The sequence below is a fragment of the Anoplopoma fimbria genome, chromosome 19, assembly GCF_027596085.1.
Source record: "Anoplopoma fimbria isolate UVic2021 breed Golden Eagle Sablefish chromosome 19, Afim_UVic_2022, whole genome shotgun sequence".
Taxonomy (NCBI): domain Eukaryota; kingdom Metazoa; phylum Chordata; class Actinopteri; order Perciformes; family Anoplopomatidae; genus Anoplopoma; species Anoplopoma fimbria.
In genome coordinates this window covers 22,076,764-22,148,852 of record NC_072467.1, presented here as the reverse complement: position 1 = coordinate 22,148,852, position 72,089 = coordinate 22,076,764, and the positions used below count along the sequence as shown (strand labels likewise).

Below are 72,089 nucleotides of genomic sequence, written 5' to 3'. Positions count from 1 at the left end.
CCCAATGGTGTAGCCCAGGTATTCCGCCTCCTGCAGACCGAGCTGGCACTTCTTTGGGTTAGCCGTTAGCCCCGCCTCCCGTAAGGCCTGCAACACTGCGTTCACCTGCTTCACATGAGTGTCCCACTCACTCCCATGGATGACTATATCGTCAATATAGGCGGCCGCGTACCCCCGATGGGGACGGAGTACCCGGTCCATCAACCTCTGGAAGGTGGGCGGGGCCCCGTGCAATCCGAAGGGTAGCTTCCTGTAGTGGAACAGCCCGTCAGGAGTGGCAAAAGCGGTTTTCTCCCGCGCCTCGGGAGCTAAGGGTACCTGCCAATAACCCTTTGTCAGGTCGAGCGTGCTGATATACCGGGCTGTCCCTAGCCGTTCTATGAGTTCATCTATTCGGGGCATGGGGTAGGCGTCAAATTTAGATATCTCATTTAGCTTCCTAAAGTCGTTGCAGAAGCGTATGGTGCCATCGGGTTTCGGCACCAACACTATGGGGCTGCACCACTCACTGTTTGACACCTCAATGACTCCCGCTTCCAACATAGTCTTTACCTCGGTCCTGACGGCCTCTCTCCTGGCCTCCGGTATGCGGTAGGGTCTCAATTTCACCTTTTTCCCGGGCTCAGTGATGATGTGGTGCTGTACCAGATTGGTGTGGCCCGGTTCACTGGAGAACACATCCTGGTTCTGGTCGACCAACTCCATGAGCTCCTGCCTCTGTGCTGGGCTCAGCTGTTCCCCTAGGGGCACCTTGGCAGGCCCGGTTTCACTGGTAGCCTTTGGAGGAATAGAGCAGAGTACATCCCGGGCATTCCATTTCTTTAACAGGTTTACATGGTAAATTTGAGTCGGCCTCCTTCGTCCCGGCTGTCGGACTCTATAATTCACCTCCCCTACCTTTTCAAGTACTTCGTATGGCCCGTTCCACCGGGCCAGAAACTTACATTCTGTTGTGGGGACAAGTACCAGCACTTTATCTCCGGGCTGGAAGTCTCGCTGTTGGGCCCCTCTGTTGTAGACCCGTGCTTGGGCAACCTGGGCCTCCTGCATGTGTTCCCGCACCAGGGGCCACAGGGTGGCCATCCGGTCCCTCATGTCTCCCACGTGTTCCACCATGGTTCGATGGGGCGACGGTTGCTGTTCCCAGGCTTCCTTCGCTATGTCCAGCAGCCCCCGGGGTCGTCTCCCATAGAGGAGTTCAAATGGAGAGTGGCCGGTCGACGATTGGGGCACTTCTCTGATCGAGAACATGAGATAGGGAAGCAGCTGGTCCCAATTCCGTCCGTCCGCCTCCATCACCTTCTTCAGCATCTGCTTCAGGGTCCGGTTGAACCTTTCCACTAGTCCATCGGTCTGTGGGTGATATACTGAGGTGCGCAACTGTTTTATTTGCATTAATTTGCAGAGGTCTTTCATGATTCGTGACATGAACGGGGTTCCCTGGTCTGTCAAGATCTCCTCGGGAATGCCCACCCGGGAGAACATCAGGACCAACTCACGTGCAATTCCTTTTGAGGCCATGGTGCGCAGTGGAATGGCTTCAGGGTACCTAGTGGCATAATCCAGTATCACCAGGATGTACTGGTGCCCCCGGCTGCTCTTGGGTAGTGGTCCCACCAGGTCCATGGCAATCCTGCTGAAAGGAACTGAAATAATGGGTAGGGGAATTAATGGGCCACGGAAATGTGGTTTTGGTGCCACCTGTTGGCACTCCGGGCAACTGCGGCAGTAATCTTCCACTGCCCTCTTTACCCCCGGCCAGTGGAATCTTGCCTTGATCCGGTCCAGGGTCTTCTCCACCCCTAGATGAGCCCCAAGAAGGTGGGAGTGTGCCAGCTGCAGGACTGATTGAACAAAGGGACGGGGCACCAACAACAACTCCACACATTCATCATTCCTCTTTACGACCTGATACAACAACTTGTTCTTGATGGCAAAATGAGGGTATGTGATCAGACCTACCCCCTCGATGGCCTTCCCGTCCACCACGGTCACCTGCTGGAGAGCACTCGTCAGGTTGGGATCCTCCAGTTGGGCTGTTCCGAACCGTCCCGATAATGAGGCAGGCTCTGGCGTTGCCTCATGGTCCATCGGGAACAGATTGTCCATACTCGCCTCCCCTGCCTCCTGTCCTGTGTCCCCTGCGTCACTTCCCGATAGAGGTTCAGTTGACCCCTGTGGGTCCACCTCGTGTAGGCCACACATCTGGACCTCCCTTTATCGGCCCTCGCCCTTCTCCGGTGTCCTCTTTCCTTTAGGTTCCCCCGCTCTCCCCCCTCTCCGGCCAAACTGGCCCACAGTTGGCTGAACAGTGGGGAGTCCCTCCCAATAAGAACCGGCACTGGCAGGTTTGGGACGACTCCCACTGGTCCTGTGTATTGCCCCTTTGTGGTCTGTAGGTGAAGGAGGGTAGTGGGGTAGTTCTTAGTCTCCCGTGTATGCATGTTACTGCCACAGTGTCCCTCAAGCTCGGGGACCGGGCGAAGTCCGGTCGGATCAGGGTCACCATACTCCCGGAATCCAACATAGCTGTCGTGTCCCTTCCGTTGGCCTTCACCGGAGTGACTGGGGAAGGACCACTTTCCTCCCCCAGCAAACCGTCAGCAATCTGCAGGGACGCCCGGTTGTTAACTCACCAGCTGATGCCGACGGCATCGAGACATCACGACTCGGACAGGTCCATGAGATGTGTCCCGGCTCGCCACACTCGTAGCACTTTCTGCTGTCTGGGTTCAGGAAGGGCCGACGTCTCGGGGGGCTGGCTCTTGGCGTCTCCCTGGCCGGGATCCTGCCGTGGTCCTTCCGTCCTTATCCGCTCCCGGTCCTGCTCCTTTGGGCGAGGGTTGGGTTCCCCCCTCAGTGGACGTCCACTGCGTAGGACTTCCACAGCCGCCTGGTGACCTTCCACCAACTCCACCAACTGATCTGCGCTCTGCGGGTTAGCTTGGCTGGCTAACTTTTTAGCCTCGTATGGGAGGGACCGCAAGAATTTGTCCATGACCACCTTCTCTGTGGCCGTAAGCGTCAGTGGGGCAGCCGTCAGCCAGCCTTTGGCCAACCTAATTAGATCGTGCATTTGTGAGCGCGGCGACGCCGTTGCATCATAAGTCCAATCATGAAACCTCTGTGACCTACTTATCAACGTGTATCCATACCGGCGTAGTATTTCCTTCTTCAGCCCTTCGTAGTTAGACGCCTGATCGTCCGTCAGGTCCTGATACGCCTTCTGTGCTGTGCCTGACAGGAACGGTGCGAGTAGGCTGGCCCATTGTGCTGGATCCCACTTCTCCCGAACCGCCGTCCTCTCGAAGGTATTGAGGTATGCCTCTATATCATCAGTCTCTGTCTGCTTTAAAAGAAACCTGCTGGGGGCAGGACGGGAAGCTGTCGCGCCTGCAGCCACGCCGCCATGTCCGGCTGCTAGCGCTCCCACCAGCTCCCGGGTCGTAGCCTGATGCGCCATGCTCACTTCCACTAGCTGTTTCATCAACGCTTCCATTGTTGTCCCTGTGTTGGTCTATCTATTTGACTTGGTTTTGGCTACACGCACGCATTCTCCACCACGTGTAGCGGGCCAGTGGGTGTGGGGTTTCCACGCCACCAAGTCAAATGATACACACACACCGAGAGCAGTTCAATAAGGTGCTTTATTCAAGATAGACGAAATAAATGTCACCAGGGTGGGGAAAAGGGTAATCCAGAGTCCGTAGTCCGTAGTCCGTAGTCCAGGGGTCGTCACCGGGAGGGTTCTCACACAAAGCGGTCGGTACACAAATAATCTTCCAATGTTCAGGTTTCCTGCACTCGTTGGCCACACACAGTTCGCAGAGGCTCACGCAGAGGCACTCCATAGTCGGTCCCCTCCATGTGGTTGCATGCTCCCTTTTATCCCCAAGCACTCCTGCCTAATGCACCTCAGGCTTGCATCGTTAAGGGAGGCAGTCCCTGTAAAGCTTGGGGGTGGAGCCAGCATGCTGCCACATACCTCCCCTCAATCACCACCCCTCCCTGGCGTCTGCCACATCCGCAAATAGGTATCAGCTGCTGGACTACTGTTTTGGTTTATCTCTTTTTGAGGCTCTTTTGATCAAGATGAATCTAACTCTACATAATCGCTTTACATAAGATGACCAAGGCTTTGGTCCAAATCCATACTACATACAAGTTCTAAAAAGTATCTACACTTGGTAATATACTGTTTTAGCAGTTAACATACATGCGTATCAGCACCATTTTATACTAAAAGGAAATAAATTGTGTGACATCGGATACCAATCAAACTTTCAGAATTTAAATTGGGAGTAACTTAACAATGCGACTTCAAAAGGTTTTTACCTCTGACATAATGCTCTTTTTGTGTATTTTTGCAACTGACTGAACATCATCCAAAAAAAAAAAGGGTTACGGTTTTATTTTTAGGAAAAAAGTCATAGCATGTCGAAAAAAAGTCATAGTATAGTTTGTTTAAAAGAGGAGAATAAGTCATAGTAAAGCATGTCGAAAAAGTGATTAAAGAAGTCATAGTATAGTATGTCAAAAAGGTGAAAAAAAAGTAATTGTATAGCACATTTAAAAAAAGGAAAAAAGTCAGTATAGCATTTAAAAAGAAAGTCACAGTATAGCATGTCATAAAAGTGTTCCTGTGCTCAGGAAACATGTGGTTATGTGGGGGTTAGGCAAGGTAGATGTTTTTTCTTTTTCAAATTGTAAAAGAGCTTTAAAAACATTCCAACTTCAGGGGAATCAAAAGTTTAAAAGATTGAATAAAAGAGCATGTATACAGTGGGTGATTGGGTGATTCAGTGGATGGGTGATGTCAGGGTAAAGTGATGTTTAACATTTAAGTATCATCTGCATAATTATGATAGAGAAATTAAAAAAAAACATTCCAGCACAGTAACCAAACCCTGTCCAAACTTATTGGGTTAGTATTTATTGTGCTCGTCCACCATAGTATAATACAGAGAACTACCAGAGATGTTTAAATAACATTTACAGACTTTGTAATCTTCCAATTAGACATTTAGTTTTATTTTCCTCCCTCACCAGCAACACAAACCTCTGAGGTTTGTGCGGAAGTGGGTAAAGCTTTCAGTTAAAGGTTTGTGCTTTGTTTTGCACTGTGGTTATGTTACAGGATTTCACTTTGCAAAGAAACTGTCTGAAACTAATAGAAACTATAATTGGATGTTGAGAAACTTTTTAAAGCCCCGAAAAACATGCCTTCTATTCTTAAGTATTTCTCTACAGCAATTACACCTAAAAATGCATCATCAGCTAATAAGTAATATTAGATATACATTTTCAATAATTTAACACTCACTTTACAACAATAATTAAGTGCTTTGTCTGGTCACTGTCAATCAGATCAAACCCAAACAATCCAGACAACCCACCAAGGGCCATCAGATTCTTATTGAAATGTTGCTAAATCCTAATAGGTGCACCCAAATACATGACGTCACCTTTTTCTAAAAAAACTCTGCCCACATCAAACCAACAAAAAGACCTCAGAGGAAAAAACAGATACAGACTTTTCATTAGAAAATATGTTTTCAGGACCTTTACATCTGATTGTCTGGTTCTTCATACAGCTTGAGAACTTGAAGGCTGTCCATCCCGACTATGGAAACCAGGTTCAGACCCGGTATATAAATAAAGTGTTACATTTTCACTGTGGGACATAATCATAATAAAGTCATAGTATAGTATGTCATAAGACGCTATGAAAAGTCATAGTATAGAATGTCATAAAAAAAGGTCATAGTATGGTAAAAATAATCATACAAAATAGTAGTAAAAACAATAGAAAACACATAAAAAATCATCAAAAGTTATAGTATAGTACTCTTTATCTACCTGTTTTTTTATGTGACAGTTAAAAAACACTTCAAATAATTAATGAACAGAATGTACGGCATTTTTAATTGAATCTGCAAACTCTTTGAGACATTTTCTTTAAACAGCAAGAGGCTTGTATTGCATCGTCTTTGCCATAGCCACAGCCAACCCCTTGTGTGTTGCGGTTGCTATTTCCTCATTGGAGACAAAAAGGGTTACCTATACTTAGAGTGACATTTGAGGCGACAGTGAGTTGAGTTCTTGCACACCTTCCTGCAACTATAAGCACTCCGGACTGCAGTTGAGTTGACAGCGATGAATCCTGCCGGTTACCCGATCCAGAGTGTTCCATTGCAGGGGAGGAATGATGGGTTCCCTGGACAGCCTGGAGGACATTCAGTGGTTCAGTACACCACTGTGGACATCACCTCGGAGCCCCCCAAGGACCACATCATCTGGTCACTATGCTGCTTTGTGTATTTGAACCCCTGCTGCCTCGGACTGGCGGCTCTCATCTTCTCTATCAAGGTGACTTTTATTCATGGAGAATTTTCTACTATTGCCTATCAAAAAATATTGAAAAAGAAGAATAGTTTTTCAATTTCAATCTCAAGCAGAAAGAGTTAGTGGAAAATAAAGGTTTTACGATATTCATGCAGACAAGGCACAGGCATCACTAAGATCATGACAAGAATCATCCAGAGCAAGTGCAGTTAAGGGACAAAGAATGTTCATCTCTAGGATTTTAAGTTTTCTAAGCTTGAAAATGCCTCAAATAGTGAAACAATTAATTACAAATAAGTAATTAAGAAAAAAATAAAAATAAAAGAAGATAAAAAAAATGAGATAAAAGAGCAAAGACAAGACTTTAAATGATTTACAAATGTGCTGGACATACTTAAATACAAAGAATAAGATATAAAATAATTATGCAATGAAATCTATATAAGGGAAATGGGAGAAACCATCTCATTTGCAGATTGAAAATACAGCAAATGTTATGAGACTTTGCTTTGGGTCACTGTCGGCAGTTCACGATCCCTTGAGGTGAAGCATAAGTATGAATCCATTTCTAAAAACGAAACGATGTGCTTTGTTCCTTCCAGTCCAGAGACCGGAAGGTGGCTGGAGATATGGATGGTGCCCGACACTACGGCTCCACTGCCCGCTGCCTCAACATCTGGGCCACAGTCCTGAATTGCATCATTGTCCTCATTGTAATCATCATAGTCACCGTCATAACCGTATCAGCTAATCAGGCGTTCAATTACCATACAAATTACCGATATACAGATAACAATTTCAGATATTAAAGTTGCCTGCTGTTGTGGCTTACTGATGCTTGTGGTTCTTTGCTTTACACTTACGGCACAATTTCTAACCTTTTATACCCTTTTCACTTATATCTTCAAGCAAAACAGATTTTTTTCTATCTGTGTTACAAAAGTCTTAAACTCACCCACGTTTCTTTGATGAGAATTTGAAGCACATATTGATGCCAGCCTATGTTATTAGATTCTGATTTTCTGTCGGCAAAGCATTTGTCTTAGCAATGGTTCTAAAAAGAGAACTTTTTCATCTGTAAATAAAGATGTCTGTTTTACAACACTCTGAAATGTGCTTGTGAGATTTTTCAGGTAAATAAACAGATTGTGGTTGCATACATACCGGCATGATTTTCCCTTATTTCGACAAATGATGGTGACAGAAATGACATGAAACGGTGTGTATATAGTTGACATCTTTGAACAAGATCTACAGAAATAAAAAATGTTTATCACCACTGTACCAATAAAATAACATTTTGAAAAATTTTACATTTTCTTGTGTAAAAGTGTGTGCTTCATTTCTTTAGGTTGTAAACTGCTTATCATCCTCCGTTATTTATTGCAATGAATGCTGGATATTTGCGTATTTCATAATGCGTTATTTTGTGGCCTCAGACTTTATTGACCAAACATCATAATTGTTTGACAAAAAGGTTAAAAAAAGGAAATGTTTTAAAAAGGTAAATTATTTACAGCCAAATGTGTTTTGAAACTTAAAAAGGGTCAAAGGTCAAAGATTATCAGTGGAAAAGTTTTCAACAGGTAAACATTTACAGTGAAAGGTTTTAATGGTAAAAGTTGTAAATGTTTTACAGTGAAGCAGTATTATTTGTCAAATCACCTCATAGATTATTTTACATTTTTGCCCAGTTGCTTCAGGATTTTGTGCTCTTTGTCTTTGATGGCACCATCATACAGGTACTTGACTTTTTCTGGTGCCACTGAAAACAAAAAAAAAGAAGCAGCTGGAGTCAAAGACCATAAGCGATTGTCAGTGTCCACTTCTGGTATAGTGACTACTGTATTCTTGAATGAGACAAATATTACGTAAGATGCAAAGAAAAACCTCTACTTTAATGAAAACTTCATCAAACAGCTGCTAACTGCATTGGAGGAAATTATTCTTTGTGGAAAGTTTAAAAATGGAAGAAGATAGACACAAAAGGGGTTACAGCTGATGAGTCCTACCAGATGGCTGTGCTCAGCCATGATGTGATACTTCCTGTTGAAAACTTCAGCTGTTTCCCACATTGCTGAAAGGTGAAGAGATGCTGCACACAACAGATCAAAGATAGCAGCAGATCTTTTTATTCAACAGTGGTGGAAAGTACATTAACTTAAGCATCAAGAACAGTTTGGAGGTGCTTGTATTTAACTTGATTATTTACATTCACAATTTCAAATTTTAATATATTTTCTAACCGGGGAAAACTATTTTAAATCAATTAAAAGAAAACTACAACCATCTTTATTCAGCAGTAGTTTTAGTTGAGACAGTAAACCAGAACACACTGCAGTTTTTTTTTACTAGAGATGCACTGATTGCAACTTTCTAAGCAAATTCCAATTTTTGATATTTTAAAAAGAATGACCTGACAATTCTATTAATTTCTCATAACTGTAGCACGCACAAACATTTTTGTGAGTTTTATTTTTTTTTTTTACAGAAAAATGAAATTCAATTGTTTGTTAATGAACCTATTAAAAATGTAAAATTTTCCCCAAAACTGCACCTAGTTACAGGGTTACATTTAAGCTGATGGAATAATGGTGCTATAACTGTAATACAAATATAAATGGTGTGATATAATAATAACACATGTGTTATTAGATAGAGCTTTTGTTTTAATTTTCATGATCTATTTCAACTAAAATCTTTATTTTTTTGTAGGAAAGAATCTAAATACAAGACAAGTGATATGTATTGTATCTCACTCTCAACTCATTAAACATCAGACTAGATGGTCACTTGCAAGAGTTTCTGCCCTCTTGTGGCTGAATGAAGTTATTAACAGGTGGGCTTCACTCAATCTACAATATCTGGCCTTTCTTCAACAAAGTAAATCTCAAAAAAAGGGAACATATATATATATATCTTTGAGAGAAGTATATTGACATCACTCTACATGTAAAGACACTTTTTTCATATCAATACATGCAAGAACAACTGCAAAACACACATGTATTTAGTTTGAGAAGTCCATTTCTTAAATACTATTACATACTATTTATAAACATACATACGTCACCAGACAGGCCATTTTGTGGTATTTTACGGTAAAGGATGCAGAGTGCAACTATGTAATGTTGGCGTGATTGCAAACATGCAATGACTTTATTGGATGCTCTCTGAGTTCTCACTAGGTTTGCAGCAGCAGATGCACATATCCAAAATATACAGCTCGCATTTTGGATCGCACTTTGTACTCAAAAAAAGCATACTTCTCATTTTATTTTATTCCCTTTCGGCCATACATTTGGTACATTCACATACATATTTAAAAAAAAAAAAAGTCCGAGCATTTAATGAATATAAGAATACATTAATAGTTCGAATTTATATATGAATGATAATTATGTATAGGCTGCTGCATGCAGGCCTAACCATAAATGCAGTATATGCATACCTGTAATATATGATCCTTATTTTTCTTGCCTGTATTTCTCCAATTCTTTGTTTGTTGCTGGTTTCTTAAACATTCATCTAACATTCTTTAAGTGGAATATGCGTCATATGCGGATACATATACATCTTCAACTCCTTCAGTGTGAAAACAAGCATCGTAATATAAATTGCTATAAACGTTACTTCTAGATCTTCTTATAGATACTGAAAGAAAAACAACTCACATAATTGCATGATGCAATAAGAGGTTCAAAAAGCGTCTGGTTGACGGATATTTCCACGCAGCAGAGTGGCGCAGCGGAAGCGTGCTGGGCCCATAACCCAGAGGTCGATGGATCGAAACCATCCTCTGCTAGGATTTTTTTTTTTTTCTCCTCATATATTTTGCTTTCTTTCAAATTGTGAACATATACATAGATAAAGGGCGTAATTGCAGGTTAAATCGATTAGGAACAAGTGTGTCTCACTATAGAGGCAACTATCCCCGTCAATGCATTTGGTGAGATGAGGCGGAAGCTGTTTCTACTTAAATGACTTGGTGTGCAGATGTCACAGTGTTGTAGAAAGCATGCAATCCGAACTTGGATTTTTTTTAATGATTGTAAAGTGTTTTATTCACTGCCGCAGTTTTCCTTGTTCATTCTGGTCGGAATCTATATAGACTATCTGCAGGTATGAGTCCTAAAACCCGGAAATTAGTTTCCCCTTAGGTTAAGATAAGATAAAATAAGATAATCCTTTATTAGTCCCGCAGCGGGGAAATTTGCAGGCTTACAACAGCGTAGAGTAAAGTGCACACAAGAGACATAGTAGAAGAAGACAAGCTAAAAAATTAATAATAAAAAATGAAAAATAAAAATAAAATAAAACAAGTATTATAAATAAGCAATAAAAAAAAACAGTAGAAAAAACAACAATAACTGAAATATTATATTTACAGACAGAGACAACAACTATTTCAACTATTTTTAACTTTTTTAACTATTATTGCACAGTGTAATGTGTAATGTATTGCACAGGTTTTTATTGTCATGTGGTCATGTGGTCTGCTGGGAGCAGAGCTGGTTGTGCAGCCTGACAGCAGCAGGAAGGAAGGACCTGCGGTACCTCTCCTTCACACACCGGGGGTGAAGCAGCCGGTGGCTGAAGGAGCTGCACAGAGCTGCCAGGGTGTCCTGCATGGGGTGAGAGGTGTTGTTCATCAGGGATGACAGCTTGGCCATCACCCTCCTGTCTCCCACCACCTCCACCGTATCCAGTGGACACCCCAGCACACTGCTGGCCTTCCTGACAAGCTTGTTGAGTCTCTTCTTGTCTGCTGCTGAGATGCTGCTGCTCCAGCAGACCACTGCATAAAAGATGGCTGATGCCACCACGGAGTTGAAAAAGGTCTTCAGGAGTGCTCCCTGCACTCCAAAGGACCTCAGTCTCCTCAGCAGATACAGTCTGCTCTGACCCTTTTTATAAAGTGCATTTGAATGATTAGTCCAGTCCAGTTTATTGTTCAAGTGAATTTGTTTTAAGAGAAACTGTGTTCAAAGTAACCATCTTTGAATCATCAACTTGCAAATCTTGAGGGGAAATATCTCTGGATAATCTAATTTAAAACATTTGAAGGATATACGGGAACCCCATTAAGGAGAAGAACCACATGCTCACCAAGAAGTTTGCCAGTTTTGGATGCATTAAGTAAGTAAGTTTTTTTTTAAGAGTAGTTTTTGAGGATTAAGTCAGATTTTTGAGAATAGATAAAGTTAGAATAAATCAGAATTCTAAATTGAAAGTCAGAATTCTGTCTTTAAACTCAGTATTCATACTAATTCTGACTTTAAACTCAGAATTTGGACTTTATTCATAGAATTCAGATTTCATTCTCAGAATTAATTTGGGCGTCTCCAACCATACAGCATCAATGCTCAGTGTTTTAAAATGTTTAATGTGTTTTTAATCACAAACTGCGAAAACTCCTCACTGATTTTAAATCACGAACCCTTCACAACCAGGATGTTTATGTCAACAATAATGCTTTCTCTTTGTTTACATTAAATAATGCATCGAGTAAAGCCAGAGAAGCAGATTTATTTCCATTTCTTACCAGAGTCAACCCTCTGCACTGACCGAGGAAATACGTACGAATATGAGTAATGCCTGTTGTTCCTTTTTACAAGGCAATAAGACCTATTTTCCGCAGTGGGGATGCTCAGTGGCCATCAATGGTAAACTGTGGTTGCACTTGGAAACTCCAATGTAACTAACTAAATTAATTTGAAATGCTTAAAAATATAATAGTCTGCTGAGCCAATCCTGTCTTGTAAAAAGAAAGAGAAACTAAATAAAACTGACTGTACACTCTCAATTCAAATTGTGTCATCTCTTTAAAATCAATATTTTAGAGCTTTTTCTTTTCTTTGACCACTGAGAAGCTGCTTTGTGCTGAAACTTGGGATGCCACCAATAATTATCAATTATTCTAGTGAATCTGATTATGATGATGACATTTTTTGGATTGTTCAATCAGCAGTAATTTTTTCAATAAGATGTCAACAAATGATTATTTCTTAGAGCCTAATGTGACACTCTTAACTTGCATGTTTGGCCTGACCTGCAGTTCCCAAAGTTAATCAAAAGAGACCCAGAGATTACCTGTGGTTAACCGTCATATACTACAATGACAAGGAGCAAATCCTCACATTTGAGAAGCTGGACCACCTGTTTGCCATTTTCATTTGAAAAATGACAGTAGCTATCCAAAAAGTTAACCATCTGATCGTTTAGTATTTACCGTATTTTCCGCACTATAGGGCGCACTGGATTATAAGGCGCACTGTCAATGAATGGTCTATTTTCGATCTTTTTTCATATATAAGGCGCACCGGACTATAAGGCGCATTAAGCGAAACAAAACAGTCAGTCAGTCAAACTTCCTCCACTTCCGTACCATTGATTCATTAATGTTGAATTCTCTCGCAGCTGCTCTATTCCCATGTTCTACTGCGTGACTGATAGCCTTGAGTTTGAAGTCCGTGTCGTAAGCGTGTCTCTTGACAGGAGCCATGTTGGGTCCTTATACACACACACTGTAATATTATGGTGAAGCACAGTATGTATTACTCCTGACGCTCCTGACTACGGTAGCCGTAATGCTGCTGCGGTGCGGCTTTGTAGTTTACCAAAGTCGTACTAAAACATTTTGACAGAGCGCCGTGTACCACACAAAACCGCTTGGAGGTCAGTAAACACAACCAGAATTAATCCATATATAAGGCGCTCCGGATTATAAGGCGCACTGTCGTTTTTTGAGAAAATTAAAGGCTTTTAAGTGCGCCTTATAGTGCGGAAAATACGGTAGCTTAAAATACAAACTAGACTGGATTACTTTTTTTGTAGCTGTGGACATAAAAACCGAATGTATTTGTCATATGTTTTACAAGTGGGTTGTAGAACGTGACCTTCAAGGCCTCTGGCTGACAGAACTTCATATAACCTTCACCTAAACACCTTCAAGGCCTTGGAACTGCACTATTCTGCCTTCACTGTCCTCTGCTACCTCCACCCAACTCAACCACCTGTCCCACACCACTAGGACCATTAAGAAAGCTGAGGTTGTCGGTACTTTGGTGGAAGAGACTTTTGCACTGCTCCCATGTCTCTGTTCGCTGTCTCTTTTTCTGTCTCTTCTCTCTCATACCGCTTTCTGTGTCTCTCTATCTCTATTTCAGTCTCTCTTGGGCCTGACCACATAATGACAGACCTGCTGTATATTAAAGGACCCTGCCCATGCGTCCTCGCCCGGTCACCTCCCTCTTCATGGGCCTTTATAAGTCATCTCATAAAGGAGGGGGCAACTACTTTCCAGGACCGTGCAAAAGCTTCTGGAAGGCTCGCCAGTTTGCAAACCTACCTATTCACCCCCAGAAGAGGATCTTCAGTCTAAACGCTAACCATGGACAACCATTCGTACAACTTCCCCTCGGACTGCACCCCGCTCACCAACTGTAAGTCGGCCCGTAAGCCGGCTGGATCCACCGTGGTGAACATGGACAACTCTGGAAAGAATCCTCCTCGGGACTATCTGGTCTGGTCACTGTGCAACACCTTGTACGTTAACTTCTGCTGCCTGGGATTCATGGCTCTCGTCTACTCCATCAAGGTGAGATCTTGTGCTTTTTTTTTGTTTATTGTTTGTGTCACACATAACTTGTAAGTTTCATTTTTCAAGACCATTTTGATGAATCAAGCAAGAAAGTAACTGATGTGTTAAAAGGAAGAGGATAGAATGACTGAAGCAATGACTGAAGGATTCTCTCTAGTGATGGGTTTTTCAGCCAAATCCAACAACACAAGGGTCAAGCTATTGTTCACTGTCCTGTAAAAATAGATTTATATGCCTCTTTGATATTAACTTAACTTAAAAAGTATTTCTAAATATTTTGCATTGCTAAATTCAGAGTCATACCATGAAAACAAGCAAAAATGTATCATGTGTTGCACCATGTAAACGCAAATGTTTCATACATTGTAGAGAGCTGTTATTGTTCGAGGTCAGATGGGAGACAGTAGAGAGTTGGTATACCCGTTACCACAGGAATGGGCTGTGGAGAAACAAGAATGTAAACCAAAACAAAAGCTTTTCCCACTTAAAGACAACTCAAAGACCCATGAAAATGCCATGTGCAAAAGCAGGATTGGACAAACTATACGACTACCTGAATAAAAAAGGTTTCTGAAAAACTCACCACAAAAGGGTGTGAATACCCTTTATTTAAGTCTTTAAAAAAAAAAATCTTTCATCTGTCTGTATAGGGCGCAACTCTGAATCACAGGCCCCGTATTGGCTCAGCACTCAAATTAAAGACAGTGACTGGCTGCTCGTCTGGGGAGTTAAAAATGGCGTAATTGGCATCTTCTTAATGGGCAAGTACTCATGGGAAATTAGAGAGCGCTCTGGAAAGACTCCGTTCCGAAATATACGGATACACTTAGAGGCAGCTCAAGGATTTCATATCACTCCACCCTTGCTCAGCCTTGAACCTGCGCTTGATGTGGAAAAACTGGGAATTATGGGACAAGCTGCGATGAACTGGCTGTAAACAAAGTCACGCCTGAACATTATGATACACATGTTCCTGCTTCCTCTCATGAATTACAGACCGTAAAGTAAAAGCTTTTGTGCTTCCAACAGTCTTGAAGCTATCATGAAAGATTAATTTTTAAGACTGACTTCTGTGTGTGTGTGTGTGTGTGTGTGTGTGTGTGTGTGCCTCTATGTAGGCCAGGGACCAGAAGACTCAAGGAAACCTGCAGCTGGCCCAGGAGTGTTCAGACAAGGCCAAGTGGTACAACATCCTGGCAGCCGGCTGGAACATGCTGATTCCACTTCTGGCTGTCGTCCTGCTCGTCCTCCTGCTCGTCCACCTGGGCACTTCAGAGGGCTCCTTCGACTTCTTCGGAGAGGACGGCTTCCAAAGCTTCATGAAACTGTTCAGCTGGTAGATAAAGGGAGTGAAATAACAATTATAATTATATTTGGTTGGATTAAGCAGATGAGGGCTGACATAATCGCTCCTAACAGTTTTTTGAGCCAATCTAAGCCAAGCGATAAAGGAAATCTACCTGAAAATCAGGACATGTGTGATGGGCCTGAATCTGCTTCGCATAAATTAATCCTAAATGGTGGGATAAAAAAAGTAAGACTCTGTTTGTGAATAACAAGAATGTCATCTTTGGGATGCACCAGTATTAATGCTGGTATCAAAAATCCCGGCATATAAAAGAATAAAACAGGACATTCAACTAGTATCAAAGAGTTACACCTATAAAGAAATATGGATAAAAGATAAAAGTAATGGTTTGGTGATCTAAAACTAATGGTACACGTTTATGTTGTTAAGTGAAAGCGACACAACGGTTTGATACTTTGATACTCCAGAACTAATCAGTATTTTTATTGTGAGTGCTGTTGGATATTAATATTGGTGCATTCCTAATAGTAATATCAGTGTTAAAAGGAATTCAGCCAGTCAGACACGGTCAGTAGAAATGGATTGATCAAAGACCGAACAGCCTGAAATGGAAAAGAGGGGATCAAACAGAGTGAAAAGGCTAAGAGATTAAACAAGCAGCTACTCTGGGTCATTTCGTTATTATTTATTGTATTTATGTTGAAAGGAAATTGTGATGACAGCTGAAATTATATTTAGTCAGGGTAGAAAGAGCAGAGAGAACAGAGGACTGTGGAGCCAAAGTATGAATGTCACGATGATGACAAAGGATAATCAACATTCACCTCCCATTGTCGCTTATTTGTCTTCTTTCAGCAGCTTTTTACATTTTGTGACAGCATACATCTGTTTTGGTTATTATTCATGTATTTCTAGTAGTATTTTGTTGTGTTAAGTGTTCTTATTTTACATCAACCTATTGCTGACAGTTTGTGAGTGAGCTAAATAAACCAGGTACTGTTAACTCAGTATTTCATTTAAAAACAAACAGCCTTTTTTTTTTCTCTTTCACATGATGCTTTTACTTACTTTATCAAAATATCGACAAACAATTTTCCAAAGTCTTGCTCTTTTTCAGATCCATCCTCAGCTAATGAGCACCAGGATGAAGAGATGTTCCTTCAGATGGCTGTTTCATTTTCACTGCTGCCCATACACCTGATTTTAATAAATCATTTTGGGTTTAGGTTTGATTCTGTGGTGGATCTGAGGGATTGGGCAAGGCATGGTTTTTTTCATCCCAGCTGTGAGCCTGCTGCTGTACCAACTATATACAGAACGTCCCGTTTTAGGAAACTGTTTGAGTGTGCCCTTGGTTGTAAGGCAGCGCCGCCCAGACTGACCACTACACAGGAGTAAGCAGCAATGTGGGACCCTGCAGAAGGACCAGATCATTTCCATTCTATCTGCTCTCAGTCTGAGGAATTGTTGCAGATGAAATGGCGCACGTTTTGTGAAAGACTTGCCAATTTATACTAGCCTTCTTCTGGATGGTTAGTGCCACAGGAAAGGTTCATCATCACAGATGTATGTTGTACTGCAAAACCACAGAACTAATGCTTATAAAGCAATTAAAACTGCCAGAGTTCAGGCTTCCAAAGGCACCAGATATTGCATGCTAGATCCCATAGATTTTTTTAAATAATACACCAGAAAATGCAAAACACTGCATTGGACAGAATTGCTTGTATTTTTATTATTAAATTAAAGGATTCAAAAACAATTTGACAGGTGGGCAGTCATGCAAATCAAGGAAGATGTGATTACAGAGGATTAATCATCATTTTACTTGCATGTTAAATACACATTCTGTGACCAAACCTGCTGCTCCACTTGTCCTCCCGTTCCTCGCCCCTCGTCTTTGATGACTTGGGTGTCCTGCTCCTCCAGACCTCCCATCATATTAGCAGCCTCTCCTTTGCTCGCAACGTTATATATACGCACCCAAATCACAGCCTCTAGCTTCCAACTAACTATTTCTTTCTCCTGTGGTCAGAGAGAAACGCTTACAGATGGCTGAGCCGTGGAGAATTACAGGCTAGGAGCTGGCACTGCGGAGGGAGGGGGCGCTAACTTCTCGCTGCTCTTTTTTGGGAGCTGTTCGCTACACAGCTGAGGCCTGAGGAAGCAGGAGGAAGACATGTAGAAAGGACATATACGCTTCATATGACACAAATCAGGTTCAACAAACCTTCCGACCTTAACTCAAACAGGCCTAACTTTAACCCTAACCTAAACTTAATCAGGAAAAGGAGTTTTAACAAATGTTCAAGCAGGTGGTTCACTTTTTGGTCTCATCAAGATACATTTTTATGATGTTAATGATAAATAAACAATCAACATTTTCAAGGATTGTGTTAATAATGTATAATTTAATGAAATTTAAACTAACATGTTTTTAAAACATCCTTTAAGGTGCAGTGTGTAGGATCTGGCGTCATCTAGCTGAGAGGTTACAGATTGCAACCGACTGCCACTCCTCAAACACAATGAATCTTAATTTCAGTGGATTTTACAATGCAGAAAAAAACCAATATTATATTTAATATCTACATAAAAGATCCTCCTAAATGCTACATGCTGTTCCTTTAGTTTCTTTAATTCTAACACTAACCAAATATTGTGTCACAATCCTTATTGATTTAATCTCAAGCACAATAAATCTTGGTAAAATGTCCTTTTCCATCACTTGGTTGTTATTAGTATACTAGTACTGAAACCAGCAAAAAGCACTTTTCTGACCAAACTTTGAACCATTCCAAAAACCACAATCAACACTATGATAACAGCCCTAAGCCCAAGCAATAGCATAAAAGCCCCCTGGAGGCTGCAACTTATATTGCACCCCACAGTACAGTGTTGAACGGAACAGACTGCTGACATTCTTTGAGCCTTACCTGTAACACCTATTAGATCATGACAGTGTATCTTGTGTACAAAGCTGAAACTGCACACAAGGTGGTGCAAGAGGAGAGTTCTTTGAGTATCCGAAGGGTTTATTAATGTGCTCAGTTAAAATCAATGGCCATCTACAAGCTAGACTTTGACATTCCCTATGAAAAAAGGGATATATTGACCTAATTGTGGCATTACAGCAAAGGTCATGGGGTCCTCAGAAATATATGAATTTATACTCTGAGGATCCAAAAACATCCAATAATGGCATTCTGGTCAGAACTGCCAGTTGGAAACATACAGACCTGCACAGACCTGCACATGTAAACACATGCATTAAAGCGTTCATCCACTTAAATATACTGTGCACACACACACACACACACACACACACACACACACACACACACACACACACACACACACACACACACACACACACACACACACACACACACACACACACACACACACACGGATGAACACAGACATTCTAATCTCTCCTCACAATAGTATCAAAGTTTGCTTTAAGGCCTTTGTTTAAACAGTTCCTGTTTAGATATGCTGACATTTACAACAGTGGATGATTCATGATCCCAGTACTTTTATATAATTTATATCAGATAGGTGATACCCAGTTAAATGCCACATAAATGGAGGCCAATCATCTTCTGTCTCAACAACCTGGGAAGATAGAATTCCTTGGAGCAGAAAATAGGAATTTAGGGCTGAGGTACTATTCTGATGGTAACGTTATTAGTGTTATAAGTAAATATCAAGCCCTAGACAGGTAAAATTCAGTATTGCTCACATGGGAAAAGCACATGAAACAAAGGAGAAATACGTATGATCGGATGAACAGCTGTTGAGATATGCAAGGACATAAACACATACAGACATACAGACATACAGACAGACTGACATGTACTGACAGAAAGGGCTTTCTTCATAGTTCAGTGCATTCTAAAATAGGTGTAATTTGATTTCTTCTAAAAATGGGTGTGTAGTATAATAGTTTAACCGGTTTCCCAGGATGGGTTTCCAAGCCCTTTGTCCCTGTGCTAAGGGCAAGTTAAGTTCAAATGAAACTTTATCATTAACCAACCTGCATCTTAACAATCTGGAAAAACAAACAGATATGGTCTACTGCCACTACTTTAATGCCAAATGTGAGCTTCCACAGTACTAAAATCTGAGATTTATTTTGTTTATACTATCTTGTTCCTGCCAAGTGGAGAGGAAAATGTCTGCACAGCATGTTTATGTGTACATCTAATAGAGCTGAACGGCCAGACTTACAAGCCCTTTGTTGCTTGCTGGACTTCAAAGAAAGGCACCAACACTGTTCTACATTAACACGCTTAAAATAACATATGATTTTAAGGACTATGTATAATACAAATGAATACATACATTTCAAAATCAGTTATGTATCATATTGGCAGCCTCTCAAAAACAGTGAAAAAAGCACAAAATGTTCTTATCAGATTTCTTAAGCCCAATAAAGTGCCAGAGCTTCTCTGTTGAGAATATGTGAGGTTACATAACCTTGGATAATGTTACTGTTAATATAAGCCTCTGTGTGAGAAAGACATTGATTAAAGACCAGTCATAAATTGTGAAGATAACAGCGGGGGAAAGAAACAAAGTACATTTTCTCAATTGCTTTACTTGAGTACAATTTCGAGGTTACTTTATTTCTTTACTTCATACTTTTACTTCCCTACATCTCACAGGAAAATGTTGTTCTTTTTACCCAACTTAATATATGTAATAACTTAAGTTAATAGTTACTTTGAAGGTTTAAATGAATGACACAGAATAGGATCAAGAAATGCATTTTTGTGTAATATTATGTAAGATAACACTTTTTTTTATTACAGAGGGAAAATTCACACACTGCCGTATATTTACGGTATGAAATATAAAGAAACTAAAATGAACCCCACTTTTATAATCCAGTAAATGACATGCATTATTCTGAAATGGACCATTCTGCATGATAAGTAGTCAACCTTTGCTTTAGGTAGTTTCAGTATATGTTGATGCTTGACCTCTTGTTCTTTTACTTATAAATAAAGTAGAAATGTTTAATGAAGGACTCTTAAAGTAAGTTATTTCTCCAGTGTCGTATTGCTACTTGTACTTAAGTAAAGAATCTGAGTACTTCTTCCACTTTGGTCTGTCACTAGTTTTCTGTAAATGGCCAGGCAGCAGAATTTTGAAAATAAGTAAGAAAACAATGTAGGGGAAACGCTTATTGTAAACAACAACAAAACATAAGAAACAAAAGCATAAATAACTGAAAGGTAACTCTTTGTGAATGCTTATCTACTGTATGTTGGTGTTCAGTTTCAGGCTTGATTCAACCCTCGGTTTTGTGCGTCCCCTTTCCCTGCCTGTCTCTTGCATAACTGACTACACCTTAGCCTGAAGCCATGCTCCCATTGGTTACAACCGGCACCAGTGACTTTGCTTGCTTCTCAAACAGACTGAATCATTGACTGTGAAGGACTACAAATAGAGATTCAACCACAAGTTGTATCATGTTTTCTTTCTTGCATATTCTGCAGCCAGCATATCTTGTATTTTTTTATTTTATTTTATTTTTTACAAAAAAGTCCCTTAAGTTAATGGAAAATCACATATTTATCATGAGTAGAAGTCCTGTAGGTTTGATTCAGGTATTGTGTAGGATAACGAATTGCTGTACGTGAGCTTTTATTATGTATTTATTTTATAACTAATTATCTAATAAGGTATAACCAATGCAGTTGTACTTCACACCAAAGATAAGGGGGTAAGTAGAGTTCCCCTTGTGGTTTTATATTAAAAATTAAGCAGATCCTTTTTGATAATGTACAGTAGGCGTCCTTGTGAGGATTTTTCTTTGATTGACATGATAGGCAGTCTACCTATCATGTCAATCACTCAAGCATCCAAATGCACAATTTATGTAACGCCTGGAGGAGCCTTGCGACCTTGAGTCAAAACGCCAGAACAGTCAGGCCTGTGTGATGTCGTGCAGAGAGAACTCCCTCAGCACCACCTCTCCTGCAGCACGCCCACATGCATATAATAGATTTACTAGCTCTCAAAACGGGCTGGGCGTTTCCTAACTCTGTAGGGCTTGAAGAGGAAGTTGTCCGTTGTCTCCGTTGATCCATCGAGCATCAGCAGATCACCAGAACCGGAGCCAGGAGCGACGATTAACCATCGACCTGGGTCAGCACAAAGCAGGACAGTCAACATGACCAGGTGAGGACTCGAACCCGTGTCCAAGGAGATCAAGGACAATAGAGTCAGTCAACGATCGCACCCACGCACATGACAGGCTGTTGACAAAATAACTATTAATTGATGGTCTCATTCATAAGACTGAAGCTGAAGTGGGCCTCAAGGAAGTGGATTTAAACATTTTGTATTATATTAACATGGGTGCATTGGTTATGCATTAACATTGCTTTCACTTTATTTGTACTTTTACTTGAGGAAGTTGTTGAATGCACACATGTGATCGAGCATATGTCTGGTGTGGTACTGCTGCTTCTGCTGAAGCAAATGTCCTGAATATTTCTCCCTCTTGGCCATGAGTAACAAAAAAGACATTGTAGCTGTTTTTTTTTTTTTTTTTTTTCTAACTTTCGGTCGTCAGCAGTGACCTTTACAAAGTCGGACTAAAAAGAAAGTTGGCAAAGTTCCCTTGACAAGTTTTCACTAGGAATAAAGTGCATTGTTTGACCCTTATTTTGGAGCAGTTTGTGTTCATTTACTCCATGTTTTTTGCAAAACAGATATTTTTCTCTTTCATGTGCAGATTTTAAACTTTTAAAGAGCAGTAAAAACTATTTAATTGACTTGTTATGTGCTTTTTATTTTATTCATGTGCACTTTTTAAATGAAGGCTTCGTCAAAGCAAAGGAATGCAGATGTTTGTGCACAGTCTGTCGATTAAGTCTACTTAAGATAAGATACGATAAGATAATCCTTACTTGTGTCCAGACTTCAGTTTACGTTTTAAAGCCTCTAGACCAGTGGTTTCCCTTGTAGTCCTGTCTAGTTCATTCCATATTGTTAAATAAACACTCAACAGTAAGCATACAATTACTAATCCTCCTGCACACATTCAAGAGGATTCTCAAATACCGTTCCTGCTTGAGGTGACATGTTTTATGGTGCATTGTCTCTAAAGATGTTGAAGCAGTTGATAAATGCATCAAGAGTTATTGTTATGTGGAGCTTCTTCCATTGTTTTTTCACATGTTTGTCCTTTAGGAGAGTTTTGACCTCTTCTTAGACACATGCATGTCCCATTATACTTGTAACATGAACAGTAAAGGAGGCACCGCCCTCTTTATCCTTACACTGTGTACACTGTCCACAAAGAATTCAGTCAAGCCTGAATATGTGCATCTGTATTTCTTCTAAGTTGAATTATGTGATTGCATAGACAATGGCAACTTTTTAAGCTGTATATGAAATGCAATTAGTAATAGCTTTAACTTCTTATAGCGCCAAAACAAACATTATGGGGCCCTCAGTGTGACCTTGGGACATGCCGACAGTCGCTGATAATACTTTCTTTGGTAGTGGACATCAGGAAGTTGTCAAACTTCCATCATGCAGCCCTGGTCAGAGTTGTCCTCTTATCTGTTACTCCTTCCTGATTTCTCGGAAATTGTATGAAGGGTTTTAACTTCTTTCTTGCATAAGACATTGCATAAGTTTCCACTGAGACCTCCCCCATACTTGGATGGGCCCCATTCTGGTTTTCATTAGGGCTGCTATGTGTTTCATCCCCCTATCCCTAACCAAGTCCAGCCTCCCTGCAGATGTTATCGCTATTATACCTCTGTGAGTAATGGTTTGTGAGTGTCCACACAAGGAGCAGGGCCCGCAGTAGAATGTCAACAAGGTCAACGAGGGGAGAGATTTGACCCATGAAATAGTCCAGATTCGCTAAAGGTTTGCATGAGAAACATTGTGTTGCACCAGAAATGCATGCTGTTTATTAATAATCCCGCACGATGAGTTTGAGGTTTCTGCAATATCATTGTTAACAAAAACACAGCAAGTAAATCTCTTAACCTACGCTTTCTCTTGGCGAGAGTTATGAGATGATTTATACCCCTCTCACATCTGTGTGGCTGGCTAAAAATGCAGCTGGAGCCAGCAGCCGCTTAGCTTATCTTAGTATAGAAACTAGGGAGAAACCAGCAGAGAAACCAGGAGGTTACTGGTTCCAGCCAAGAAATGGCAATGGTGAAACCACATATTTTTGGTTTTACATTTTACAATTTTGTGTGCAGTTTAAAAAAAAGAAGATAATGTGTTGATTAGTGAGCTTTAGAGGAGCTGTAAAGGTGGACTTCATTACCTAATAAAGCTGGAAAGTTTATTCAAGACAAGTTTCATGAATTCAAATATGTTGTTTTGGAGTTCTTGCTGTTTTTAAGTCTGAATGTGTGAACGTGAGTTGTTTGTCTCATAGTCCGATGATCTCACTATTACTATAACCAGATACTATAACAGGAGGTTTGATAGTGGATCCTATGCTGTGGTTTAGGCAATTACTTCATTTAAAGTTAAGTTGAAAGGGGAATAATCATTTATTAAACACCGACCCAACTCTCTGAGGTGCAGAAGAATCGCAGAAGAATTGCTGACTTGCATCAGTTATTGCTTTTTGAGCAGAGCCTTTTGTACATAACGCACTGTTATTTTGGAAAGGAACTGAGAATCATTCAAACATGAGGACGACCCAGTTCCCCCACAGCCCAAATCTGGACTCAATTATCAAGCGTTCCCAAACGTTCCTTTCTCTTACCACTGAATACCTCAAAGAACAATAAAGGAAACGAGGGAAGGAGTAGAGAATGGAAGGATAATGGAGAAGGAAGGAAGTAAAACCTAATGCTTTCAGCATGCAGACTAAAAAAACACTGTGAGGTGCTCTGTCAATAATAACATGATTTTATCATTAATCTGGTCTTTTATTACATTACATTACAGTCATTTAGCAGACGCTTTTATCCAAAGCGACTATTAGTCGTCCAAACATGTCTCACCACAGTGAGTTATTACATTTATTATTCAACATCTTGAAAAATACTTTTGCTGTCAACTAGTTTGTTTGGAAGACATCATTATAATAGTTAAAGTTGTCTCTTACCTGGGAATGAATTTACAGAGAATACAAGTAAAAGAACGTCCTGTTTTTTTACATGACATACATACTAACCGCTCACAGAAAAGAACGTCTGAACTTCACCCTGTAACAATCTTTTAGATGAACATTGCAACATTGTCTTTTTTCTTTTTGTCCTTGTTACCGTGCCCAGCATTTAGTTTTGAAATGTTTGCCTCTTGTACAATTTTCTGCAGTTTCTATTCCATTCAACAATCTTAATGTGCCACACGGGTGATGAACTATTTCAATCTGGAGCTGATTCGAGGGACCATGTGCTTTTTATTTCGTCATGTATTTAGTCAAGCATGTGACAGTGAAGGAAGTGAAAAGGGACAATTTCTAAAAGTTTGATCTTAAAATGAATGGAATGAAAATCAATAATCTAAGTTTCAGTGACCACTTTAGTTAATACAAAGACTTAGTCAGTTCCCACCCTAAAGTATTCAACACATCTTTCTCACTGTTAAACCTATGGTGTTGTTATTGCAGCTCCCTGAGGGGTTTTCATGCACGTGACTTAAACTGCGACAGAGGTTCCACTGTTTATAGCGTGACACTCCGTGGAGAGAGACAGTTATTTCAAAACATAATCTGGTACATGAAGTCCTGCCGGTTGTTCTATTCACACAGCTCAGAATTGCTTTGTAAAGATGACAGTGAGGTAACAGTTTGGTTTACAGCATTTCTCTGTGTGTAGTAACAACATAGTTGAATGCCAGCGTACCTTTAGTGTAATGACCGACATCATCTACGTGGTTACAGGTTGTGCAATCACTTCTGCAACGATGGACTTCAAACTTTGAAATAGCCTCAGGCTGGCATTCTGTCAAAACCTATAAAATGTGGAGCAAAAAAAGGACTTTTGTATGGAACATGTATAGACAGCATTGCAATAGGTTACAGTTGCCTTTCAGGCCTAAATGTAGACTATCTGCTCTTTCCTGTTTCATACAAATGTTGGTTTCAAGAACAGAACAAACACCAGCCAAACATCGTTGTTGATTCAATTTTTTATTTTTTTTCTGGCTCTGGATTACCAAAGTCATTGCTGATTTGCAACTCCATTATTTCAGGAGGAATGAGAAGATACAGCCTATTGTCATACTCATTAACCAATTACAACAACAATCTAATGATGTTACACTTCCATTATTTTGACTGGTTGCTTCAAAATCTATTTATTTAAAAAGAGCTTTATCATCCTGTTTTAATGTGTTACTCAATACTTCAAAATGCAATATCTGGCAATAAAAATAATGTTGTTATTTTAACATGTGCACTGTCAACACAAGAATCAGACTAATTGGTTGAAAACATATGCATATTTAGGGATATTATCATGAGATTATGAATTGTTTCCTCTCTGCAGATGTCTCATTAAAAAGTCGGAGGTGCAAGGCTTCATCGAGAGGTGTATGACTAGCGTGGGCACCCAGCCGCATCATGCCCGCAGCCTGGCCGAGGTGCTGGTGGAAGGGGACCACAGGGGCCACTACAGCCATGGACTCAACAGAATGGGTCAGTGGGCGCTGAAAATGTTTATCGTCTGCATGTTTGATTTAAAGGTGGTGGCAAAATTTATAGTGGTAAGGAAGAAAGAAGTTGGTAATTTGTGACATTTATGATGTTGGCAACAGGATCTGCTTTTCCACACTTCCCGTTCATTGTTCTTGTAAACAGCTGTGCAATGGATTCTGGTATCGCCTTTTTGCATTTTGAGAAACGAACCGTTGAGGTTGAGGTCTTGGCTACTCTGTGCATATCAGGGGAATCCAGCGCAACTTGCTGCCTCTGGAAACTCTCCAAAAACGTTTAAACTAACTGCTGTCGGCTTATTTTTCACCTCTAGTGTTTTCAAAAATGCATCACGGTGAACTATTTTTGTAGCATTTGGGGGAAAAAGTTAAGAAACCAGCTGCCATGTTGTTTCGGTTTAAAATCCTGAAGCAACAGCTCACTAGTGAAAGCATTCTGAGATAAACTTTCTTTTTTTAAACAAAGCGTTCGAGTCAATTTCTGACTGAGTACACATATTTAACCCTTGTAGAGAGCTGTGTGGAGACAATCCCCCAATCATAGATTTGCTCTAAATTCTGCATAGAGCTCCTTTTTATAAGCGAGAATATATTCGGCATTATACGCAAAATGAAAAACAGTTTTCACAAATGCTATTTTGCATCCTTAAGAGTTACATTTTATGCACTATAATATACCAGGAATCTATTTGAAAAAGATAGGTCTGCGTATTAAAACAAATCTCTCGGTCTGCCTTCCACTTTGGAGGTTTTTGTGTCTGTATTTAAATATGGTTGTCATTTGTGCTTTTTGTCTTTGTACCTTTTTTTTTGCCAGACATGTACGTAAAGGACGTCCAGACAGGAATCTGTGCCAAGGACGGTGAGCCGGTGGTGGAGAAGGAGAGTGCAGCCACAGCACTGGTGGATGGGAAGAACCTCCTGGGTCCTGTAGTGGGAAACTTCTGCATGAAACTGGCCATTAAGAAGGCAAAAGAGGCTGGCATCGGCTGGGTGGTGGCACATGGTGAGTCCGAGCATGCTGATAACAGTTGCCGTTATTGCTGGTAGATGAATGAGTGAAAAGTGTCAAAGGCCATAACTGCGGCACAGAGATATCAGATTAATTTGGATTAAGCCAAAGTTCACCTGCGTAATAAACATGTTTATGCGTTACGTTTTTGGCTCACTTAACAGTCAATTAATCGTGGGAGAAGAAAAAACTAATACCACTACAAAGTGTAGTAAGTTTAGAGAGAAAAATATACTTATTAAATAGGTTTTCGCTGTAAAATGACTTTTCATTAAAGAATAATTTTACTTCACTAAAGTGGTCTACAAATTTTGAGAATTAAAACAATGACTAAACATGTTTACTGTATGGCACTGTACTGTCTCAGGTTCCAACCATTACGGTATCGCTGGATACTATGCAATGCAAGCTCTGAAGGAAAACATGATTGTGAGTGAAAGGTTAATCTGCCTTTTTAATGAATTTAATTTAAACAAAATGTCTTTAATTAAATAATGGAGGTGAATGTGCTGTTTTTATCCCCAAATGGTTTTAAGTGTATGTCTAATAATAATCTGTCCATTACAGGGCATGTCGTTTACCAACACGTCCCCACTGGTGGTTCCCACACGTGGAAAAGAGGTAAAAATATTATATATACATATATACTACAATTAAAACTGTATTTCATGCCAGAAACAGCCTCTCTGTCTCACTCTAATACCGTCAACCTGCTCTTTGTAGTGCACTTTGGGCACCAACCCCATCAGCATGGCAGCTCCTGCTAAAGATGGAGACAGCTTTGTTCTGGATATGGCCACATCAGCAGTAGCACTTGGAAAGGTAAGACTAGGTTTATACTCATAAACCATCAAAGACATATCTAAAGTGAAAATAGATTTTTGCATTGGTTGGTCATGGCACAGGTCAGTTCTGAGTTTGAGTTATACAATAACTTGATTGATTTGGACATAAATGCATCACCAGTTTTTTCTGTAACTAGCTGGAGTTGCAGAAGCACAATCTTTGGAACCACTGAACAAATAAGCATTTAGGAGGCCCATTAAAATGTATACAAATGTATTTAATACTTTTAAAAGTCTAATGTCTCTATGTTTTCTTCAGGTGGAGCTCCATGAGCGGCGTGGAGACACCATCCCTGAGGGCTGGGGCTGTGACGCCCAGGGCAAGCTGACCACCGACCCTAAGAGAGTTCTTAGCGGAGGAGGACTGGTGCCCATTGGCGGAAATGAAGCCACAGGTCAGAAACCAGCTGATTAAAGTCTGGAGCATTTTATTTTGTCATTAAAATAAAATATTCATGTTATGTCTGCAGTTAGATTTTAGACATTTTTCTCACATTCAGCTGTTGAAATAATCCTCCTCCTCTTACCCTACACTCACGTATAATTTAACAATTAAGGAGGAATTTTACATTTTCTCATACAAACACTGCTGTAAAAATGGTACTTGGTGTTCCACTACTTTCACAGAAATTTGAAACCTGTGCTATCATTTACTTGCAAAACTTTGTCAAACTGAAGATCCCAGGGCCGACTCATATCAGGGGTTTCATTTTTGTCAGAGCACGTTTGAGCTCATCTCCCCAAAAAATTCCCCTTTAAGTTTACATATTTGTAGAGAGAGAGAGAGTGAGAGAGAGAGATTCTTGTATACACATTTTGACATATTTGTTTTCTACCATATGGCCCTCGTAGGTCTCAGTTTGAGTATGTAGGAGTGAAAAAAAGAAATGAATGAAGTTTGTGTGTCTGTGTCGTTGTCCTCAGGAGGGTACAAAGGCTATGGTCTGGGAATGATGGTGGAGGTTTTCTGTGGTATCTTGGCCGGTGCCGAGTACAGCAAACACATCCGCACGTGGAAAGTAACAGACCGTGTTGCCAACCTGGTACGTTATTTATCTATTTGTGGCTTGTGTTGTGTTTCAGCAAAACATATTTTTAAATGTATAACCCGGTTTTTAAAAATACTTGACCCCTTGTCTTATCATCAGTAAATTGAGAAATGGGTTGAAAATGATTTGCCCGTAACTCATAGCTGCATTTTTATATCTAAAGTGGATAATAATTCTTACTTGCACACAATTAAATGTTGTGAGGAGCCACATTTATCCATTTTAATGTGGACAGAACCTTTGTTGTTTTGCAGTTTCAAGTTTGGCTGCTAACAGTTATAATATATCCAACAGATTTGATAATGTAGATGGGTCATGTTCCGCTAGTCAAAGTGTCTAAACCACCTTGAGTTGAAGCTTGTGACTGAGCAGTTTCCCTAACAAACATCTTACTTTTGCAATTATTGCCACTTAATTAAGCAGCAGGATGATTAAGTAAACATCCCCATACTGCTGATTAAATACAATTCTTGACTTGATATTTGACAGAAATAGCTGTTTAAAAGGATAAACATTCAGTTAAAAACAGCCAAGAAATATGACATTCTTTTGAGACCCAGGTTTTGACGTGCAGAAACGCTGTCTTGGACAGCCGCTGTCATCTTAACGATCAGCACAATCAATGAGTCTGAAGCCAACAGTTTTATGTCAAATCGTGGCTGTCTTTACTCCTTGATTTGGGTCAGTTCACAATGTTCTCATTCCCGGTTTTTCTATTTTCAGGGTCAGTGTTTCGTGGCGATTAACCCAGAGAACTTTGCTCCCGGGTTCGGCGACAGGATGTCCGACCTTCTGTCCATCCATAGAGGGTTGGACCCTGTGAGTAGATCCTTCTGCTGCCATGTTAATACAGACTAATTAGTAGAAAAATATGAACATGATGTCAAATTTTTGCAACCCGCTTAGTCTTATTATTTTAAAAGAAAATGAAACAAAGCATGTTAATTGCTTTGAGATTTACTTGACGGTTGCTGTTGTTTGTCTCAGGCTGAATCTGGCAGTCCCGTTTTGACTGCTGGAGATCCAGAGAGGATAAACATGAAGAAGTGTGAGGAAATGGGCGGTATCCCCTACCACATCAATGTCATCAACTACATGGTAAAAGCTGCAAAATGAAGTGGTCATCTGAAACATTTAGAAAAATGAATTAATTCCAGCTTTGTGAACATATGGAGTGTATAGTGACTGAAAGATGTTATCTATCACTTCTCTTTTATATTTTTAACAAACCATTGTTTTGTCTAATACGCTTGTTCACTTTCTTGATGAGGAGATTGATACTACTCTCATATCTGTATCCTTAATATAAAGCTACGAGCAGCAACTGGTTAGCATTAAGAGCCGAACTGTTCCTCGGCCCGTCACATTAATTTCCTTGTCTGTCAACCTTAACAACAAGACTTTAAGAAGCTACTATGTGTCATCTCGCACAGAAATAGACTGTCACAAAATAGACTGTCACAAGACTAGTATGTTGATTTTATTGGCTGCTAGTTGTAGCTTTTAATTAACCGAAGAGAAGAGACTCAATCTTCTCCACCCACTCTCATTGAGGGAACAAGCGTATATCCCAAAATCCAACTAATGCTTGAAGGCTGACTCTACTCCATTTTTGATTTTTTTTCTTCTGCAGAACGAATGTGCCAAGAAAGTCAACGTCAGCCCTCTGCTGCCATGTGACAAAGTCATCTCCAATTAGCCGGTCAAGTCGAGATTCTCAGCGTTGGAAATCGGCAACTTATGCTCATGAAGTTCACATTCAGCAACTTGGGAATCGAACCTTGTTCGCGTACATTATACATGTTGACGTCTCAATTTTATTCATTTTAAAAGTTATTCCAAGTTTTAATAATAAAAAAATGTATAATAACCAACACTTTTGTACCATAACAAGGAAAATAGCGTGAAACAATTGCATCCAAATGTTAATTTGTCTTCATGATGCTTTAACTCTGACTGCAAAATGTAAGCATTCTTTGTCCAAAGTTTGAGAAAGAAAAGTTATAACCATTGTGGTTTGTTGTCACTAACTCAGCAGTTGGGTCATTCCCTGTTGGTGAGCTGTTTTACTTTGTTGCAGTTATAATGCAGTGCAAGTTTGTTACTGTGATGTAATCAGGCAACTGTATGATGCACAAGAACATTTTATTTGATACTGAATTCAAAAATGACCATGAGAATGTTTTGCTACTTTATAAAGTTCAAATCCCCTTTTTACTCTAACATCATTTACACACAATTCTTATGTGCCTTATTCAATAAAAGCCTTACAAACCCAAACTTTTTTTTCTGAAATGCCTCATGTAATTTATGGACATTCTCTGAAATATGTATCCATTAATGTATTGCTGTTATTATCATGTTTTCCTTCATTTAAATGTTTACGGTGACTTGCAAAAGTACCCACCCAAAGTATTCTTATATTGTTGCATTACTACCTGTAATTAAAGTGTTTGTTTTTTATTAATAATGAACCTACACAAACCTTAAAAAAGGTCAAATGAAAAAACTTGAAAAAACTGAAAGTGCTGTGTGCATATGTATTAATCTAAAGACAATATTTTTTCTTTACTTGATGCACTGGCTTTTTTCTGGCCACTTGGGCCCAGCTCTGTGGAGTTTACGGCTTAAACTGTTCCTGTGGACAGATACTCCATCTCTGCTGTGGAGCTTTCCAGCTCCCTCAGGGTTGTTTTTGCTCTCTTCATTGCCTCTCTGATTAATGCCCCCCTTGCCTGGTCGGTGAGTATTGGTCCTCTCTAAGTACATTATTCATTGTGCTCATTAGGAATCTCATCTCATTTTCGTCCGCTTATCCGGGGTCGGGTCGCGGGGGAGCAGCTCAAGCAGGGGGCCCCAGACTTCCCTTTCCCGGGCCACATTGACCAACTCTGACGGGGGATCCCGAGGCGTTCCCAGGCCAGTGTTGAGATATAATCTCTCCACCTAGTCCTGGGTCTTCCCCGAGGTCTCCTCCCCACTGGACGTGCCTGAAACACCTCCCAAGGAAGGCGCCCAGTGGGCATCCTTGCCAGATGCCCGAACCACCTCAGCTGACTCCTTTCTAAGTAAAGGAGCAGCGGCTCTAATCCGAGTTCCTCACGGATGGCTGAGCTTCTCACCCTATCCCTAAGGGAGACGCCAGCCACCCTTCTGAGAAAACTCATCTCGGCCGCTTGTACCCGCGATCTCGTCCTTTCGGTCATCACCCAGCCCTCATGACCATAGGTGAGGATAGGAACGAAGATCGACCGGTAGATCGAGAGCTTTGCCTTGCGGCTCAGCTCTCTTTTCGTTACAACGGTGCGGTAAAGCGAACGCAATACCGCCCCCGCTGCTCCGATTCTCCGGCCAATCTCACGCTCCATAGTACCCTCACTCGCGAACAAGACCCCGAGGTACTTGAACTCCTTCACTTGGGCTAAGGACTCATTTCCTACCCGGAGTAAGCAATCCATCGGTTTCCTGCTAAGAGTCATGGCCTCAGATTTAGCGGTGCTGATCCTCATCCCAGCCGCTTCACACTCGGCCGCCAGCCGATCCAGTGAGTGCTGAAGGTCACAGGCCGATGATCCAATGAGGACCACATCATCTGCAAAAAGCAGTGACGAGATCCTCAGACCACCGAACTGCAACCCCTCCCCACCACGACTACGCCTCGATATCCTGTCCATGTATATCACAAACAGGATTGGTGACAAGGCGCAGCCCTGGCGGAGACCAGCACCCACTGAGAACGAAACTGACTGGCTGCCGAGGACGCGAACACAGCTCTCGCTTTGGGAGTACAGGGATTGGATGGCCCTGAGGATAGACCCCTTACCCCATACTCCCGCAGCACCTCCCACAGTTTCTCCCGGGGACCCGGTCATACGCCTTCTCCAGATCCACAAAACACATGTAGACCGGATGGGCATACTCCCAGGCCCCCTCCAGGATCCTTGCGAGAGTGAAGAGCTGGTCCGTAGTTCCACGTCCGGGGCGAAAACCGCATTGTTCCTCTTCAATCTGAGGTTCGACGATCGGCCGAACCCTCCTTTCCAGCACCTTGGAGTAGACTTTACCAGGGAGGCTGAGAAGTGTGATACCCCGGTAATTGGCACACACTCTCTGGTCCCCCTTTTTGAACAGGGGAACCACCACCCCGGTTTGCCACTCCTTTGGCACTGTACCCGAGTCCCACGCGATGTTGAATAGGCGTGTCAACCATGACAGCCCCTCAACACCCAGAGCCTTTAGCATTTCTGGCTGGATCTCATCAATCCCTGGGGCTTTGCCACTGCGGAGATGTTTGACTACCTCAGTGACCTCCACCAGGGAAATTGACGACGAAACACCATCAACCTCGAGCTCTGCCTCCAACATAGAGGGCGTGTTATTCGGATTCAGGAGTTCCTCAAAGTGTTCCTTCCAACGTCCGACGACCTCCTCAGTTGAGGTCAACAGAGTCCCATCCTTACTGTACACAGCTTGGATGGTTCCCCGTTTCCCCCTCCTGAGGTGCCGGATAGTCTTCCAGAAACACTTTGGTGCCGACCGAAAGTCCTTCTCCATGGCCTCTCCGAACTTCTCCCACACCCGCTGCTTCGCCTCCGACACGGCAGCAGCTGCAGCCCTTCGGGCCTGTCGGTACCCTGCAACCGAGTCAGGAGTCCTCCAGGATATCATATCCCGGAAGGCCTCCTTCTTCAATCGGACGGCTTCCCTGACCACCGGTGTCCACCACGGTGTCCGAGGGTTACCGCCCCTTGAGGAGCCTAAGACCCTGAGGCCACAGCTAGCCACCGCAGCTTCAGCAATGGAGGCTTTGAACACCGCCCACTCCGGCTCAATGCCCCCAACCTCCACAGGAATGCCAGAAAAACTCCGCCGGAGGTGTGAGTTGAAGATACCTAGGACGGGGGCCTCCTCCAGACGTTCCCAGTTCACCCGCACTACTCGTTTGGGCTTACCAGGTCTATCCGGAAATTTCCCCCATTCCCTGATCCAACTCACAACCAGATGGTGGTCGGTTGACAGTTCCGCCCCTCTCTTTACCCGAGTGTCCAAAACATGCGGCCTCAGATCAGATGACACGATCACAAAATCGATCATTGATCTTCGGCCTAGGGTACTCTGGTACCAGGTACACTTATGAGCACCCTTATGTTCGAACATGGTGTTTGTTATGGATAATCCATGACTAGCACAGAAGTCCAATAACAAACGACCGCTCGGGTTTAGATCAGGGAGGCCGTTCCTCCCCACCACGCCTCTCCAGGTGTCTCCATCGTTGCCCACGTGGGCGTTGAAGTCACCCAGCAGAACTACGGAGTCCCCTACTGGAGCCCCATACAGGACTCCATTCAGGGTCTCCAAGAAGGCCGAGTACTCTGAGCTGCTGTTTGGTGCATACGCACAAACAACAGTCAGAGTTTTCCCCCCTACAACCCTAAGGCGCAGGGAGGCGACCCTCTCGTCTACCGGGGTAAACTCCAACACCGCGGCGCTCAGCCGGGGATTTATGAGTATCCCCACACCCGCCCGGCGCCTCACGCCCTTGGCAACTCCGGAGAAGAATAGAGTCCAACCCTTATCCAGGAGTACGGTACCAGAGCTGAGACTGTGCGTGGAGGTAAGCCCCACCAGATCTAACTGATAGCGCTCCACCTCCCTCACAAGCTCCGGTTCCTTTCCCCACAGCGAGGTGACGTTCCACGTCCCCAGAGCCAGCTTCTGCCGCCCGGGTCTGGTCCGTCGAGACCCCTGACCTTCGCTGCCACCCATGTGGCTGCGCACCCGACCCCAACGGGTCTTCCCACAGGTGGTGGGCCCATGGGATGAAGAGAGGGGGTGCCACGTAGTTTGTTCGGGCTGTGCCCGACCGGGCTCCGTGGCAAACCCGGCCACCAGGCGCGCCATCGAGCCCTCCGTCTGGGCCTGGCTCCAGACGGGGCCCCGGGCTTCCTCCGGGCCGGGTCACATCTCCTCTTCTTGCGTTATTCATTGAGGATTTTTGAACCATTCTTAGTCTGGCCCCTCACCTGAGACCACTCTGCCATGAGAGACCCTACCAGGAGCACAAGGCTCCAGACAACACAGCCCTCAGGTTCACAGGGACACGCAAACCTCTCCACCACGATAAGGTGACGGTTCCAGGAGAGGCACCACTTTTCTGTTTTTTATGTTTTAGAAATTTGAAAACAAGTTTTTACTTTTTGTTCACTTCACCAATTCTGTCTATTTTGTGAAGGTCTATTATATAAAATCCAAATAAAGATTTTTTTTTAATTCCAGGTTGTAATGCATCAAAATAGGAAAAGCGGTTTAATATGCAGTTCAAGAAGTAGTTCCCTTCTCTAAATTGTTAATAAATAAAAAACACAAACAAATAAAACAAAGGCAGGTATTTATATTATAAGTAATGAAACATTTATACTCTCAGAAGCTAAAATCCCATATAGTGTTTGAACAGTTTAAACTGTGTTTAATGCCATCAAGTGAATTATGTAGAGCTCGATTTCATACAAAAAGTAATTAAACTTCACATATGAACATAAAGTTGATTTATTAAAACAGTATACGCTTTCATGTTAAATTCAACCTCCTTATTAAATCCACAAACCACAGCTTGCATGTTATATTTCTCACCACTAGATGGAGACACAGTATGAGTAAACTTCTGGGTTTGAATCGTCAATCTGTCCACTCATACATGCCTTTGTGAATTTTTATACACACTGCATGTGTTCTGTTTTGTTGGTATGGTTGCTGGGTTGCTTTATCTTGACAGTTTACATATTATTTTTAACATTTACTTCATTATTTATAAAATTATACTAAGTGTTAAATTTGTCATGGAAATTGTAGAGTATTGGATGTCAAGCTGACACGTGAGCAGAAAGTAACATACCAAAATACCATAATATTGAGACTTTAGAATTTTTCTTTTTGCATGATTACTCCTGCTGGCATAGTTATACAAGGCCAGTACATAAATAAACAGACAAACAAGCAAACTTGTTTTTTATTCCATTCAATTGTTATTTAAAAGTATAGTCATTATTGTTTCAACAAGCTTGTTTGATTTCTGATGTTCTTGGTATTGAACAATGTTTTTCAAATTGAACAGTGCTTGGATTCATTCAGAATTAATGTTTCTCTCATCATTAAAGATAGATATACATATATTCCTTTATTGATCCCCACGGGGGGAAATTCTGGTGTTGCAGCAGCTCAGTCTGTCATCATGCTGGCCAGCATGATGACAGACTGTGGTCTCCGCTGTTGTTGTACAGTCTGATAAGAACAACTTCATATGTAATGATGTCCATAACCTTAATATCCTGCCCCAATCATAAATTACTTGGTCTTTGCACATATTCATGTAAATATCTCTTCTTATAAATTAGCAGATTATTATTTCCGCACCTGAATTCAGTCCTGTGCACAGGATTGATTCTGGATTCTAATTCCTATTATAGGCCTTTTTTTTGTTATATCTGAGTCTGTATCGTTGTATGGAATAAACAGCTGTGTGTATATATGAATATATTGCATTGATATGTTTCTGTGTGTTTGTGTTTTTCTTCGGCGTATCTATATGCTGATAATACATTCAAAAGACAGTCAAGTACGTCTTTTTAGTACTTATAAAAAGAATATATTTATTATTAATAATATACATATTATATTATTATTATAATTACATTTTTGACAGAAATGTAATTGTCTACCTTCAACAATAAAATTAATTAATAATTTTCAGGATAAGGATTTTATTTGTGAACTGCCCATGTTTTCTCTTCCTTGTCACATTTGTACTGAAAATGAAGGAAAGGCCTCTCCCAGGGCCACAAGGGACAAGGGGCACTGGCCAGTGACAGATGCCCAGATCAGGACCTTAATCTCCCATGCCAAAAGTCCTGGCACTGGGCCCCGGACCTTGGATGTCTCGTTAACACTCGGCCGGCCGCAGACAAAAGCAGAGAAATCAACAAATCAATGGGCTTTCAGCCCCACCGAGGGAGGGGAAAGGGGGTGGAGGAGGTGGGGTGGGTAAATGAGTGCTGGGCTGGGCCAGGTCTGTGAGTGTGTATGAAGGCGATGGATGAAGATTAGGTTTGGGATGGGGGGGGGAGGGGAGGAGGTGTGCTGGTCGGAGGGCTCCACCGAGTCCAAGGATTAAGGGGCCGATTCAAACACTCTTTATGGGGGCAGACTCGGAGGTGTGTGCGCATGGATGGATAGATGGATTTTGGGGGTCTAATCTGTCCTGGCCTTGGCCCCGTGCCCTTGTGCGGATTAAACGGGGCCCCAAAGAGCCCCAAGAGCAGGGCCGCTGGCTAAGATTAAGCAGATTCTAACAGGTGTTTTCTTTTGTGGTGCTGAGGGGGGATCTGTCCATCACTCACTAAACGAGCAAATCATGAAGTGAGCGGTTACTACTGATGGAGCGAAAGATACCAAAGAGGGCATGACATGTGTGTGTGTAAGGGTCAGTGTTTGTTTTTGGACTTGTAGAGACTTCAGGCTGCTTAGGGATGAGTGTGTGGTGGTGTTTTATTCTCCACAAAGCAGGGTCATACGTGAAGGAAATTTGTGATAGGGAGAGAAAAACTAGACTAAACAAGTTCTAAACTATCAGTTTTTTAACTTTTTCAGAAGGTGATATCCTGATGCAGCTGATCAGTAAGTGTGGCTGTGAAGCAGCAGTGCTGCAAGGATCCGCTGTGGAGAAGATTAGTGTAGCTGCTACTGGAAGTCTGGTGAACACTTTCACACTGTATGAGGATCAGATCAGAAGAGCTTAGAAGTCACAGAGCTTGTCTTTAACCTATTAAGCCAAGAATCAGAAATACACACACAAACGGTACAGCTGGTGAGATAGCTGTGACGATATAAAGTGTAGATAGATAGATATGACACTCAGCATGTATAAAGAAAAAAAAGATATTTGATATTCAATAACAACTTTATCTAACTGATAACTGATGAAAGTGTTCACAGTGAGACAACTCCATGGTTGATAAAAATTACAATTCTAAAGACTTTCTCTTTCATGTTTAAATACCAGATAGTGTTGTACCCCTGATGTAGAAATGTATTCTTGTAAGTCAACACAATACCATATAATATAATTGTATTATTTACCTTAGTGTAAGTTTTGACTTCATCTAAGCCCTCCAATACACTTTAACATTAAGAGATGGAACATTAAAGAAGACATTATGAAACAAAAATAAAAACATTGAGCATGAATATCATACGATAGACATGTAGTGAGTATTGATGAATTGGTTTTTATACAAAAACAAATAATGACTGAAGAAATAATTCCAATTTAATTTCCATAGTTGGAATTGCAGTGGGAATGGACTCGTCATATTTTTATGGTACTCGCCAACGCTGGTGAGGTAAGGCGTGTGTTTTGTATGTAATGACAGGCAGGAGGGAGGAGTGCAGTGATGGAGAGAGTGGGAGGAGAGCGAGAAAAGCTCTGCTCCTCTCCTGCTGGGTCTTTAATGAAGTGGAGCGACTTCCTGGTTTGTTCCTCCCAGCTGTTGTCCCTACAAAGCCAAGATATTTGGCCTTGGCTCTTTGTCCTGCTCGGGCTACCATACCTCCAAATGATCGTGCGAACACGTAAAAAATAAAAGCAAAGCATCTGTTGTCTTGTTCTCTCCAACTGCTCGGGAATGCAAACGTTTCTCCATCTGTTGTGTCCTTCACTAGAGTTAAATATTGGTGTTGATCATCTGAAGATTTTGGGGATTGAACCTAAATCACTCTCAATCAGAAACCCAAAAGACAGCAAAGAATGGGGGAATGTATCAAGCTGCTCTCAATTCTTAATTATGAGCCAGTCCTCACACCCTGTGGAAATGAATAATCCTCCAATCAATTCAGGGGAATTGTGACAGCAAATACCAAAAAATGAGGGACTATGTGTGTTAACATTTTTATTTTTGTTAGTGCAATTGTGCTGATGTGTTATCTGGGCAACAATATGTTGCAGATATAAAGTTCCAGGTGATTTTAGCAAATAGACATTCCATATCATAGTTTTTATCGTTGATTGGACATGACAGTATGATAACTTGTTCAGTAATGTTAGCTAGAAAGATAGGGAGTATTACATACACCAAGCGAACTCATCACAGGAGGTCCTTGTGTGGTGTAAAAATCACACTTCAAGACAAAGATCCAACTAACTAGGAGACAAAGGACTTAACCTTGGCTAATTTGAGATGCATTATAGAAGACACTTTGTTCAGAGAAGCTCCTCCTATCCCATCTTTCCAAAACAACAAAATGCAGCATCTTCTGCTGTCTTGTCCGACTGCAACATCTGGCTTCTTCTCACCTACGTGAAACTGCCATACAGCAAAAAGTGTGAACAGGGGAAATACAAAAAAAGCCAGTCTGGGCTTTATGTGTTAAACAGGCTTTTCTTCTGTTGTCTTGTAAACCAGGTGGCTCATGTTGTTAGCAAATAAAAAATCAGACAAGCTGATGGCAACCAACACTCTCTCTTCCTCACTTTTTTTCACTTTGTGGTGGCGAGTGGATTTAATTTCCTTTGTGTGGTTTGCACACCTCTGGATATCATGACCACCAGCTCCTGGCTCTTACACCCACGTGTCAAAAGACAGCTGAGGTGTTGGATGGCCTTTGTCTGTGTGTGAGGTCCTAATAACATTTTAACAGTTGTCAGCATGTGTTTTCCTCTTGTGATTACCCTGGGTCCATTTCATTCTGTCACAAAAAACAGTTTGTTGTAGTTTTATCTGTCCTTTTGTTGTGGACTTGTAGAATTTTAACATCAACACATTCTTAGCACGTTAGTTTAAAGACATTAGCTTAATTTAACTGAGGCCATTACCAATAGGATTGACAGTCTTTAATGTTTTAAGTTGGATAGAACGTATTTGAAGCTTAAGGATATACAGAGTGGTTTACAAGGATTGAAACAACACAGAAGAAGTCAAGCAAAAGCCAAAATAAAACGTTGGATAAGAGAACAAAAGCAACGCCCCTTTTGCAACGTGACACTCACAAAGTCAAAATGTGTCATTTTAAAACTAACACAACAAAAGCTGTTTCAAATCTTTCTATTTGTAGTTTTGAAAAGGTACATTTATGCAGGTCTTTACGCAGGTCTTACTGTTTTTTGATGACATCAGAATGTACATGTGTGTCTCATCTCATCACATCAACTCTGTGATTGCATTTAAATTCTCAGATATCCTCAGAAGCTACTGTAATATACTGGCAATATACGATTTCAATCCTTCAAATGGCCCCAAATTACACTTCCTGTAAAGTCTCAGCTCGTGTGAGTCGTGAGGATTTTGTCACTTCGCCGGTGCTAAAGCCGACTCCATCTCAAATGGGATGGGACATTTGATTCCTGAAACAGAAGCATCAGAGAGCAGCATGACTTCACGCTGCTCACTGTGAAATCTCTGAAAGGAAGTCGACGGGATGCTGCCTTTTCCTGTTATGAGGTGACAGGTATGACACGAAGCAACAAAGACCTATAATCTGTAATTATGGTTCTGCTAACAAGAAAACAGGAGAATCCACCATTTGCTAACCAGCTGTCGATCAATTCTTCTTGCTCTAAGTCCTATATTGGATACTTTGCATCGATAACTCGTCGGTGGATGAAATCAATGCAGATTTAAAACTGTATTAAAGAACAATGGTCATTGATTGAAATGCCAATCCCAATTTGTCTCTCAACTACAATAGACAAGAATGGAAGATTACATATTAGGAATTTATTGGTGATTTTGTTTTTGCTTTGACCCCTTTAAAATTGTACAATCCGCAACTTTTGCGCCCCATAGTGGCAGTATCCAAAACACCCAAATAGGGTAAAAGCAAAATAAATAGTACAACTTTCAATATGATTGTCATATTTTTCTACAAATAAAAACTAATGCCCTGAGAATCTTTTGAAAGATGCTCCTCAACTCTAGAATTCTCAGAGTCTCAGAGCTGTTAAATCAGCATAAATCTAAAGCGAGGGAGGATCTATTGAATGACACGATGAAGTTGCTTTACGGCAAATGTTGAATGTCTGGTGCTTGATCAGTACTAGAGACTGAAGATTTAGCATATCTCTGCCTCTGCATGCTCATTTTTGACCTTATTTATTTATTCTCTTGTGAGCTCTGACACTATGAATGTGCACTACTGAATCATCGGACTACTCCTTTAAAACCCACATATGTGTCCTCTTCTTAGTTTAATAACTCTTACTCTAATAACTCTTACGGCTTCTCCCCATTTACACATTTTCTTCTTTGTCCTTCTTTTATTCCCACTTTTTTCTTATAAAAAAAACGTGTATTTTTTTGTTTTTAAACGTACAAATAAAATCGACTACTAGACACTTTGTTAAATTGTATTGTATTATATGTTTTTGATGAATGAATTATTTGAGTCCATAAAATGTTTCAGGACAAGAAACAAGAAGAACTCAAGCATGCTGTTCAACCCAAATACTATTTGGGAGTTGGTCAGTGAGATAACTTCAAAGCATAACAAAGCTTTTGATCATTGACACTGGAGCAAACAAAGAGTCATATTGCCGCCCCTTCCTGCTAAAAAAAATCTGACATGTTCCTTTTTTGCTTTGAGGTCTGCAAACCTCTTTCCCCCGTAAATAAAGGCACTGCATGTACCATTGTGACTCTGTTTATCTCTCCCCTCTGGGCGAAAAGAAGCCTCCATTTACAGTAGAGACGGTCAGGTCCTGGATCCAGGCAAGGAACCAACCCTACACTTTAAGAGGCAACCCCCCCACACACACACACACACACACACACACACACACACACACACACACACACACACACACACACACACACACACACACACACACACACACACACACACACACACACACACAGAGGATGCCCTACTCCATCAGGCCAGCTGCCGTCCAGTTGACTGTTTGTAGCCAGGAGACGGGGGGGACGGGGGGGGGGACGGGGGCGCTGATGTGTGACAACAACGACAGGTGACGGAGGGAGGGACGTGGACAGCAGCTCACCTTTCTCTGTGGTCAGTCACTCAGTGTTGGTTTAGGGGCTCCCAGGCCGGAGCCCGGGGCCTCTGAGACGGATGGGTACAGCTGAGACCATCCTGATCTGATGAGGGCCACAACCTGACCCTGAGGACAACCCCGACCCCCGACAGCCTTCTCTGAGTTCCCTATAAATTCTATTCACCCTCCAAAAACAAGCATTAGAGCAATTTATCAGTTTGCTGGACAGTTTATTGGCCTTTTTTTTTTCAGTCGGTCAGTGTTTACTGCCACTGATATGTTAAAGTCTGCTTTCCTGATCCCATAAGCAGGCTGTAAAAGCAGCAATGTCATTTAATGGACATTTTGGTCATTTATAATTATCTATTTATACATTTGAATGTATTCTAATTCAGTTTGAATTTTCTGGTCTGGTTCCAGTACTCCGCCCTTCACATTTTTTCCATGATTAAAGTAGAATAATAAATAAATAAGTAATAAAGGAAAAATTAAATGGCTGAATATAATGTCTGATTAGGGTTTCTCTGTAAGTATAGGTCAAAGTGCAACCAAAAGTATTGGTTGGTTTAAGATGAAAGGTTTTTTGCATTCCATAATATTTAGAAGCGATGTCTACAAACTGTGGGGGGAGAAACAAACTGGTTTAAATTTTAAAAAGTCCATTTGTCCTGTAAAAAATTAGTCGATTAAATTAAATGATTGAGACGCAGAAAAAGATGAAAAGTAACTGTTCAAATTTACTCAAATTATAATTAAGTGTACTTTTACCGTATTTTCATTTTGGTCCTTGTATTTTTTGTTTTTTGTTTATGGTTTCACAGTTGAAATGATGAGTTGAATTGATGATTTGAATTTGCATAGCGATAATGATTTCAAGCAGGATCTTTCCATTTCCAAGCACCCGATGGACTTCAAGGTAAAGATGGTGGAGAGGAAATTAAATTACATAGTCATTTTGATGTACAATTTCATTACATTAAATTGGACTGTAATTTCATTTACAGTTTCATTACAGAGTAATTTCATTTAGTGTCAGCTGGACGGACGGTCATGTCAACGGCTCTGACCTTCAGTCTCCCACCGGTGGCATGTTGCTGCGTCTCTGCCAGCTACAGGCCCAGAAACACACTTCCCATCCATTATCCATCTGGGTCCCCCCCCTCTCCCTCCATCTCTCTCTTTCTCTCTCACACACACACTCCTCTCTGCTTGGTCATCCGGTCAATCCCTCCTCACCCCTCCCCACACTCATAAACACGCACATGAAGAGACGCAGCATCCTCAAATGTTATCATCTCAGCATCAAGTCTAATTCTGACACACTTTGACACTTCTATTCTTGTACTTAACAGTATTTAAGTTGTTGTTATATATATATATATATATATATATATATATATATATATATATATATATATATATATCAAATACAATAAATAAAGACATGATATATATATATCATATGCAGAAAAGACACCAAAAACTGAATATCACAAAGGCTGTTTTCATGCTGAACTACTAGATTTTCAGACAAAAGTAATCAACATCACCTTACTCAAATAAATAAGAATGATTTCAATTGTATAAAATAAATTTGCTGATTATCCAAACAAGAGAGCCAGAGAGAATTGTTTGTAATGGTTTGAATGTGTCACAGCAGGTATGATCTGAAAACAATGTAAACTTTGAATGAACCTCTCTGAAATATTTGTCTTCATACTTCAGGACTGTTTATCCAGCTGTGCTAATGGACATATTAAGTGTTACAAAAGTAGACATACCAAAGTCAGGCTGGGAAACGTGTATCTCCTGTTAAAGGCATAATTTACTTTCTTTTCTTTTATAAAAAAAAAGCAAACCAATGTAGAGCAAGAGGTCAAAGTGGAGTACAATACATACCGTCAAGTGTATGATTGTACAATGTCTTAATAACTTATTTTAAATGTTGTTAATATTCTCAGTAGTTTCAGACACAATATTGCAATGTCAATGTTGCTTAACAGATGTTTTTTTCTGGCTTAAATGTGGTTAGGGTAGAGAGACACTTCAACACATATAGAGTCATATGAAGCTGATGTGTGCTGAACACAACCCTTAACCTTAACTGATGATGGAAAGCATAATCAAATAAACTTATCTTAACCTGATACTTGAAAATAGGGGTTGGGGGAACCAGTGTCATGCAAGAAAGAGAGAGTATTTTGTTTTAAGCTGCAAAAAAAATGTAGGTGGTTATCATAATCTCAGGCTGTTCTCATACAGCGTTTGTAGCTGGTAGCATACTCGTAATTTGTAAATATCCGACAAAATCAAATCGTATGTAATCCAGGTAATCATTAACCAGGAAGTATAAAGAACACAAAAAGTCACACAAGATGGCGGGATGGAATATGGATGGGTTTGAAGAACACAGTGTTTTCCTTAAGGACCGTGACACGAGAAGCCAACGATGATTTATCAGGTAACTTCTGTACTGTAATGCCTACTCCTTAGTTATTTTACCCAAACCTCAATCTTTTCCTTAACCTAATTAAGTAATAATAATAGGAATAATATAAGGATAAGGGAGTGTGAGTCAGATCCGGTGTCAGATATTCTCCTGCAGCCCCACAAGGAACCGTTCTGGCTCCATTCCTCTTCTCCATCTACACATCGGACTTCAAATACAACTCTGCTACCTGCCACCTGCAAAAGTTCTCTGACGACTCTGCAATCGTCGGCCTCATCTCCGCCGGTGATGAGAGGGAATACAGAGAACTGAACCAGGACTTCATAGGATGGTGCCGGCGGAACCGCCTCCAGATCAACTCTGGTAAAACCAAAGAGCTGGTGGTGGACTTCCGCCGGGGTAAACACTGTCCAGTGAACATCCAGGGACAGGACATTGAGATTGTGAAATCTTATAAGTACCTGGGTGTTCACTTGAACAATAAACTGGACTGGACTAATCATTCAAAGGCACTTTACAAAAAGGGTCAGAGCAGACTGTATCTGCTGAGGAGACTGAGGTCCTTTGGAGTGCAGGGAGCACTCCTGAGGACCTTTTTCGACTCTGTGGTGGCATCAGCCATTTTTTATGCAGTGGTCTGCTGGAGCAGCAGCATCTCAGCAGCCGACAGGAAGAGACTCAACAAGCTTGTCAGGAAGGCCAGCAGTGTGCTGGGGTGTCCACTGGATACGGTGGAGGTGGTGGGAGACAGGAGGATGATGGCCAAGCTGTCATCCCTGATGGACAACACCTCCCACCCCATGCAGGACACCCTGGCAGCTCTGTGCAGCTCCTTCAGCCACCGGCTGCTTCACCCCCGGTGTGTGAAGGAGAGGTACCGCAGGTCCTTCCTTCCAGCTGCTGTCAGGTTGCACAACCAACTCTGCTCCCAGCAGACCACATGACACTAAAAACCTGTGCAATACAAATACACCGTGCAATTATAGTTATAATAGTTATTCTGTCTGTACATATAATATTTCAATTATTGTGGATTGCTTATTTATAATAGTTGTTTTTATTGCATTTTTTTTTTATCTTGTCTTTCTTCTACTATGTCTCTTGTGTGCACTTTACCCTATGCTGCTGTAATCCTGCAAATTTCCCCGCTGCGGGACTAATAAAGGATTATCTTATCTTATCTTATCTTATCTTATCTTATCTTATCTTATCTTATAAGTTTTCAAAAAACTTAGACACTTTACAAAGGCGAATACATATAGAGAAATATTTAAAAACATACATCACAGAAATAGGCAATTACTGAATTTTGACCAACGAAGTCCAAGTTAAGTACAAAGTACAAGTAGTTTTGTTGCCTAAATCTAAATAAGTTGTTTCCTGTGAATACAGACGTTTATTTTGAGAAGACTGTTTGCATGTAACAAGTATAAGATTAATACAGTCCATTGTATGAGGATACGTTCATACTTCCAAACTTCAGAGAGATTAAAAATTTTACTTCATCATAAAAATTCTTTCCCACAACTACTTCTGTCACTTTTCATGTTTAGGCTACAAATGAGTGCAACACCATGAATGACCTCAGGGAGAAACTGTGCAAAGAGTGCACTATATATTGATTTGTGATGCATTATGGTAACAGGCTTTTCAACCCGATTATGGCCATTCATATCAGGTATAAACACTTACCACGTTGGTGGACAATGCGATTGTTGGAGATAAAATTAGACCTGTAATCTGGATGTTTACAGTAGTTTTTGTTGCCATAGAAATGTACTGATCTACAGGCCAATTTGTAATTTGCGACTATAGTGTAATTCACATGTGTTTTGTTGTTTGGGAGCCAGCGGTCTGAGGTCAAAGGGGACACATTGTGTGTTTCCAGGCATGTTTTGTCTGGGATAGTTTTGGTCTGGAGTAGTGGTGACTGGGGGTTGTGGGTGTTCAGAGAGTGTCAGCTGGCCCATACTGTGTGACTACACTGCACCACCTCCACTCCTTCCTCAGCCAACCACCTAAGTGAGGAAGTCCCTGGTCTGTTTGGTGCGATCATCAGGACAGCTGGTGCCTGGGCAGCTGCACGGCTGCGGGGTGGCTGGGAAAGAGCCCGTCCTCAGCAAACCCAGGAGGGGCTTCTGCATCTGCTCAGCTGTCGACCCGCCCACCCCCACCCCGCTCCACCACTTCCACCCTACTCCGTCAGCTGAGAGCAGCAGGAGAGACAGCTGGCCGGTGCTGCAAGGGAGAGAGGAGGGTGAGTGTGTGTTTATGTGTGCGTATGGAGATTGGTGGGGGTGGACCAAACAGCACTGATGACATCACTGCCAAAGTGACAATGAATTGATCCTGCTAAGGGCCAATTCATGGTTGCATGGACCCAGGTGGGTCTATGCGATGGAAATTTCAGCATCCGCCCAAATATAGGACTGGGAGGTCACTGTATAGTGTTTGTATCTCTATTCCACATCCTGAAAAAAGCTTTACAAGTATTGTCCGAGTAGCCAAAGCCCAATATATCATTCCTCTATGTCATGGAGATCCTTTGTTGTCCAAAAATATTTAAAAGTCCGTCAAGTAACCACACTGTTGCACTCACTACCATGAACAGGGTAAATGTGTGTTAATCCACCGCTAAAAATAGTCCAAAACAAATAAATAATTTACTCCTGTTTGGTTAATGTTTGCTTTAAACTACAGTGCCCAGCTGTTTTAATAAATAATTTAATCATAAAACCACAACAAAGAACTATACATGAAAGACCTGCTCTAAAATATTCTGTCTTCAGAAATAACCACTCGGTTGGGATTTAGTGCAAAAGAACACATTGCTGGTTTTGGCCGCTTTCATTGGATTTATTAATGAGAAAAACATAAACTGACACCAGCCTTACTTTCTATGTGTGTGAATGTAGTTTAACATCAACACTCCTTCACCATGCATCTACATTTGTCTTCTCTATAGTTGTGAGACTAATTAGTAGATTGGAGTTTCATATATAAAAAAACATTTAAATATATCATCTGCTTTTTGTTGCCGTTAGCTGTACAAAATTTGGGATGAAACAAAATATTTCATCTTTTGTCTGATCTAGTTTAATCTTTAATGTAGAAGGTGTCGTCTTTTATCAAAACATGATCAACAAAGGACATATTTATTTGATGTTTAATTTGAAATGTATGATAGTTATATTAAATTTGTTTCCATGGATCATGTAATAAGTCAAAAATATAAATCTCCCTATATGATTTTTTTTCCTCTCTGATATTCTGTAAATGTAAACGGATCAAAGTCCAGGGCAAGTTTTGGCATCCACATCTATTAACATAACCACATAACACAACTCATCCCTCATCAGCAGACATTGCAGAGGGTGCACAGGGTTTGGGGGTGGGGGTTGTGCTGTTTTGAGTGTCTGGGGGATGGGGGGAGTCTGGGGAGTTTAAACGAGGAGAAGTCGAAGTGGAGGAGAGAAGGAGGGGGGTGGACGTACTAGAAAGCAGAGTTCCTTTGTCCTTATAAAGTCTGGCCATACAGGGGTCAGGAACAAACCTCGATTCAAGAGATAGGCAAAGAAAGGAAGAGAGGCTGATGTCACTCTGAGTGCATGAGCTTTGTGATTATTGTACAAATCATCACCAGCAGAAGACAAAATAAAAATGTAATTTTTATACATATTTGGGAAGAAATTAAGAGACTGTTACGTTTAAAAATGAACAGGTGCAGGGAAACAGTTAAATTGTGATTCTATTGTAATCAAACATAAATATATTTTTTATGTTTCAGGGATCAGGTAGAAACTATAATAACTGTTGTCACCTGGTGAGTTTTTTTTACACATTTCAAATCCTCTTAGATGGAAAATGATTGAAGACAGATGATATGTAGATCAATATTTAGTTGATTAAGTTAGAGCTGAAATTATGCACATTAACTGATTAGTCGAACGACAGAAAATCAATCAGAAACTACTTATACAATCTTTGACTCACATTTATAGCTAAAATGCCAAACTTTTGATATAATAATAACTTATTAATAAAAGTGATTATTTTCTGTTTTTCTCTGTTTTTACAGAGAAAAATTGTACACTTTTGTTGTATCGGTTGTACAAAACAAGAAAGTTGAAACATTTTCAGCAATTTTCTAACATTAAATGTGCAAGCCAATTAATCTTGCCAATAATCACCAGACTAATCAATGTTGAAATGAATCATGAGTTGCAGCACTAATCAAAATAACAAGAAAAGTCCTTCATTAATGCTATTTTAGTTTCTTTTCAAGAAATGTTGATAAGTCTTTTTCTTGAGATTAAAAATGGAGAAAACACAGAGCTTAGCCACTCAGGTTTAACTTCACTGTATCCTCAGGGTTAAAAAATAAAACCTTTGCTTTAAGGGGGAGAGTTGAGGATGAGGAGGGGGGAGGAGGGGGGATGATGAGGGCTATACATATCCATCTGTCTGGGAAATAATGCACAGTTTATCTCCACTGTTATGCAGCTATGGTTTCATCTAAGTGGCCAGAGCCCATCTGGTCTGAGCATGAAAGGTCGCTGGTGACCATTGATCCCTTATTGATTCCATGAATTGTTTAATGACCACCGAGGTCAATTAATTACCCGTTTGCTGGGTGTTTTAATTGCCCAGGGCTAATTTAAGCCCGCTGATTAATTCTGAGTCCCCGATGGTGGAAATCAACCTCACTGTCAATGGTGGGATTAAGAGCACAACAATGGATGACAGATGACTGACAGAGCAATGAGTGGCTTTGGAAAGCTGTGCTGATGTTTGCATTGTACATTCTAATGAGCTTATTGTGTTCAGGGCCTCGATGAACTGACCATATTGCCATAATTTATTCCAGACTGCCACTGAAACATATTGAACAATTTCTTGTTATTTTTGTGAGGTCAATCTTGTCAAAGAACAAAGACTGAAAGGCTGTAATGTAAATAAATATTCATATCACAGGGAATGCGGGACTCAAACTATGTATTCAGACACCCCATAAGTAAATCAGGACATCTAAAGATCTGATTATAAAGGTAAGAAACGCTATTGTTTCAGGTTGTGTGTAAATTTCATGGCTTTTGACCATTGGTGCTATCGAATATGATCACATCTTCAAAACAGATACAGTGGGTACGGAAAGTATTCAGACCCCTTTAAAATTTTCACCCTTTGTTTCATTGCAGCCATTTGCTAAAATCGATCTGCAAGGAAGAATGGCAGAGGATCCCCAAATCCAGGTGTGAGAAACTTGTTGCATCATTCCCAAGAAGACTCATGGCTGTACTAGCTCAAAAGGGTGCTTCTACTCAATACTGAGCAAAGGGTCTGAATACTTATGACCATGTGATATTTCAGTTTTTTTTTTAATAAATTTGCAAAAATTTCTACATTTCTGTGTTTTTCTGTCAAGATGGGTTGCTGAGTGTACATTAATGCGAAAAAAAATGAACTTTTTCGATTTTAGCAAATGGCTGCAATGAAACAAAGAGTGAAAAATGTAAAGGGGTCTGAATACTTTCCGTACCCACTGTACATGAAATACAAAACAATCTCTTGAAAATTGGGGAACCTAATATGACAACTCAACAAACATCACATCACCTATGCAACAAGCTTATTCTTTACAGCACAACTAAATAGTCATGTATAGCAAAAGCATGGGTTTTAGTAATATTATAATTATCTAATGTTAAATTACTCACGTTCACCAGATTATCTACAGAACTTTATCTGGAGACCTTAATAACCCTAATCAAACAGCTATGGCAGGTACAGGTCAGGACAGGTGTTTAAAACGGCCAGTTGGAGTAATTATTTTCTTTTGTAAGATCATTTTTTAGGGCTTTTTATTGCCTTTATTACAGTGCAGCTTGGTGAATGACAGAGATGGGACGACCTGCAGCTAAGGTGCCGCAGGCCGGAAACGAACCTGCTTCCATGGCCCGTGCCTATATGCATCATACGCTCTCCTCGCAAGCTAGAAGTCACCTGGAGTAATTATTTCTACCTTTCTTCTCTCTTTCAGACTAAATTTTAACCTGGGGGTTTGTTTGAGTTTCTGTAGGCTCATGTTTCTGGCCCGTCTGATTCATGTTCCCACATCTCAGCACTTCAACCGTGTGTCCAATGTTACTGATAGGACAAAAGGGGAAGAACCATAACAATAAGAGCCAAGTTGTTATAAATCAAAAGTATCTTTTTGGCAACTTGGTGCTGCACAACAAACCTGTAAACACAACAGTGTCACAGAGTATTATCGCCCTGTAAAGTTGATAAAGGCCATACAACACAAAAAAAGAGCCGAAGGGACTCCTCTGTCATTGCATGTAGTCATTTAACTCATTGTTAATATAACAATACTGATTTTATGCAACTTTAAGTAGATGTTGAAATCATTTTTGCATCTGTTCTATTTTCAGTGCTTTCCCTGAAATACTTGGAGACTCTTTTTTTATGCCTCACAATGCGACCGTCACACTGACGAGGTGAGATTCACGCAAACACATACACTAGAGCTCATCCTCGTTCCCACCTCCGCACTGTCTTCCCCCCCTCCCTCACCTCACTGTGTGTCAGGTGTCGGTTCTTTCCTGCCGACCGCTGATTAATCTCTTGTGTTTGGTGACGTCCGTGTCACTTTGTGTTTGTTATCAAATACAGGCCTCGACTATCAGCCCTCATGGCCTGCGAGAAAGTCCTGCAGTCTGCGTGAGTGTGTGTATGTGTGTGTGAGAGAGAGATTGCACGAGGCTGTGTGAAATCAGTAACCTGTAAGTGGTGAGCTTAATCACTTTCTGTCTTGAAGAAGAGCTAATGGTTGATCACTGTTTCCTATGTTTGATTGAAGACTCTAAATTCCCTCTAAACAGCAAACAGTAGCTTTCCCTACAACTTTTCCTTATGCTTCAATACACTCTAATGAATATATCTCACTATTATACTCCATTAGCGGAATTTCTAATATTAGCAATCATTTTGTGGATGTTCCTTTTTTTTATTAAATATCAGATATCTTATTTTGGAATCAAAAATTGGCTCAGTACTAATATTTTAAATTCTGTGCTTAGTTTAGTTTGTTAATTGAATAATACCTTCACGACATGGAGAATGACAACTTTGCTTCTTAGAAAAGAGGAGATTAACAGTTAACAGAAAAGGTTTTCACTCCAGGTATAATCTGTTACTGATCACAGATTACCTACTTAAAACTAAAGTACCATTAACATAATCCATCACATGATTGGAATTGTATTACTTTGGCTTCTGAATCTTTACAATATATAAACAGTGTAATTGGATAATGCACTGTACTCACTGCAACAAGTTGTAATTAGTGAATATCATCATTAAATTACTATTGTTATGAATTGTGTAACATATTTGTATGTTTCTACTATCACACAGTTTATATAACAATACAAATTCATACTGGAGGCATAAAATAGTTGTGGTTGCTATACTGTAAATTTATTTTTTATTTTATTTTACCCGCACATAGAAACATTTTTACATTTGTTAGCATCATAAATATGCTCTTCCTCTTCTAACACAATATATATATATATTTGTTTAATATCTTTATTCCCTAACAAGTTTTCTCTTTGGGATCCATAAAGTTCAGAACTATATATTCATGTGGAATGAGCTCCCGGAGAAGATCAGGGCCTTAGACTCCCTCACCGCTTTTAAATCAAGTCTTAAAACTCACCTGTTCCTCTCTGCCTTCCCCTAAGGTCTTGATAATTTAGATTTCTTGTGTTTGGGTGGTTGTTCAGTTTTAATATATATTCTTAGATTTCATTATGATTAAATTAATTAATTAATTTAAATTTTTATTTTATTTTTTGTTTGTTTTTAGTGTTTTATTATTATATTTGATTATTGTGATTGTTCTACCCTGTGCAGCACCTTGAGATTTCTTTGTATTTTAAAGTGTGCTATATAAATAAAATCCATTATTATTATTATTATTATTATTATTATTATTATTATTATTATTATTATTATTATTATTATTATTATTATGTCTCTGTCATTGTAAAACTAGCTACATCTTGAATTCAGGTTTTTTTAGATTACTGTCCTCCTTTCACATCAAACCACTGATATTATAAATTCAATGTGAATTGAATGGTCATGTATTTACTACTCTCACCAACAGGAGGCGATGTTAGCCCGCTGGAGGTTTTGGATCAGCCTCTTTCCTTCCCTTACTTGTAGAACTCTTTCCAAAGTGTTATTGCTTATATTCTTATTCATTCAAAATGTCTGAATTCTATTTCATAGTGAAACATATAGATATACCAATGCCTGAAACACAAAATAAGCATCCGCAGATAGAGAAGGAGGCGACAGAAACCAATGGGTAATGTTGCTGCTGTTTAGAAACACTTTACTATATTTGTGAATGGATTTTTTTTCTTTTTTTACTAATTTCACTGTTAATATTTTTTTAAAAGGTTTAAATTCAACAACTTTTTGTGGAAATTTTCATAGATAATTTATTGATTCCCTGAGGAGAAATGAAGGTGTTAAAGCAGCACAAAGACAGAAATAAGTAGAAATAAACAGGGAATAGCAGAGAGAGAGAGAGAGAGAGAGAGAGAGAGAGAGAGAGAGAGAGAGAGAGAGACTTGCATCAGGCTGCCTAACATACCAGTGTCCTTAAATTACTTTACTACTTTCTCAACATGTGTGAACAGAATACGCACATATATAAACACACACAGGCTACAGGCCAACCTCAGTCCAGCAACCCACCTCTGGTCAGTCACACCCTTGTTGGAGAGAACTGCCTCTTTGTTTGGGTGTAGGTGTGTGTGTGCAGACTGTGTGTGTATGTGCATGCATAAATTGTGTGTGGATGGTATCGGTGAAAGGCCACTCTGTGTAAAATGGTGACTGTGCTGTTTTGGTAGCACTTTTCATACTTGATGTGGAGGTAATGGGGTTCATTTCCTGAAGCGTGTGTGTGTGTGTGTGTGTGTGTGTGTGTGTGTGTGTGTGTGTGTGTGTGTGTGTGTGTGTGTGTGTATGTGTGTGTATAATCACTTCACATACAAGGTGTAGTCTTGTATGTGATAACAAAGAGCACCAAGCACTATTGTACGGACAGAAGTGTAAACATAGTGTTAACGTAATGAGCCAGATTATTTATTTGACTGGTGATCAGACCCAATGTGTGTGTGTTTGTGGAGGGGGGGCTTTAATATTTGTGTTATTTGACACAAATTTCAAATAAATTGTTAAAATGTGTGTGCTCTGTTGTTTTTACCAGTCACCCATTTGGATTTTAGCATTAACGTTATAGTTGGGTTTGGGTTAAAGTTAAATTAAGATTAAGGTTATGCAGACAGTAGTTGTGTTATTTTTGTAAATTTACTGACCCACTGTGAGCTTAACAAAAGGTCTCAATGTTACACTAGTAATTAATTGGAATTAATTTATCTGAACCAAAGGAGCAATATCTCTATTTTCCCTCAAACAAGGCTTTACCTAAATCTTTTCTTTTTCTCATCCTAATCCGAGGTATTTTTGAAAGTCATGAAAACTAGTAGGGAACATTTGGGGAACTTTACTTCCTTATGTTTTACAGACACCAGAGGGGGGCAGTAGAGGTTCATTTCCTCCCTGTGGATGTGCAAAGAAAAAATAAAATCATTTTGAGTTTCTCAATCTCTCTCTCTGCCTCTTTCTCAAACACACACACACACACACACACACACACACACACACACACACACACACACAAGGATGTAATGATTGTCCACCAGTTTAACTATGACATAAGGGAGAGAGAGAGACAGAGGGTGAAGATATTGTTCAAAAGGGAAATCATTGAAATCATATAACTACTCTTTAACATGTTGTATGTGACAGAATGTGTGTGTCACGACAACCTAGAAGGTGACAGGAGGAGAGGTCATTACTAATCAAGGTGGGTTGTGGTATACTTTGGGTCAGGGTGGTGATGCTCGCTCATTTCTCTTCCCTTCCACCTGTTGTTCTCACAAACAAACAAACAAACAAACAAACAAACAATTCTGAATCCAGCAATCCTCCGAAATGTGGACTGTTGCCAAGTATATGGTTAAAGCGAAAAACACACACACACACATACAGTTGATGTATGTGTGTTTTCATTAGATGCAGATTCCTGGAGGGGCCTCCTCTTCACAGCTATGTGCACTTTCCCGTAAACGAGTCAAGGGTCAAATGCTTCCTCGTATTGTGTCACAGCAGCGCTGATGCTTCGCTCACGCATAAACCAGTAGTGCATAGTGTGTGGGAAGGGGAAGAGAGTGACTGAAGAATGAGAGGGGTTTGGAAAGACAAAAGAGTTAGTAAAAGTTGAGAGTAATAGTAGCCCTGAGGCAGCCATTACTTCAGAGAATGATAAATATGTTTCAAGATTGCAGGGGGGCGTGGCCAGGTGCTAACTGATGAGACCTGAGGCCCGTAACGATAACCCACAGAGATAAGACCGCAAGGGTATTTTACCTGTGGACAAACATTTAGAACATGTCACTTTACTAGAAAAAATCTGGTTGAAAAGAACACACATAAACACACTAACAGATGTCCATATGATGTGACCTCTTTGACCTTAAGCTCACAAAACACACCTGTTAATAGATCCATGTGTGTGTTAAGGACTTTAGCTCAAACAGTAAACAAAACGCAAATGATTTTCTGTGGAAACTTAAGACCAAATCTCTGTTGACATTTGTTTGGCTGAACTTCTCCTACTAAAGAGAAGAGATACAAAGATTTTTCTTTCTGTTGTGACTGTGTAGATCTGTCAAATAATGTATTTGTTGTTGAGCAAAGTGTTTTCTCCACTGCCTACTACTTTCACTTCCTCTGGAAACTGTGAAAGTAGTTCCTGCTTGCTTATAATAATACATGACCTTAGTGGCAAAGTTGGTGTCAAACTTAGTCTTGAAATCATTATCTTCAACAAGTCCTCCAAATGAAATGATGAAATGTGTTGTTTGTAAGTGGCCTTTAGAATAAAACATAAAGGTGTTTTCAACTGCTTCAAATCACTGTTGAAAAGATAAAAGAATGTTCATCTATCAATAGATCTGGGATCAGTCCTTTCAGCAAATGCCTCGCTGTATTTTTCTTGGTCTCCCAATAATATATGGACAGATATGGGAAAGAAGGCCTTAATGTTTTCTGAAATGCAAAAGGAATTTCAACCGAGGAACCTGCTCTCTCTGGCTATCAAATTAAAAAATTAAAATGTGTAGTAAAATTCTATAGTAAATGCCTACTTAAGTTTATTTGTCCCCAGTCTAGGCTTTCTTAGAATTGTTTTATATGTTGCCTGTATTTTTCTGCCTGAAAAGGAGGACTCCAGCCTAAATGGGACTAACCTGGTAATATAAAAAAAAAAAAGAATACTGCACACTTAAAGGTATTAAATGTTCCTATTTTGTTATAGCACCTGTGGTCTAGTTGCTTAATGGGGTACTCCAGTGATTTTGCACTTTGCACTTTTATAGAGTTGTGGGACTCACAAAAGACAGATAAAAAAGTCTGGTCAAAATCAAAGAAGCAGAGACTGATATATCCTAACTTTTAATCTTTAGTATGAGTCGATATCTCGAAACGCTGGATCAGACCTTTCCTGTAATATAACCAAGTAGGCCCTCCCTGCTGTGACGTTGTTACATCAGACTTTAAGACAGAACATCACTTCCAGATTTAAACCAAGAGTCAATGCTGTTATTTTAAACATAACCAAAATCACACCCATAACCACATTGTCACCATGACGACAAAGGTCCCTTAACCTTAGCGAAGCAGCCATTTAAATCCAAACAACAAAGTGTCCCTAACCTTACGTCATTATTTTAACCCAAACCATGATCTTTCCCCACAATGTTCTGTGACAAACAACACTTTCTAATTAATTTTAGTATTCAGCCGTGGAGCTGCGGAGGACAGAAGAAGTTGCAGCCATATGTGAACGTGTGAATCGGGGATATGCTGAAAGAGAAAATGTACACACCCTTTCTTGGATTCTGTGTAAGAAACACATATCACAGTGTTTGAGGAGAACCTCCCTCCTTCTCGTTAACATGATGTAGTGTCTGCGTGGGATTTACAAACCGTCTAGATTCAACCGCATCTGGGGAACAGTGGGAGAGCGAGAAGTCTTTACATCGCTACAGTGATTGATTGTTTTCTACACGGGATGTTATATATCTCAGTTATAACTTAGCTTTAATTACAGATTAACTATTGTAGAAAAGCCACATTTACTACATTCAGCAGTGCAACAGGGAATTGTTGCTGTATCCTGTTTCTGCACACTTGAGTTGGAGTGAACTTAAATAATATGGTTTGTGTTGATAATAAGAAATAGGTCAACTTTAACCTTTCAGTATTTCCCTATAAAGTCTCACTCAGTTTCTTGCTCTTACTTTTACAATGTGCGTTTTTTTCTTGTTTTTTCTGTTATACGCTTTTTTTTTTACCATGCTGCCATGTGAATAGCATTAAGTTTTTAATAATCATCAGCTTGTAATTTATTAAGGTAGATGCCAAAGAGAACCTTTGAAGCAACCGCTTTGTGAAAGATAAGAGGCATTCAATCAGAAGCTTATTTGACACAGAGCCATTATTTTATGCAGCGATAATTGGCCGCTGATCTGAGTATATGATGTTTTTATTGTCTTGAGAAATTACCATCCAGTATGATATATGTGTACTCAACAAAGACAAGTAACCATCCATTTTCTACAGCTTCTCCAGGGCTGGCCTGCAATGCTGCAAATTAATAATAGTAATAGTAATTATTTTTCTGCAGGAAGGTCGATTTTTCTGAGCTTTTACACCACAAAAACAAAAACAATACCGTGCTACAGAACAGACGTATTCCAATCAGATACTATATTGTATAACAACACAGAGTCTCCTTGGTCTGAACAGAGATGGCAATCTTTATTACTCTTTTCAGCCTTGACTAAAGCAGTGCACAGCAGATCCAGGCCATCCGTTCTTACCTTTCATAATAACATCCAGATAAGTATTCACAGCAGAGTATTTCACATTTTTGTGTTGTTCATTCGTTACACCACGTCTTAAGCAAGGTAGCCCGGACATCTTTCCACCGTAGTCAAGTCCGCCAGCTCTAACCTACTCCAGTCTGTACTCCTAAGGGGCCAATTATTAACCAACAGGATGTTTATATGACCCCTTGAATATGTGTATATATATATATATGCTGCAATGTACAAATTGTGTGGATGTTTTTTCTCTGTAATCATGTTGATGTTTCCCTTTTTGAGAACAAAAACCTCAGCTCTTACTTCCATCAAACACAAGACTTTTTTGTATACTTCCATGCACACAGACTCACATAATGTATATGTGCAAGTGTGAAATATGCAACCGGTCTTTGCATATCTGGCTCTGGCTCCCGCCAAGCTGTCACTGTTGGTGTGTTTTCAGTGCACCTGCGTTGGCATCGGACCACAGGCCTCATCTGCTCTGCCGCAGTGCTGCCTGGCAGGGAAAGCAGGGACCATGCTGACTTCACGCCCTCCTGCCACATCCGTACGGGCCCGGTGCCACTCTCTCATTGCCCCCTTTTCTGCTGAATGGCCCGCTCTATGAGGGCTTTCATGTCTACTGGGCCATGTCATGGGTTTAGCTATGAGTTCATTTCCCAGGCTGGGGTCCAGGGGATGTTTAATTTGGCCCCAGGCTCTAATCATTTCACTGAAGTGGAGGTGATGGCGATGTGTTTATACACTGCTCATTTAAAGGAAGTGTGTGGACTGTAAATCCATGCATATTTGCCCAGGGAGCTAATACGCATGTGATTAGAGGAGTTTGCCCACTTTTATATACTTGTGGTGGAAGCTGCTACTAGTTCTTTTTTTTTTTTTTTTTTTTTTTGTGGGCGTATGGAAGAGGCGTACTTGTGTTTCTTTAAGTTTGCACTGTAAGTTCCAGGTGTGTGTCTAATTAAAGGCTTAAACAGTGATGTGCATTTATAAAAAAATGTGTGAATGGCAGAGGACAATGGTTGTGTTTTGTGCATTGCAAACACACACACACACACACACAAAACAAAGTGACACTTAAAATGTCCCTCCAGTTTCCCACTCCTTCCCGCTCTATGTCCTATTATGTTCAGAGGATTAGTCAGTAATAAGTGACATCATGGCTCAGAATGTGGACCTTGACCTCATGAGTCAACTCAACACACACACACATACACACGAGTGCACACACACAAAATGTTGAGTCATGCTTGTGTAGCAATGCAATAGGGGCAAAGAACGATGACATCATCTCAAAGTGTGTGTGCAGGAGGGGGGCAACTAGGGGGTGCAGCCTTTGTTTGAGTGTGTATGCTGTTAAGGTGTGGTGCGTGTGATTGTGTGTGTGTGTGTGTGTGTGTGTGTGTGTGTGTGTGTGTGTGTGTGTGTGTGTGTGTGTGTGTGTGTGTGTAAGTGTATGTGCATACCTTTATATCTGAGCTTTGTGCTTCTCTATGAGCATGTGAGTGTGATTCAGAGGCTGCAGGCTGTTCAGCTGAGGCAGACCACTGACTCACCGTCTGTCTGCAAGAGGTGACTTTCCAGGTCCTGTCTGAATTTTCCCGCCAAAATCTCCCCCTTCTGTTTGTTCCTCCTCCACCCCCACCGGTGTCTTGCGCTCCTCCTCCTCCTCCTCAGCTCCTACCCCCCCCCAAACCCTCCCATCCTCCTTTTCTCTCCTTGGGCATCATTCAAGCAGTTTTGACCTTTGACCTTCTAGCCCTGTTGACTCAAGAGGCCAGGAGAAGTCACTGAGAGCTCCTCATGCCTCTGGCCAGAAATAGAGCTTTTAGAAACTGTGGGTGTGGGTATTTCTGTGCAGAAATTATGCAAGGCAATTAAGTTGAGGCTGCAGTTTGCTGGTCATGTGCTCAGGGAGTGCCTTAAAAAAGACTTTTAAAGGTTTTTAGGGCAACACGTCAAAAACAAGTCAGAGTTGCAAAAAAATTGGTGAAATGTTATCAAAGGCAACAGAGGCTTTGCAAACATTGAAGTTTTACCCTTTTTAACAATTTGGTGGGACACAATCTGTAGTTCTTTTGCATTTTCTCTTCATTTTCTACTTTTAAAAGTATTTCCTGTGCTGTGCCTGCAACATCACAACAGAACTTTATTTACTATCAACTTTTGAATCTTCAACAAGTTGTTGATGACAATCAATTAAAATGGATTTGCACTGCTAAATAAAAAGAAGATATTTTTGTTAGTAACAAAAAACAATGAACCTTAGATTTAGCTCTTGAACTAGAAAGAAGAAAAACTTTTATTCTGTGGTTGTGGTGGAAAACGTAATTCATGTGCTGCTGAAAATAGAGATTTAAGATAAAATTAGATTATGGAGGAGAAATCAGGACAAAGGCTGGGAAAATGCAGATTTGTCCAAAAGGACACTTATTTCATTCCCCCCCCAAGCTGTTGAAGGAACAGTGTCTAAGACTAAATGGGATTTATTGGCAGAAATGTAGTATGATATTCATAACCATGTTTACATTATTGTGTAATCACCTGACACTAGTAATAGTTTTAGTCGCCAGAATGAGATCTTTATATCTACAAAGCGAGCAGGTCCTCTTTAAGGAGTCCACCATGTTGCACCGCCATGTTTTTTTTATAGTAGCCAAGAACAGACAAACCAAAGACTGGCTCCAGTGAAAGCCTTCCACTTTCTACCTGAAGGCCACCGTCGTTCTGTGACCCGCTTGGAGACGGAGTGGTATTCAACTAGATGCAATCTGCAACCTCACCACTAGATACCACTAATTATTACACACTGCTCCTTTAAAATGTACATTTAGCCTAGGATATGTACAAGTTCCTCAAGTGACTCAATCATTCCTTTGCTGCCGAATGGGCTTGGCTCAAATATACGTGATATGCAGGTGTGGTAAGATTTCTCAGAAATCAACCATGTGAGCAATGATATGAAGTAATGACGAGGAAATGACAAGGAAGGGAAACTAAGATATTGCATCATTGACTAGCCATCACAATTGGTGTACTTTTCATCTGCATTTGTTTTACTTAATACAGTCTCATGTTTAACAACAACAGCAACAGAGTGTTATATTGTCAGGAGTCATATCTTCAACACATACGTCTCATTTACATAACACAAAAACTGATTCTGGTCAATGTTTTATTGTCATACTCTCACACACACAAACACACACACATAGGCATTCATTTCACATAAGTACATACCACAACATGCATGTGTGTCTTTCTCACACACACTCACTTACTCATACGATTTCAATGGCTTTGACCACTCATACACACAGAAAGCGCCTCTCAGAGCAAACACACATAATTGTCCAGAGCCTCTTGCTCCTAGACATTTACTCTGTGTTGTTTGAAAGTCCACTGAATAATCTTGACCTCCTCGGTTCACGAAAGACGCACGAGGAGCCAGTCATATGATGTCATCGGGGTCAGAGGGCAGGATTGTGATGCCTACACAGTGAGACTGCCTGCGGCCTTCGAACAAACCCCAACTTTATTCGTCTTGACCTACTTGTCCAGTTACAGGACTGTAGAGAAACAAAGAAGCTGAAGCCAGAAACACAGAAACTGTCCAGAAAAGTTTTGTTACTGAGTTTAATCAGCAAATACATCCATGTCCATAGCCATTTTTCATCTGCAATGTTTTGGCAAATTTGAGTTTCCGTCAGCATCATAAATGTCTTTTTTTAATGCTTATTTTGTCTCCATTAAAAGTAAAAGGGCTTGTATGGTGTAAAATAAGACAATATAGTTAACATGTTGCTTTTTTTATGCTATGCACTGTATTGGAGTGGAACAAAACTTGAATGGAGGCCTCACTGTGTCTAGCTTGTGGATGCAAATGTTTGTGCATGTGCCTGTTGGACAGTGAAAGGCAGCAAACCAAACACAATTAAGCAATAAAGAACCAGGAAGGAGCAAGGAAGACCAAAGAACAAGATGGAGAAAGACAAAGAGAAAGTCTGAAGAAAAACAAAGAAAACTCCCATAAACTCTACTCTTAAGAAAACTTTTTTGAATTTTCCAGGAAAATTCATTTATTCTAATGGCGTTGACATGATCAGTGAATCCGCTCGTATGGGCAAAGTACATCTGCACAGATTTTATTATGTCAAATTAAACTTTGTTAAACTTGAAGACTAGTCTTTTTTGCTTAGGAAGGTTCCTAACTGAGTGAAATGACCCTCAAGTATTAAGTGGCAGCCCGACAAGAGATGTTTAAATTCTCCTTCGCTTAGGAGGTCGCTTCAATACGTCCTTTTCTTATGTCCTTTAGCATAGAGAACACAGGACCATCCTTAAAGGAAAGAAGATAATGCTCTCCCACAGCGCACCATTTGGCTGTCAATAACATCTGCCGTCACTGTTTAATTGTATATGACGGATAAATTAGAAATATCCTTCTAAGGAGGTGTGATCTATTTTGGACAGAATTCAGAGTTTAAGCATTGAGTTTGTCCCTGTTTTACACTCTTTACTCTTTATATTTATGTGTGTTAAAAACAAAGAACTTAACCACAGTCCTTATGAATTCTGCTTCACATCTTTTCTTGACCTCACAACGTTTTCCATAGAGGTCAAGAAATAGTGGTTAGGAAAATAAATTAAGACGTAATTTAATTTAAAAGTCAAGACGGCAATCATGTCAAGTCCAAAATACATGAAGCTGTTAGCTTTAAGCTGTTTTGTACCCGCAAGATTTCATTATGTCTCCTCTGTTGGAGTCCAAAAAATGGCTTGCAGATCAGATCTTTGCAACTAAACTCTCCCTTTTATTATTGTCCCATTAGCAACCATATAATTAGAATTGGCTTGTTAGCCAGGAGACTTTTTTTGTTCAATAAGTCTCCATGGAATGAAATGTGCAATTCCAGTCTCTACAACGTGAATAGAAAGATTCTCTGAGAACTTTTATGTTCCTGACTTTCTGGCAGGTTAGCCTATAGCTAACCAGCTATAGATCACCAACTATCCCTGCAAGAGACTCACTACAAGACCAAACTATTTCCATTGAATGTAGTGCTGTGGTGTTTAGAACAGATAGAAACTGAGAGACACACTGAGATAAACAAAACAAAATTCTAAATCAAAAAAAGAAAACACTTTTTAAGATAGAAAAAAAGAAAACAGAAAAGAAAAAAACTGTATAGAAATGTGACAGTGAGACAGAGAGAAAGATAAGAGGTAGAGATATAGGAGAAGAAGGGTGTGTCCCGGCTCTCTGCTCACACAAAGTACCATTGTCCTCTGAGCCCTGCACACGTCAACAATGGCTTTGAGTGACAGACGGCTCCGAAAAAACCTCAGGGTCCGCAATGGCGCCTTTGTTTCCTCAGCTCACATTGTGGTGGACAAAGAGTGAGCTGCAACTGGCAGTGTGGGGGGAGGCAACTTTGAAAGTGTAGTTTTACAAGCAGCCACTTCACACTGGAAGAAGTCAGTCAACAAGGGAGAAGAAAAAATGGCCAAAAGTTACACTAGATTACACACTGAGATGTGGGGAAGATGACTGAGATGTTAGAAGGCTATAGTGGCTAAGACAAGGAGTTTATACAAAATATAATGCAAAAAAAAGATTTAAATATTTCACGTTTTTACATGCTACATGTTATTTGCAAGGGTCTGCTTGGGTGTTTGCTTTCCCTTAAATGTTACAAATTGTTCTGCAAAATATATATAAATATCTATTTTATTTTACTAAATTAACAATCTTCATATTTTTGGGTAATGTTAGTCAGATATCCCTCTACATTTTGTACAGCACTGGTTTAAACCACCTGTGACACATCTGCTACTATATTGTGTATGTAAGGAAAAGCAAGAAATCTTCAGCCATCAGTGACTTGACAAGACTTGACTCTGCTGCTCACCTGATTAACCCACACAGGTGTTTTCCCTTTTCAGGCTGATCAGATCTCCTCTCAGGACTGAGTGGGCGTGCACTGATTTGATGGATATCTCTGACTCTCCTCTTGGTTCTGTCACACCTGTTAGGGCAGGGCAATTTATACCTTTATCATTCTTTCTGGTGCACGGTGCCCAAAGAGAAAACTGAAAACACCGGTTTGGTTAAAAGAATATATATATTCAAATATATCAATATAGTTGGAGTGAAGAAGCAGAGTTGGGATTTCTGGCTCAACTTCATTTACTTCCAAAGATGCTTTGAGATGAGAGAAAAAGTCTGATGTGGTAAAAACTCGAGCAACATTAGTAGTGCAAAGAGCAATTGTATTGTCAGACTGAGTGGCTCAAGTCCATGGTAAGTCTAGGAAGAGTTGACTAGGAAGGAAATAAATGGAGCTATGGTTAAGTTTTGTTACAGTTACAATATAATTATAACATGTTGGAAAAAGTCACAATCTAAAATTCATAACCCCAAATATGCTAAAAAAAAAAGTCCTATTTAATTTTAGTTTCATGTGTGAGGATTTTGTATAATAAATAGGCATAAGGCATAATTCAATGTTTTAATGTTTTAATTATAGAAATAGAATAGGAAAAGAACGGACATTCCCATTCAAATCAATATTTTTTATGTTTACTGCTGCCATTGCAACCTTTGTAGAGGGCTAACTAATTCCGGTGTGACATGTAACACAACAGCTCCTGCGTCTAGTATGTGTGAGTGTGTTTTTGCCTTGCAGGCTGTCCATTTTATAAATAAGAATAAAAGTATGAATTGGCCTTAACAGACGTTGCTTGTCTATCTACACTTATGGCTAATTGCGGAGATTGTGTGACACACTTAACGGCCCTACTGATGTGTGTTATCACCATAACAACAAAAAAATTCCTTTGACCCAGCCAAATTAATCTACTCCTATTCTATTTCTGTGGTTTTAATCCACTGATTGCTTTGTGTTCCGTCTCCGTCTCCCGCGCCACCTGAAATATGAGACCTGCCTCAGACAGGTGCGTTACTAACAGTCAGGTTATCTGTAGAGATGTGCTGCTAACTGCTAATTGAAATATATTGGCGATAAAACAGTTTGTTGAGATGATGAAATTAAATGACATGGACGTTCTTGATCAGACCTGACAAACCTGACCAACATTTGTCAATATGCAAAGTACGAAAAGCAAGGCCAACCACGGTGTATGTGTTTAGTCTTATACCACATTTCAGACGGATATAATTACAACAATCACTTTTATCAAATCTATTGATTATGAGTTGTTTTTCATGATCATCTTTGTCACATTCCAGTGCTATATGCTAAGTGATTGTGATTGTTCATAGCAGCTAACCGTGTGATTTCCTTTGATGTCACTGCAATGACAGATGACTTGCTCACTGTCACAGTTAAAGGATTTAACATAATGCGAGTCAGGAACGCCCCAGAGTGTAGTCACCCTCAGAGAGAGGGTCTGTCAGGGCCTGTGAGGGTGCACAAATTTGTAGCAACCATCTGTTAAAGAGGGTGAATTTTTGTTCAGATAGCGTAGGAGCGAATCACATCGCTGACACCGCCACAGTTTCACACAGTGACACTACGTGCATGAGTGGAGATAGGGATGCATGTGTGTGTGTGTGTGTGTGTGTGCGTGTGTGTGTGTGTGTGTGTGTGTGGGGTACGACTTGGTTTCTCCAGAGTTCGTCTTTTGATGGCAGTCACCAAACCATGACACAGCTGGCCTACGAAACCCACTCTTCCTTCTCTCCACTTTCCTCACTCCGTCCCCCCCCCCCAGTCCTCAGTCTCACTCAACTCCCTGATCCGGTGGACTCCTCCTGGTCAAAGTACACCCCCCCCCCCCCCCCCGTCAGATGTGGCCCAGCCGAGTGTGGTGGAGCTTGCCTGGTTTAACGCAGCGGGGACCAACGTAGGCTATTGTTGATGATCTTGCAGCGCAGCAGGTAGCCAGCAGAAGCCGCATGGCGGGAGCCTTTGAAGAGGAGCGGACTGGGGCCAAGTTTGTGGGGATAGTCGGGGTGTACGGAGGAGAAAAGGAGGAGGCAGGGGGGCTGAGGTGGAGCCCCCAGAGCAGCAGTTTAATAAAGATATTTAATACCTCAGAGAGGCCCCGCTTTGACTCTTTGAAGGAACATGGGGATAAAAAAAAAAAAAAAAGGGGGCCAGACAGCTGATTGTACACCCCGAACCGGAGAGAGAAGAGCGGAGGGGAGGAAAAAGAGGAGGGGAAGAGAGAGGGGAGAGAAGAGAAATGAGCAGAGTGACCGTATTGTACAGGGTGGAGGATGGTGGAGTTCAAACATGCAGTGCATTTACAGGGAAACCAGTTTAGGGATAAAGGAGTTAGAGGTAATTAATATGAATACAAAGATGCATGTAATGGTTTCTCCTTACACCCCGCTGCTCTGCTGTCTCAGCAATACTGTCTGAAATCTTCTGTAAAGAGCTGATTAGAATCCCAGTTATGTGCATAAGGAAATCAGCTTTCTTAAGGAGAGATGCAGCTGTTTGAAGCCAATTGTGAACACCAGGTTTCTCATTTAAATACCGTTATGAAAACCTAAATGCGCTGATGACAGCTTTTATTTGGTTGCAAATATATCAGCACACATTGGTCTGCGTGTATAGCCTTTTTACACAAATGTGTGACAAGCTAAGCTGAAATTTTCAAAGGGTTAATATCTTCAAAGTGAGGTCTTTTCACTGACAATCGATCCCTTGTGATTTGTCCTCACATGAAAGGAGAGCTGAAAAACAAACAGCAGCCCTGCCACCGTGGATTTTAAGGTCTCAGTCCGCAGAAAACTAATCCTGAATTGAAAAAACTGTGTGGTTCTAATCCATTTATTGCATTTGTTAAGTAATTATAATCATGATTAAGTGACACTTAACCCACAGTCTAGCATTCCCAGGAGAGGTGTACACATAAATTCCCAAAATCCTGCTGCCAAGGCCGAGTCTGGGCTGCCCAGCCAGATGAAAGAGCCCTGTTGTCTGGTGTAGTGTCAGTGGGCAGAACTTTGCAATCTATGACTAAGCTTGATGTGCAGTCTCGGACAGGAGCCGGGCATTGTGCACCCCAGCGCCGGCCCTCCTCCATATTCATACAACCAGGGCGGAATCTAATAAACGTGGGCTCAGGGGAGTCAATTGTCTCACATGGGAAATAAGCAACTAATTGTCCGGCGTCACAGGCAAACAATGTCTCAGCTATGAGAGCGTGGAAACAGGACGTTTTGATTCTGTATGTGATGCGTTCACTGTTGAGAGCGTAAAGAACGCCGATGAGGGTGGATATATCCGTGTGAAGTTGTGTGTAGGCTGAGCAGTGCCTGAAGGCGAACATATCTACGTCTTCAGATATTCCCGCTCTCACGGTTCAAACTTTTTTTTTTGACAGAATTTGATGATTTTCGATTGGTATTAATGGACAGAATACATAATTTGCTTCTAATTAACACATTGGAACAGTTCTTACTGTGATAACCAATTGGTGTACAATATAAGATATGTAGCAGAAATATAATCAGCTGTAATCCTGAGACCAAGATGACACTTATCCCTACAGGCAATCACAGGCCTATCACTACCTTCCAAGAAGTATCTATTGCTGCAGAAGACTTCATCTGTTTCCTTTCTCTCAGGTATTCCTGTGCAGAGTTAAGTTACATATGTATACACGACTCTCGAGCACAAGTTTGACTGATTTTGTTCTGTGGGTCTGTGAAGCTAACGTTTTTTTTGTGAAGATAGAATTCAAACAATTCAAAGTTGAAATGTTAAAAAAATGTGTTTACATGTGAAGTGACGAGAACAAGGTCGAGGGAGTTTTACTTTACCTGATACTTTTCTATTTTCTACTTTTATGCCTACATTTAAGAGGGAAATATTGTAGGAAAACACTATTTACATGTTAACACTTACACAATTTACAACTCTGAAAGAGACCATTCTGCATTATGAGTACCTTTAGTGAAAAAATGACTCTTCCCAATCCATGGGCCCATAGAGCAAGCAAACTAGTGTTTATTTTAACCAAACCTCCCAGCCCTCGGTCGAGCCTCCTTCCCTGACTCATTCACATGAATGGAGGAAGTAAAATAATAATAAAATCTGAATTTGGTTACTAGTGCATTTCACAACTTTTATGACCAAATCATTTAAATTTGGGCTATTCAAATGTTCATACTGGGAAATTGATCCACCTAAGAAGAAAAATGATCTGCAGATTTACAGACGTTTTTTTCTCCAATGCAAATCTATGGGAAAAAGGTATTTTTGGACCCCGTGGCATCACATGACAAACCCGGAATTTAAGTTTGCTGTGTTTTTGAATCTGTATTTTAACATTCGTGGTGCAACTCAGGCTGAACAGAAACAACAAGTAAAAAAGTGTTTAACTGTTTCATTTTTACTGTGCCTGAGGCATGGAGTCATCTTATAAAAATAACCCCCTGGTGCAACCGTGAACACAATACAAAGTCACATAAGCAGAAAGCTGATGCAAATTGACGTAAAACATGTTATTCAGCTTCTACCTTGCACTTTTTAGCTCACTAAACTCAGCCCTCTGTAGCAGGCACAAGCTATTTATCACCTTCAGGATCTAAATGGCCTAGTTAACTGGGGATCCCATTACTGGCGCTGCTGCAACTCTCACTTTCCTCCCCTGTCGAGACTTGATTTGTTACCTGGTAATCTGTCTCCTTAAGGCGAATATTCCCCCCCCCCATATCATTTCTCCTAAGGTGACAACATGTGCTATGTTTACAGATTTATAAGTCTGCCAGTGCTCTGTACCAGAACAAAGGGAATGGAAGCAAATCATAAGGAAGGGAAGTTTTTCTGTATCTTCAATTGGTGTTTTGTTTAGATGCCAAATGGAATAACTAAGATATTTCAGTATGTTGTCTTTCTTAAGTTAATTATGCACTGTTTTGTTCAGTTTGTCCAAATGTGCTTTTATGCGAAAGTCTGTTATTTGTCATTTTTTATGTGTTTATGCTGGAACTTTTGGCCAGGGCCCCCTTGAAAACTTGATTTTAAATCTCAGTTGGACCTTTTTGGACAAATAAAGGTTGATATATATTGAAAAAAAGATTAACAAAGAAGCAAAGCAGAAGAAAAAAAATGATTTTCTTCTATTCCACAGCAAAAAAATGTTTGCCTTTTTCTTGTGATTCACTGGATATTTGTTCTTTTTGGGCCCCTAAACAAACAAAAAGATCACTCTTTGGTTGAACCGGTTACAACCGGTAGCCACCACATAGAACTGGTCTTAATGGTATAACAATTAGACATTGTTGTGCTTTTGGGGTTCACAGACAAAAAGATTGGGAAACACATGCTCAAAAGTACAAAACTTCATTGTAAAGGCCTCAGAGAGCTCAAATGCAACAAACAGCCAACCAAAACCTGACTGACACACCTACACCCGAATAAAACCCTGGTTAAAAAAGTGTGCATGTCCTGTTAAGCAGCACAACAAACAGGTAGAACCCCTAACATTAAAATGCTCTGATTATCACCAAAATACTTATCTACTCGTCAAGATGAAGCAGCGATATCACAACCTGAATGGCCCTGTGTCTATTGTGATTTTAGCTGCTGAATTCTCTCATTGTGGGACTAATGGAGGTAGAGATAAGATTTTTTGGTGCTGTTTAACACCGCAGTCCCACTGGCTCCAGCACTTGCGGCTGGCCAATGGGCTGTCTGGCTGGATGCAAGGAGGTGTAGGGTTACCAGACGATCGAGAACAATGGGCCGAGTGCCTGAGTCAGCACTATCTCCCCGCTTCACTCTCCCTGCTACTCGCTCCTTTTTTCCCTCCAACAAATCCGGCCAACCAATAGCAGCTTTGTGCTGCAGGGGGAGAATGCACACACTTATTGACACACACACACACACACACACACACACACACACACACACACACACACACACACACACACACACACACACACACACACACACACACACACACACACACACACACACACACACACACGAAGGAAGAAGGAAGTCAGTGGGGGTTGGGAAGATTGGGAGGCAGAAAAAAAAAAAGCAGTGCAGGCACTATTGTCTGTGCAGATGTGAAATGGCTAAATGTTTCACTGTACACTTGAACTGCCGTTGAATTGTGCTCCAACTCCAAAAAAGCAGTCAATCAGTTTTTCTTTTCATTTTTATGCCATCTGAAACGGGAGAGGGGATTTTTTTGTTCACAAAAAGTGTCAGGTAAAGTGTTATGAGCCACAGATTTCCAACTTATTTTTTAGTTGCTCCAAGGTTTTCAGCTTGAAAATAAGGAATGTGTCACACAAGCATTAAACTGTTCGACAATGTTATCCTCATGAGTATCTCAAGCAGGAATTTGAAATGTTACAATGTTAACTTTCCATTATGAAATTAGTTTGGGGTTCAAATATGGCAGGAAGCTGAGTTTGTGAAAATTATCTTGTGGTTTTTTGTTTGTAAATGGCTTATTTCCCTGATTGTCCCAGTGAAACATGTTCAGTGAAGTTCAGTTTAGGAATGCTGCAGAGAAAACTAAAGAGTGGTCAACACAAAGACATAACAGTTAAACTTATGTATTTACTGAATGGGACAAAAAAAACATACCTACTAAATTACTGTAATTGTAATGCAAGTTAAAGGTATAAATGAGGGATTTGCTACCAGCGGATGGTTTACCATCATAGATTGATTTCATGATTAGAACTGGTCTAAACCCTGTATCAAAACCAGGAGTCAACCTCCAAGTCTGACAAGCGAAGCCAATGGGGAAATACCTTAAACGTGCATTATTTCTACTGGCCATCAGGGGGCGACTCCTCTGGTTGCAAAAATAAGTCTGATTTTATAAAAGTCTATGAGAAGATTCCCCTACATCTCACTTGATTTATTCCCCCAGTGAACATTGTAAACATGAGTTTATGGTTTCATTCGTTAGATTCAAGACTGCAATACAGCATGATGTTAATTTAATAAATTATCATCCCATGTAGAGTAAAATAGATGATAAAGCTGAGTATGCTTTAGGGTGTGGCTACCTCTTAATTGGCAGGTCGCTACCACAGCGTTTTCTGGTCTGGGTGTTGTCCGTGTTTTCATCTTCCAAATTTAACCCTTTCATAGTGTGTTTTAAGTTCAAGAAAGTTAACTGAAACATTCTGGTTTAACCAAAAATGTCTTATTGAGCGTTCGGTTGTACTTAGCCTTATCTCGTGTCGTTTCTGATTCCAAAAAACCAAGATGGTGGCTGCCAAAATGCCAAACTCAGGCTTCAAAACGGCAGTCCACAAGCCAATGGGTCATGGTGACTATGTCCACTTCTTATGTACAGACTATGATCTAGACTCTATCAGAACACAGTCCCTCATACAGGGAACCAAAGTGATCTTCTCAACAGATAATCACTTCACGTCACTCATAGAAGAACAGCAGTAAGGTCAGAGACATTTGAGGAAATAAGTGGTGCTCTAGGATTACACAGAAGCAATAAATTGTCAAGGTGAACACGAACACATTCCAAGATAATTTTGGTGACAGATAATAGTCCTAGCTTTCCTCTCTTAGTTTCAAACCCCAAACACCTGGCAGGAATCAGTTTCAGTAGAGAAATCCACTGTACTAGGACAATAACGTCTGCCCTCTTTAAACAGATAAGTGGTGATATTTCAAGGTTCAACAGATTCAACTGATATTTTGAAACAGTATCCATGTCTTCACGTGGATTTGCTGTATACGGTTACATGTTTAAAGCCACCCTCTCAACTATGTGTATACCATCTGCTATAACTGGAAACCAAACCCTGATACTCATTGAATGACTCCTACAGGAAAGAGGAGCCAACAAAGGTTAACAAAACAAATCTGAACTCTCTCTGAACAAAAGATATAATGTTGCACTGTGTATTAATATATTCTATATTCTTTCCACTACTTATATGCATCAACTGACACAAAGCCAGTGTGGTTTGCAGGTGAGTTAAAGTGTTAGACCCAAAATGAGTTGAATGTGCCAGAAGTAGCAGAGAAAATTGAAAGCAAAAGGTAAAAAGGCCTGCATTATTAATACACACATAATAATACAATGTAAAAATATACACTTCAATTCTCAAGGTTTCTTCTGATGGTTGCTCTAGTGCTTGCTCATAAGGGGTTGTTGGGTCTCTGTAAATGAAAGATTAAAGAGTACGGACTAGACCAGTTCTGTTGGAGTGTCAGATGATACCCTCTGTTATGATTTGTTGCTATATAACTAAAAATTTACTTGACTTGACCACATAATGATGTTGTGACTTGTGAAGGAACTTTCTCTTCTCTCTCTCTCTCTCTCTCTCTCTCTCTCTCTCTCTCTCACACACACACACACACACACACACACACACACACACACACACACACACACACACACACACACACACACACACACACACACACACACACACACACACACGCAAACACACTCTCAGCCCTCCTTCTGAAACCAAAATCATGGCGTCCTCTTTCCTGCACTGGAGCTCTTGCTGGTTTCCTGTAGTATGACCCGCCCCAACCCACCCACCCCCTCAACAGATGTCCCCTGCTGAGTGTGTAACAAATTTACAGCAACTCTTCCTTCCTATAAGGGAGTGACGGATGTGTTGTGTGTGCGAGTGTGTGTGAAGGCATCTGACCTTTTAGCACTAATTATCAAACCCCTCTCATTGTTTAAAGACAATTTTGTTTTTATTGACAGTTTTCTACCAAAGCTCTCAATGAAAAAGCTCCATAA

At 40.6% G+C, this 72,089-nt stretch overlaps 3 protein-coding genes across 3 annotated transcripts; all 3 read left to right on the top strand.

Moving 5' to 3' along the window:
• Positions 1-6,095: 6,095 nt before the first annotated feature.
• Positions 6,096-7,628, top strand: LOC129108583 (dispanin subfamily A member 2b-like). Its single transcript, XM_054620449.1, has 2 exons — positions 6,096-6,369; positions 6,948-7,628. Exons 1-2 carry the CDS (start codon positions 6,157-6,159, stop codon positions 7,152-7,154), a joined length of 420 nt encoding a protein of 139 aa, XP_054476424.1. The 5' UTR covers positions 6,096-6,156; the 3' UTR covers positions 7,155-7,628.
• A 6,110-nt stretch (positions 7,629-13,738) lies between these two features.
• On the top strand, positions 13,739-15,288 carry ifitm5 (interferon induced transmembrane protein 5). Its single transcript, XM_054620836.1, has 2 exons — positions 13,739-13,945; positions 15,067-15,288. The coding sequence occupies exons 1-2, from the start codon at positions 13,739-13,741 to the stop codon at positions 15,286-15,288; spliced, it is 429 nt and encodes a 142-aa protein (XP_054476811.1).
• A 6,001-nt stretch (positions 15,289-21,289) lies between these two features.
• On the top strand, positions 21,290-31,246 carry LOC129108360 (uncharacterized oxidoreductase YjmC-like). The gene is made up of 11 exons (XM_054620143.1): positions 21,290-21,449; positions 25,751-25,899; positions 26,734-26,922; positions 27,296-27,357; positions 27,496-27,549; positions 27,652-27,750; positions 28,033-28,168; positions 28,698-28,816; positions 29,546-29,641; positions 29,810-29,920; positions 30,456-31,246. The coding sequence occupies exons 1-11, from the start codon at positions 21,442-21,444 to the stop codon at positions 30,519-30,521; spliced, it is 1,089 nt and encodes a 362-aa protein (XP_054476118.1). The 5' UTR covers positions 21,290-21,441; the 3' UTR covers positions 30,522-31,246.
• The last annotated feature ends 40,843 nt before the right edge of the window (positions 31,247-72,089 follow it).

Coding starts and splice junctions, on each gene's coding strand:
- LOC129108360 (XM_054620143.1), top strand. Junction 26,923..27,295: donor CGGCTGGGTGGTGGCACATG/GTGAGTCCGAGC, acceptor GTACTGTCTCAG/GTTCCAACCATTACGGTATC. Junction 28,817..29,545: donor CAGACCGTGTTGCCAACCTG/GTACGTTATTTA, acceptor TTCTATTTTCAG/GGTCAGTGTTTCGTGGCGAT.
- ifitm5 (XM_054620836.1), top strand. CDS start 13,739: ATGGACAACCATTCGTACAACTTCCCCTCGGACTGCACCCCGCTCACC. Junction 13,946..15,066: donor CTCTCGTCTACTCCATCAAG/GTGAGATCTTGT, acceptor GCCTCTATGTAG/GCCAGGGACCAGAAGACTCA.
- LOC129108583 (XM_054620449.1), top strand. CDS start 6,157: ATGAATCCTGCCGGTTACCCGATCCAGAGTGTTCCATTGCAGGGGAGG. Junction 6,370..6,947: donor CTCTCATCTTCTCTATCAAG/GTGACTTTTATT, acceptor TGTTCCTTCCAG/TCCAGAGACCGGAAGGTGGC.